Genomic DNA, 72,089 nt, shown 5'->3' with positions numbered 1-72,089 from the left:
GAATACCGCGGTTGAAAGACCGCCGCGTGGATTCATGGGTCATAATAGCATGGGCGTGTTTCTTTTGGCGTGGAGGTGGAGGATGTGTTTCCGCCAGTTTATCGCTGACCTTTGGTGTGGCGCTATTGTGAGGGTGTCTGAATTTCAGCGGATTCCGTGATATGTGTCATAATAGCTGTGGCGGTCTACCGCCGCCGCCGCGGTGTATTGGCGGTCTTCTGCACGGCGGTAAGCGCCTTATACCGCCAGGGTCGTAATGACCCCCTATATGTCCTACCTTAACCATACTCTGCACCCTGCCCTTGGGGATACCTAGGGCCTACCTTAGGGGTGCCTTGCATGTAAGAAAAGGGATGGTTTAGGCCTGGCAAGTGGGTACACTTGCCAAGTCGAATTTACAGTCAAAAACTGTACACACAGACACTGCAGTGGCAGGTCTGAGACATGATTACAGAGCTACTTATGTGGGTGGCACAACCAGTGCTGCAGGCCGACTAGCATTTGGTTTACAGGCCCTGGGCACCTCTAGTGCACTTTACTAGGGACTTACTAGTAAATCCAATATGCCAATCATGGTTAGGCCAATTACATACACATTTTGTAAAGGAGCCCTTGCACTTTAGCACTGGTTAGCAGTGGTAAAGTGCCCAGAGTAACAAAAACAGCAAAAACAGAGTCCAGCACACATCAACAACCTGGGAAACAGGCAAAAAGTTAAGGGAGACCATGCCAAGGATGAAAAATCTAACATTACTTAACAAGCCAGATGATAAGAGCATCGTAAGAGGAGCCAAACATCGACATGTGAACCGTGTACTAGCAGAAGTTTAGATTTAATGTTTTAGTTTTATTGGACAAAGTGCGAACATACAATCCCTTGACCAATAGGGACTTGGGAAGTAGTTTTGGGAAATCCAACTTAACGGGACTGCACTGAGAAGAAGCCTGCATTATGCCATTTGCGCATTTGCCATTCACTATTCATCCGCCATTACTTTCTAAGCATCTTGAGAAAAGACGTGTTTAACTTTACTGCTTAAAGACTTTACTTTTTCAAAACTTTGATGATGATTCCATGCTCACCAGACTGATGTCCTGAGGACGAAGACTGACATTGCTTGCTGGTCTAAACTGAGGATAGGTATTTTGAGCATAATGTTGTTTGCTGTGCCTATTTGCTTTTGTTTCTAGGTACCAACCGCGTTATTTTGACAGAGTCTTAGATGTTTTCCAAATTTGTGTGGACTAAAATCCTTTTGCATGAAGCCCAAATATGCTAATTCTAATCTGGTGTTAGTTAAGGTTCTCACTAATGAAGTTCAATATAGGGAATAACAACTGATGTCTTTATTTGCTGAATGTAAATGTATGTAATATTGTTTGCGCAATTATTCTTGTTATTAATTTGCACTGTAATTTTGGAATGTATAGTAGCTCAAGGCTTGATTAGATTGCATTTCTTTCACTGCTTTGGACAGCCAGTGTTATTTCTGTATGTTCTAACTAATTATTGTTACTTTTACATAAATGTATGATTATTCATGACTGAAAGGTCATGATCTGTCAATTACTGACTCTCCTATTGATTACTAATGTTATTGATTGTTGTTGCTAGTTGATGCAAAAAATTTATATTTGGTTATTGATCTGGATTAGTAAGGGGTCTTTATGGTGGGAACATCTCAAGCGTTGGTCAAAAAGTTAATCGACCTATTCGCGCTAACAGAGATGGTAGCAGATTGATGGTTCGTCCCCTTGGGAGCCCATCATAAAGGCCTGGTACAGGGTAGTGAGAAACAGTGGATGACCACAGAGACAGAGATAAGCAGACTGTTGGTTCATCCCCTTGGGAGCCCATCATAGAGATCCAATAACAGGTGTTAACAGAGATAGTAGTAGTTATCATCGAGATTTGGATTTATTTTTCAATGATACAAATTGGAGACAAAATGTGCCCTTAAATGCCTGAAAGGACTTTCCCAGAATCTTGGAACTTGCCAATGGTGGTTTGAGGATGTTCTCTGCATTCTAGTGATAGTGTGAATGAGGTAGGTTTTTGCGCTTGCACAGCTTATGCAAATAACAGGTGAATTGTGATGTTTATGAGAGTTTAGGGAGTTTGCGTACTGCAAATGAGGTTGTAGAAGGAGTGTGCATACTCTGCAGTGTGAGAGTAGGGAAGTCATCGAACTTCACATGTGTGTGGCGCTTTGTGCTCAAAAATTGTCTACGTGGTTGTTGATGTACGAACCCTGCGTGGTCTAGGACTCCGGAGTATATTGAAAAGTGTATGAGACACTTGGGTTTTGCTGTAGTGGTCGAAAAGTCAGAGTGTGAGGTTAAGTGAGTGAAATTGTTTTTCAACTGAGATCTGGTGAGTCCTATGTGCACTAGGACAGACCCACTGATCAGTTGAGAGTAAAATTTGCAGGTCAGATTTTGCTTGTGAATCAGGGAAGCTGAGAAAGATGGAGTAGCTGTTATAGTGAAACAGGGTCAGTGAAAAATCTGTACAGTTTCTGAAGCAATTGTGTTACCTTACCTGTAGTAAACCAGCAAATTTGGTTTTTGGTTTTGATTAGTGCGCACAATTATTTTGCATTAGTTTAGTGTAAATCTGAGTTTAGGAGGACAAGCCGCAAGACTTTGTCAGCCGTAGTTCGTGTGATGTAATTGGAGCCGCGCTGGGATAGGTTTGTTAGTGAGATAGGTAGCGCACGGATTGGCAGTCGTCCGTGGAGCGCAATTGGTTGAGAAGGTGGGTGGAGAGAATTCTGGGATTAAAAGTCACTTTCTGATTGATTTTGAATGAAATAAAGGTTGTGAAAATGACATTTTTCAAGGCTTTAAAGAGTGCTTTAAGGGGAGATACATACATTACTATGAGTATAGGGGAAATTTCACTGCCAGAAGGTACACCAGCTTACATTGTAATGGAAGAAAAGGGTGTTGCGCCATGTCTTTGGCTGAAGCAATGGTGCAAAGTGACAGAGGAGGGTTGGAGTTTAGCATTTCCGCTCCACAAAACATTTAATTTGAGGAATTTAGAGAATTTAAGGAGGATGCTACATGATTTGAAACCCCCTCAGAGACCAGCAGAATTCGAGGCATTAGCAATTTGGGAATTGGTAGCCCGACAGCAATAGACACATAAATTTGAGAGAAGAATGAGAAAGGCAGAGAAGACACTAGCTGAGGCGAGATGGGATCATGATTAGAAATTTTGGAGAACTGAAGCATTACAGGGGATTAAGCTATTTTCAGCAATTACTGAAGACAGCGAGAAGGAAGGAAGGAAAGCTACCCGAAAGACAAACAGAAGCCCTTCTGAGAGTAGAGAGACTAGAAAGTCTTCGACAGTGGAGGAAGAATTAGATGATGATGAATTTCTTACACAGTTATTGCGAAATTGACCACCACCATATGTAGCACCTGAGAATGGTCCATGTACCAGGTCTGATCGTACAGCTCTAACACAGGTTAATGCAACAATGAGTATGGGGCAGGTTAATCCTAGCCCGACACAGAGTCTGATGCAGAGTAGTGTTAACACAATTATTACTCCAGTAGTACAGAGTCAGGTGCCACAGCCAAATGTCCAGAGAATTTACCCTGGTGTGCCCATTGTGGAAACTGCCACTAATCTAGTGGTTCCAACGGGACAAGTTTCCCTGAGACCAATGTTGGTTCAGACACAGCCAACTCCACTTTTACTGCCTCAAGTGCAGCCTCAAGTGCAGCCACAGGTAAGGCCGAAATACACTCCAGTAACAGGAACACAGTCAGATATGTCTGTACTGATGAATTAGAATGCAGAAATTACACAACCATGGAGCTTGTGTGTCAGACCAAGCCCAGATGCTGTATCTGTACCTATTCTATAGGTCCGGCTCTGCCATTATATGCACAAGAGAAACCCAGTTCAGGGGGACAGGGAGTCCAGAGTCAGAATGTAATGAGGAGAGGACTTAATGAGAATATCCGAGAAGTCTCTACTGTGGGACAGACCTTTGACCGATCAAGATCGTTGTTAGACCGTTGTTCTTTCGGAGTTCCTCCGGGTACGGTGATAGGGTCAAACATTAGTCAAGGTCTGAACTTATTGACACCGCAAACTCCAAGTACAGTTGTCTAACAGGTACCATCTGTCCCGGCTAATGACATTTTGTTGCAAGGTTTAACAGCCCAGCAATTGACTGAATGGTTAGACAAGCTGAATACTCTGCAGAGTGCTCCTAAGGGAAGGGAGTACTTGAACTACACTAGATTGAGCATGGAAGCGAGTGAGCTCATTGAGGGAAATATGGGTGTGAAGAAGTAAGTGTCCTACCCAGAAGCAGAGTTGAGATATCTGTGCCTGAAGATTATGAGGGAAGTGAGCAATGTGCATCAAAAGCTAGCAGACCTGAAAGAGAAATACGGAATAGAAATAGAGAAAACAAAGCATTTGAAAAGAAGTTACAGGTTAGATTTTAAGGCTAAAGATTTGAACATGTGAGATCTGTTGGAATAAAAGCACACCTTAGGGAGTTGCTTTAAAGTGCCCAGCTTTGGGGAGCGTTAGATAAATAGGAAGGCAAATAGGTAAAGAAAGGGATAAGAGAAAAAGGGATTCTGTAGAATTGACTGCAAATGTGCAGCGGGACAAGGATCCGGTGAAAATGTTGCCAATGGCAGAGATTCCAGGAGGGAGTTTTGTTCATGTCCTTGGAGCAGAGGTGACATTCTGTTGTTTACAAACTATTATCCCAGATTGAGAGAGAAGCCAGTGGACCGATACCAGGAGACAGACAGATTCGTGAAACTTGCAAGGTGCCTTTAGGAGGACTTGAATCCTCTACTTGAGATAGTAGTTCCATCAGATTTGGGGATGGAGTGCAAGAGGAGTATAGATTGCCTGAAAAAAGAAAAAGAGAGAGATCATGTTACAGACTCACCGTCTCCTAAGGTAAGGAAATATTATTACAAGGTGATTGAATTCCTGAAGATGAGAATTTTGCCCCAAAACATTGACTGGCAGAAAATAGATAGGACAGCTCAGGAAACAAAGGAGTTGATACATGCGTATTATGGGAGATTGTTGCAGGTGTTCAAGCGTTACAGTGGTACAGAAATAATTGAGCCGAAAGATATGATTCATTTTGTGTTCAGATTTGTGAAGGGATTGAGACCTGAAATTAGCCAGATGATTAACAGTCATTTGATTTTCTGGCAAGCAAAGCCAATTGATGAGGTGTTGCAGTATGCAAAATACTGTAGTGATGAGATTGAATCGAAGCAGAGAAAGCTGAAAGAGAAAGTGATGGTGATGCAGATTAAAGCTGCACAAACACGGATTCAGGGAAATTTTCCACAACAGATACTACAGCAGCAACAGGGAAACATAGTATTTCAAAATCATATGAGAGGTGGAGGTCACGGAGGTAATGAAAACCGTGGTTCACATATGAATACTGTAGTGGTTCAGAATGATGTACAGGGAATGAAGAAATTGTTGCCTTGTCACGCTTGCTGAGCGGTCGGACATTGGAAGCGGGAGTGTGGGATGATGGTGCAAATGTGTTGTTCAGAAAAGTAATGACATCAACTCATTTCAAAACATGAGAGGATGGAGAGTGAGAGGTTATAACCCGAATTGCAGGAATAATGGGAATCAAATGCAAGGTTTTCAACCCATGCAGTAGGTGCAAATGCCATGTGCACACATGACACAGTTGCAGCTGATGCAACAGCAGGTTCCCATGGTACCTAGACAGCAAATCCAAATACCACAAGCCCCAATGGAACAGCAGCAAGTGATGCTTGCTCAACAGGTCACAGGTCAGAGGCTTAACCAAAGTAATAACACAGTACATCAATTACTGTTACAGAGTGAGACCGGATTAAACGATGAATGGGTGAGCGAGAGTTTGGATGAAGATGAATGTATGCTTGCAGCTTCCTTAGAAGTAGATCAGAAAGGTCCCTATCTGAAGGTAAATGTCATGGGTCACCGGGTTTCAGTTTTGGTTGACACAGGAGCTACATGCTCTACAGTGAGAAGTGCAGAAGTTCCAAACTTGCTCCTTTCAGGAAAAATAGTCCAGGTTGTAGGAGTAGCAAATCAGTATTTGCCCAACCCAATTACAGATCCAATTCAGGTTAAGATTGGCAGATTCAGGGAATGCACAAATTTGTGGGCTGTGATTCAAGTCCAATATCCCTACTGGGAAAAGACTACCTGTTCAAATGATCCAATCAAGATTCTTACCAACAGCGATGATGAAGATGACCTGGCACCAGAGACAGAGAGTGAGACCATAAATGGGGAAATACCCTTTGATTAATTGCTTTCCAATGTTCACAGTGAAGGAGCTTCATCCTGATTTACAGGGAACAGTTAAAGAGAAAGTGTAATCTCTGACTGGAAAGGAGATAGGTCTGATAAAGGGACTTGAGACAGTTAAAGTTTCTGTACAGACAAACAGACTTTTTCCTCAGATTCCCCAGTAGCATATGCCACATTTCGTTCTTATGAAGGTCGCCCAAGTAATTGCAGAATTCGTGAAGCAAGGGGTTTTGAAAGAAGTGTTGAGCAGCCCATGTGATTCACCAATAATGGGATTGAAAAAGCCCTGTGGGAAAGTTCAAATTGTCCAGGATTATAGAAAAATAAATGACATTGTGATCAAATGTTGCCCTGTGGTATCAAATCCAGCTGTGATAATGTTTCAGATTCCATGTGACACTGAATGGTTCACTGTCTTAGACTTGCCACAAGCTTTCTTTCCTGTGCCTCTTCATGACGACAGACAGTTTCTCTTTTGTTTAAAATTTTTAGACCGAGTTTACTGTTGGTGTCGAATTCCTCAATGGTTTTCAGAGCCAGCTTCCATATTCAATCAGATCCTGAAAAATAATTTGGAGTCATTGGAATTGCCTTTCAATCGGCCTTGGTACAGTACATTGATGACTTGCTGATTTCTTCCAGAACAAGGGACAAGTGCAAGTATGACTCAATTGCCTTGTTGAACCATTTGGGAAAGAATGGACATAAAGGGGGTCATTCTGACCCTGGCGGCCGGTGACCGCCAGTGTCACCGACCACGGGAGCACCGCCAACAGGCTGGCGGTGCTCCCTCGAGCATTCTGACCGCGGCGGTTCAGCCGCGGTCAGAAGCGGAAAGTCGGCGGTCTCCCGCCGACTTTCCGCTGCTCGGGGGAATCCTCCATGGCGGCGGAGTGCGCTCCGCCGCCATGGGGATTCTGACACCCCCTACCGCCATCCTGTTCCTGGCGGGTCTCCCGCCAGGAACAGGATGGCGGTAGGGGGTGCCGCGGGGCCCCTGGGGGCCCCTGCAGTGCCCATGCCAATGGCATGGGCACTGCAGGGGCCCCCTTAAGAGGGCCCCGCATAGTATTTCAGTGTCTGCAAAGCAGACACTGAAATACGCGACGGGTGCAGCTGCACCCGTCGCACCCCTGCAACTCCGCCGGCTCCATTCGGAGCCGGCATCCTCGTTGCAGGGGCATTTCCGCTGGGCCGGCGGGCGCTCTTTTGGAGAGCGCCCGCCGGCCCAGCGGAAATGTGAGAATGGCCGCCGCGGTCTTTTGACCGCGGTGCGGTCATTTGTCGGCGGGACTGTGGCGGGCGGCCTCCGCCGCCCGCCACAGTCAGAATCAGCCCCAAAGTGTCCCCACTCTAACTTCAGTACTGTCAGAAAGAGGTGAAATATTTGGGTCACCAGATTGAGAAAGGATCAAGGAAAATATCCAGAGAAAGGGTTACGACCATATTGAAGATGAATCCCCCGACCACACAGAGAGATGTCCGAATGTTCTTAGGGATGGTAGACTACTGTCGCCAGTGGATTCCCGATTTTTCAATCATTTTAGGCTATTACAGAAGCTGACCCACAAAGAGGTCACCAATCCCATAGTGTTAGACCAGTCTGATATAAAAGTGTTCTCTGAATTGAGAGAGTGTATGTGCAGAGCTCCAGCTTCGGGTATGCGTAATTACACAAAACCTTTCACATTGTTTTGTCATGAGCGTGATGCATGTTCTTTGTCTGTCTTGACACAGGTCCATGGAGGTGTAAACCGCCCAGCAGCATATTTTTCAGCTACTTTGGACCCAGTCACAGCAGCCCTACCAGGTTGTCTGCATGCAGTTGCAGCAGATGGACAGAGCCTCACACCGTGTGAAGGTATTGTGATGGGACATACTTTAACAGTTATGGTCCCACACTCAGTTGAAGTTCTCCTTACCCGCACCAAGACTCAATATTTAACCACTGCAAGGCTGATCAGATATGAGAGTAGTATTCTAGGGTCACCAAACGTGTCATTGAAAAGATGTACAGTGCTGGACCCGGCAACTCTACTTCATGGCCTCTTCTGGTTCACCAGTGAGAAACAGTGAGGCGAATAAAGAATTGTTGCATGCTATTCAAATGCCTGAAGAGATTGCCATGGTGAAATGCAATGCACATCTAAAGTCACAAGAATCTGTGTCCATGGGAAATGGATATGCCGATCAAGGTGCAAGGCTTTGCACATTGTACTGTATATCTTTCAAGGATAAGTGATGTTAGATCTGATAGCCTTAGGGTGGTCACCCCTAACTTTTTGCCTCCCTCCCTGCACTTTTTGGATACTGCTTTTGCTGGTTTTAGGACTCTCTGCACTTTACCACTGCTAACCAGTGCTAAAGTGCATATTCTCTCTCCCTTAAAACATGGTAACATCGGTTCATACCCAATTGACTTCTTTAATCTACTTGTAAGTCCCCAATAAAGTGCACTACATGTGCCCAGGGCCTGTAGAATAAATGCTACTAGTGGGCCTGCAGTAGCGATTGTGCCACCCACATAAGTAGCCTTAATCATGCCTTAGGCCTGCCATTGCAAGGCCTGTGTGTGAAGTTTCACTGCCACTTCGACTTGGCATTTAAAATACATGCCAAGCCTTAAACTCCCCTTTTTCTACATATAAGTCACCCCTAATGTATGCCCTAGGTAAACCCTAGGGCAGGGTGCTATGTAGATAAAAGGCAAGACATATACCTGTGCAATTTATATGTCCTGGTAGTGTAGAACTCTTAAATGTATTTTACACTGCTGTGAGGCCTGCTCCTTTGATAGGCTAACAGCAGGGCTACCCTCATATACTGTTTGAGTGGTAGATTCTGATCTGAAAGGAGTAACAAGGTCATATTTAGTATGGCCGGAATGGTAATACAAAATCCTGCGGACTGGTGAAGTTGGATTTCATATTATTATTTTAGAAATGCCACTTTTAGAAAGTGAGCATTTCTCTGCACTTAAATCCTTCTGTGCCTTGCAATCCACGTAAGGCTAGGTTACTTGACAGCTCCTTTGTGCATTTCACTCAGAGAACCCCAAACACAGGATGCTTAGTCACACCTGCACATATCTGCATATTGAAAGGGTCTTCCTGGGCTGGTAGGGTGGAGGGCCTGACACGTACATTTGAAAGGACAGTGGCCTGCATTCACACAATGAACTGCCAAACCCCCTACTGGGACCCTGGCATACAGGATGGAACTGAAAGGGGACATTGTGCACTTCTAAGCCACTCTTTGAAGTCTTCCCCACTTCAAAGGCAAATTTGGATATTTAAGCAGGAGCCCTGACCCTATCAACCTAGACACTTCTGGACAAGATACCACTGGTGAAGAAACTCTGAACCAGACCCTGCAACCTGCCAAGAGGAACTGCCTGGCTGCCCAAATGACTCACTTGACTGCTTTTCTGCAAAGGACTGCTGCCCTGCTGTTGCCCTGCTGCTTTGCTTCCCTCTGGCTCTGCTGAGAAGTGCTCATCAAGGGCTTGCATAGAGCTTGCCTCCTGTTCCTTGAAGTCTCAGGACCAAAAAGACTTCCTCCTGCAAAGAACACTCTGTGCGGCAACAATTTGACACACAGCCTGCCAGAAACGACACACAGCCTGCATCGTGGTGAGAAAACCACTGCACACCGAACCGGAACAATACAGCCCGGCTCCCCAAGAGGGGATCGACGCAGCACCAGCATTGCGATCGGAACTTCAACGCACGGCCTACTGGATCGAAGCATAGCCGAACAGGAATGACACAGCCCAACTTCCTGTGAGAAGAATCATCACAGCGCCTGCCGTGCGACAGAAATTTCCCTGCATCGCCCACCTGATCGACACAGCTCCTTTGACTGGACGCCCAGGACACCACGCAACCCGAAGAGTATCCAAGTCAGTGCATCGGAAATCGACGCAAAGCCTTCCCTGCAAGGAAAATTATCAAAGCATCATCTGTGTGTGCCCAGAGAAACCGAAAAACACCTCCCCGTTTTCCACGCATCTCCTCCTCTGCGGTCCCTTGCAGAGAATTTGAACGCAAACCAGGTACTTTGTGCTTGCAAGATACACTTGTTGCTTTTTAAAGACTAAAATACTCTTTCTATCATTCTCTAAAGTGATATTTCAATGTGTACTTATCAAATATTGATCCTTTTGACCTGCATTTAACCAGATAGATGTTATATATTTTTCTAAATACTGTGTGGTGTATTTGTGTGGTGTTGTACTGTGTTATTGCATGATTTATTGCACAAATACTTTACACATTGCCTTCTAAGTTAAGCCTGACTGTTCAGTGCCAAGCTACCAGAGGGTGGGCACAGGATAATTTGAATTGTGTGTGACTTACCCTGACTAGAGTGAGGGTCCTTGCTTGGACAGGGGGTAACCTGACTGCCAACCAAAGACCCCATTTCTAACAAGTGGGAATTGTTACCTGAAGAAGATGAAATATGTCCAAGTTATACATTGAAAGTAATTGATACGATGGAGGAATTGAAAATGTTACAGAATAATGTTGGTAGTGAGGAAAAACGTTCATGGACCAAAATGCAATGTGCTCAAAGACAAGATGAATTGTGGGTTTCAGAAGAGGGTAGCTTGGTTTTGCCAAATAGTCTGTTGTCTCAAATGTCTAGGTATTATCATGGTCAGGCACATGTTAGGAGGGATGCCATGATTTGTGTGTTCAAACATGATTGGTTCAACCCGAAGTAGTAGTAGTAGAGTACTTTATTTGGTTCAATTTAAAACCATAAAAGACATCAAATATATAAAAGCATACACATTTCTCAATCATATAATAAATAAAAGCATTAATAGGAGTTTTGTATATCAAAAGCAGCATATATATAAATTAACACAGCCTGTATTGTCTCTTCACCTCTCAAATTGTATGGATAAGAGAAATCAAGATAACTTGACCTAATACCCTTGGATAAAAAGATATGACATAAAATCTTCTTCTAGGTGCAGTATAGAGGGTACAAAAGAGTACAAATTGCAGAGTGCTTTGAGGTGTTTTACCTTCACAAATTTCTCAATCATATAATAAAAACAGCTTTAATAAGAGTTTCGGATACCAAAAGCAGCATATATATATTTTAACACAGCCTGTATTGTCTCTTCATCTCCCAGATTGTATAGATGAGAGAAAGCAAGATAACTAGACCTAATGCCCTTGGATAAAAAGATAGGACGTAAAAATCTTCTTCTAGGTGCAGTATAGAGGGTACAAAAGAGTACAAAGTGCAGAGTGCTTTGAGGTGTTTTACCATCACAGCAGCATGGCGGAAGTTTCTTAAACCAGGTGCCACGAGTAAGGAATGCTACTAAATAGTGTATTATATTCAAACGTAGCCTGGTAAGTAAAAGCCTATGCCGCTCAGAACTGATAGTGACCACGTCTAACATAGGGTGTAGTTACTGTAGCGGCATCCTTCCCTGACTGTGACCATATTTAGTTTTGGATCATGAATTAAATACCAGTGTGTCTCCTTAATCTTTTTGATATCTCATTTCACCAGAAGATTCAGGGTGAGGAAGAACTCTCCTATCCCAAAATGGAAAAAAGTAGAATGAACGTGTTTGAGCCAGGGTATGTCCATCAATCGTGATAATGAGAGACAATCCTGGATCACTGATCTACACAAGTGGGCTTCAGGATTTGACCAAAGTTTTAGGCATAACAATACGGGTTGAAGCTTTATATAATCAGATATACCCGTCAAGCCCACTTCTTCATGACAAAACATTGCTGGGGTTGATTGTGGAGCTGTTAGTAACCTCCTTAAAAACTTGTTTTCAACTACCTGGAGACTTGAGCAATCAGTGTGGCCCCAAACTCCTGCTCCAAATGTCTCAATAGAAAGGCATTTACTTTTAAAAACAGTCAACATTTCTCTAACAGGTTTGTGCCTCAGTTTTTTAGAAATCTAAAAAGAGCATCTATGGTTCTTTGAAATTGTGTTACACAAACATTTAATAAAAATGTCCAGTTAAAATCTACATCAATGGGAACCCCCAGAAAAGTAAAATTTTGAACCTTACGTATTTCTGTGCCTTCCAAAATAAATCTTTTACTTTTTGCTAATTTAGGGCCACTCTTCATCACAAATGACTTTGTTCTGTTGATTGTAAGACCAAGGTTTCCCATAAATGTATTAAAAGCATTTAAAAAAAATTTAAGGTCATTTGCTGTCCTTGAGATAAGAACAGCATCATCTGCGTAAAGGAGAACTGGAATTGGAGAGTTATTAATAATTGGCAGATCCTTCCCCATTGCACATAAAAACTTTTCCAGCCCATTTATATAGAGAAGGAAAAGAAAGGGGGCCAACACGAAACCCTGTCTAACCCCTCTTGGAGAAGCAAATGTATCCGTTAAATCACCCTCCTGGGAGAAACGGACTTGTGCCGAGGTGCAAGCATGGAGTCTACTGAGTAAAATGACTATATCTTTGTCCACCCCCATGTTTAGCATAACAGTCCACAATTTCACTCTGTTGACTGTGTCAAATGCACAGAATAGGTCCATGAATGCTAAATGTACATAACCCTTTTTTGCCTTCGTACATTTTTGGACTAACAAGGTCAAAATAAGAGTTTGCTGAACTGTACCCAGCCCTGACTGGAACCCATACTGTACCTTTGACAGACAGTTAGTCTCCATTGCCCAATTTTCCAGCTTATTTAGAATCACTTGCCCTAGTATCTTGACTGAACTATCTAGGAGGGAAATTGGCCGATAGCATTTTGGATCTGCCCTATACCCCTTCTTCAAAATAGGCACAATAATCACCTCTCTCCAGGTGTCTATTAAAAGGCCTATCAAATCATATCTCAGAATATTGGTAAGCAATGGACCCCAAAATTCTGGGATTGCTTTATATAGGTCAGCTGGAATTCTGTCCAGACCAGGAGCTTTGTCGGGTGGCAGTCTTGGATGGCCTATATTACATCAGCTATATCTATTTATTACAGAAAGCTGCACCTACCAAGGCATTTCTTTTTGCCATAAGACAGTTCATATCATCTTGGGAAGCATTATTCGCTATAGTAAAAAAATTTGAAAAATGGTCCACCCAGACATAAACTGGGATGACAGTGTCCATTGTAGTTTTGTCCTTGTCATTCAATGGAGGAGAGCTAACCACTTGCCAAAAAGCCTTTGTGTCTTTTATTTTACTTGCTTCAATTAGCTCTTCCCAAGTGATCTCCCTCAATTCAATCTTCCTAGCAGCGAGAGCATCCTTGTATGACCTTCTAGCAACTTTAATGGCATATCGATTTTGGGGAAAAAGGTTAATTGTTTTCTGTAAATTTTTGAGGGAGGAGGTACATGCATGACTGAACCAGTGATGTCCTCTTTCTTTGCTGGTGCTAGGGCGTTGCAGTTTATCAGCCATATACTTTGTCAGGGAGTAGAAGGCCTCAACAATTTTATGTGAAGGCATAACTTCCCCCTAAAGCGGTCATGACCTCTTCCTTTTTATTCAACATTAAGGGCCATATGTACGAACACATTGTCCCATAGACACAAAATGGGTAAAACCCTTTGCTACATCTGGCCCTAAATCTCTAAAAAAAAACTATGGCTATCAATTTTTCCCCAACTGATAGTCAGACCTTTCTGGCCAGAGAGCTTTATGACTGGCTGTCGTTCCCCTACCCTTAGCTCCCTATCCAGACCCAATCTTGTTTCTAGGATTAGGGGATTATGGTCACTGAAGCAAGTAAGCATCACGCTAAACTTCCCAACAAAAAGGGTAAGGTCTCTGGAGTAAACAATAAAATCAATTGTAGTATAGGCATCACCCCTTATAAACGTGGGAACCCCCTCTAACCCTGATGTTGGGAAGAGCAAAGAGTTAGCAGTCATCATACAAATGAGTGCATTTCCATAAGGGAAATATTTTTAATGCTGCATAGGGCAATCATATTCGTCAAGGAGCCCACAGCAGACTATGAACTATGGTTCACAGAGATGAGTATTAAAATCATCAACCTATATTATTCTAAAATCCATTTTGCTATGAATTAATTATCTTATGTACCATAGCCTCAAGATTATCAATCACACTAGTGTCTGACGAGTCAAAAACATTATTATAATAGTTGATCAACAACACACCATACAACTCATTTAGTTTCAGAGAGAGGGCCTAGTAGTGTGGGGTTGCGTCCATGATGCGCACAACCACTCCCTTTACCATTACCGACACAAAGGTGGCCAGGCCTCCCATAGCCCTGCCCACAGGAGACTTCATTGCAGGAACACTATAAGTGGTATATCCATTAATATATGGAGGCTCTGTGAGCCATGTCTCCTGACAGCAGATATAAGAGTTTTGGGTTACTATTTTTAGCAAATCTAGATTCTCCAATTTAGATTTAATCCCGCCACATTCCAAGAGATAATCTCTGGGGCTATCATATCAGATGTACTAGGCGCTCCACCAGACTGGAGACACAGAAGAACGACAGAGATTCTGTTTATCTGAGTCAATTAAACTGTGTGGCTGGGCCTGGGAGGAGGTACTGGTAAAATCTATTAAGCATTGTACTCTAATAGAACCTAGATCTTAAGTTGGGGTTAAAAAATAATGATACAGAGTATTGTCTAACCATGGGTTCCTGAAGTTTATGATTATACAATCCCCTTGTGAGGTCTTAACCGATGTACCAACCCAAGGAACCCTCCTTACAGTTAAGATTTCCCTAGAGAGATATGCCCTCCACCCTGAATGCTTTCCAACCCAGTATAAAACTTTTTTTAACAGTGAAGTATGGGACTCAGAGTGTGGCTTGCCTAATGTGGGGACATTCTCCAAAATTAGAATATATGGGGCACATGCCAACGGAATCCTCGGATGAGGTCTTTGAACTCTTGAAGACACAATAGGCGGAACCTGTGCCGAACCCTTACATTCTTAATGCCTGTCTGCTCCCCGCTGGTATGGCATATTTGCAGAATGTCCTATTGTTACAGGGCTCAGACTCTTTGAGGCAAAGTTCTGCAGATGATTTAGCCTTCCTCTTTGATCTAACGAGGTAGCTTAAGCTGGTGAGTATACGGGTCCAACAAAATTGGACTGAGGTTTGTCCCTCGGTAATGGCAAATTAGCGGACGTATTCCTTGCCACTAATCAGGTGTTAACTTTCTCCTCAAGGAACTCTACTTTATTCAAAACCAAGGCACATAACTGCCTTATATCATTGAAATAATTATCAAGCTGGTTAAAATAATCATTAGCGGAAGTAGGAAGTTTCTTGTTTCCAGTCCGCTCCCCAATAGTCTTTTTACAAGACTTTATTTGTGGCTTACCCTTCCCACTCTCTGTTCCTACTAGACCCTTCCCAGCTAGAGTGGATTTTACACAGGACAAGGCTGAGTCTGGGGTAGAATTTGTGACATAAGAAGGAGCCAAGTGTCTTCTTCTTTTTAGAGGGGGACTCTCTTAAGCTGTGTAGGAAATTGGCTCGATTCAGAGATCCTGGTCCAATATGACACATGCGTTCCTTAACTTGACCACTGGGGATTTTGCAGGGGGAGCCATTTCTTCCATCTCCTTTTTTCCCACTTTCTCTAAAGATGCTCCCAGACTAACTTCTACCCTTCCAATCTCTGATTCAATTGCACCCATCACAGAGGTGAGGTAGCTGGTTATCAGTTTGGGGCCGGAGTCCCCTTGGCATGGTCCCACCTTCCCATGAGCTCCTTTACCCTTCCCCATCAGGCCTACCAATTAAAAAAATAAAAACTAATATGATCTATGTGTAATAAAAATAATGACAGGACCTATCCTAACAGCTGGTCGAAACAGGGCGGTAAGAGATTGGGCCCAGCCTTATCCAGATGTGGACGGGAGCAGATGGGCCCGGTCTCTGCCCGGGCATGCCCGCGTGCATACCGCATGGTGGGCACCCAAGTCCGATCTTATGCACCTCTGGGCGCGATTAAAGCAGCGGCGGCGGCTTCCTGCCGCAAGGTTCCATGGGGCGGTGGTCCAATGCCCCTCTGGCCGTGTGAGAGCGTCTCATGTGGCGGGCGGCCAAGTCCGATCTTATGTGCCTTCAGTCGCGATTGAAGCAGCAGAGGTTTAGACAGGTTGCTGAAGCAGTTTGCCATCAATGCGTTATTTGTCAACAAATGAATGCGGGGAAAGGGACAGTGGTTAACTTGAGCCACATTGGAGGAGCAGGATGTCCATTTAGCAGAATGCAAATGGCTTTTATTGAGATGCTTGTGTGTAGATTTGAGATACATGTTGGTGATTGTTTGCCCCTTTAGTCACTGGATTGAAGCATGCTCTACACGAAGAAATTACAGCCTCACAGTAGCAAAACTACTGCTCAGGGAACTTATACCACGTTTTGGGTTTCCGATCTCTTTAGAATCAGATAGGGGAAGTCACTTCAACAATGAAGTAATTAAATAACTTTGTGTAGCATTGAACAGTGAGCTGACATTGCATTGTAGTTACCGCCCTGAAGCATCAGGTCTAGTGGAACAGATGAATGGTACCCTAAAGTCAAGAGTTGCAAAGATGTGTGCGTCCACAAATTCGAAATGGCCTGACACATTGCCATTAGTTTTGATGACCATGAGAAACACACCCAACAGGAAGACAGGATTGTCGCCATATGAGATCCTTTTGGGCCGAGCCATGAGGTTGCCAGCATGCCTGCAAATACACTTGTCAGCATTACAGGTGACATAGTGTTGGCCTACTGCAAAGGACTGGCTGATGTGGATCACTCTTTTTCTCAGCAGGTGGAAGACACTACACTGCCACCAATCCGTGACCCAGGGCACAACCTGAGAGCTGGGGACTGGGTTGTAGTCCAGAAACACGTGAGGAAAATGTGTTTGGAGCCTCGCTGGAAAGGTCTATTCCAGGTAGTTCCGACGACTACCACAGCTGTGAAGTGCGCTGGAGTTCCGTACTGGATCCATGCCAGCCACACAAAGAAAGTGGCATGTCCACTGGACCATGAAGAAGAGTTGTTGAGAGTACCAACAACGATAGGACTAGTCTCAAGGCTGGTGAAAGAAGAAAGTGGAACTGAGACCGAATCTGAACCCATTGAGGACGGTTCAGTCACTCCTGTGAGAGACGAAAGAGAAGACCTCCGGGAGGGTGACAGGGAGCCTATCTCAATTGAGGCAGCAGAAGAGCCTAGTCAGAGGAGAGCTTTCCCAGAAGCAGACGATTTTGAGAGGCAAATAGAGCAATTGTCAGACCCCGAAGGGGAAGGAGTTGAGGTGGATCAGAGCCAAGGTGATCTAACTCCTCCTGAACCAGTTACAGGTCCGTCAAAAGAAAACACCACAGAACAAGAAGAAGTCACACGTTCAACACTGAAAAAAACATTGATCAAGGGTCCACTGAAAGGAGATAAGTGGCCGAAGTCACAAGGAAAGAAAGGAAGTAGTTGTTGAAGCAACAATCGAGGAAGAAGTAGACACAACAAGGAGAGCAGATCTGAGTGAAGGAGAGTTGCAAGGAGATCGAAAGTTGAAAAGAAAGAGAGTAGCAGGCCAAAGGTATGCAGGTCCTAAATGGACGTATGAACTACAAGTGACTGCCAGAAATAATTTTTGTCTTTTTGTTTTGATCGAGACGTTCCAGGTCAATATTTTGGCACTTGAAGGAAGCTGATGAACTGAACTGTTGAAACAATCTGAGAAAATTGCAAAGAGAAAAGAGATTGTTGGAAGTTACCGAATGAGACTTTGGTAACCTGATTTGACTTTTGAAACCTGATTTTGACAAGCTGTTAAACTGATTTTTGACGAAAGGATCTTGGAAGAGAGACTGAGAGCTGTGAATAACTGTGAACATTTCTCTTCTGCTTTCTGATTCTTTACAGATCATGAGTAACATTAGCCAACAGGGTAGAAAGGATAAGCGCTATAGATACATGAGTATTGGTTTGACAATTATATGTGTGATATTGTTTGTGATATTAATTGTGGGTATGACTGTTCTTGACAAAAGGGAAGTCAACCATACTTCTGCTTTAGAGATGACCACTGCATCAACAACTATAGAGAGGTTTAAGTTAGATGAGAAGTATCGCATGAGGGTACTAATGCAAATGGGGAACTTTCTTCTAATGTGTTCTATCGCTTTTTTAGTGAGTATGTTGAAATAATGGATGCGAAGTATTGCTTTGTGTGCACGCAGATTCTCATCAGTCAAAGAAGGAGTTACTTATCATAGTTTGCCTCTTACTTTTGGGATAAGTTGCAGTCTGTTACCAACAAGATTCTATAACTATAATTAGCTTCAGATGCACAACACGTAGGGAAGCTTTGTAAATACGGTCCTAAATCTCGCACTGACACATTATTTGTGGGAACGAGTGAATGTAGACGTGTTTTTGTTTCAGAGTAAATGGACACTTATGTTGAATGGACAGGATCCAGTGATTCCTGGGATATGTCACATCTGTGGTCCTAATGCTTATTACCGTCTTCCAAGAGGATGGTACGGGACATGTTATTTGGGGATAGTTTTCCCAAAGATTTTTCAATTAGATGACTTAAAGAAACTTCTGAAGAGAGTCTCCTTCTGGTATACTGGGAGATATATTTGGAGCAATAATTCCTTCAGTAGGAGTTGTTCTGAATTCAATATAGATTCGAAAGATGTCTACTATTGTGGATAACATGCTGACAATTTTTTCAGGAGCCATACTCCTGAAAGATACTGAATTAGCTGCTGAAAGAGCTATGACTCTTCAAAATCATCTTGCATTAGACATTCTTTTAGCAAAGGATGGCGGAGTTTTCAAAATGCTTAGTTCTAGGCATTGCTGTTAATTTATTCCTGACAATAGTAAAGAAATTAGGTTCTTACTTACTAATCTGACTAATGAAAGTACTGATTTGAAAGATTTGAAAGAACCAGGGGTTTGGGAAAAAGGTTAGAAAAGGTTTGGCTTCAGTGGGAAATTGGCTCAACAACTTTTGGAATGGGATATTACTGAAAATAATACAAGGGATATTGATTGCTGTGGTTCGCTTGATTGGAATATGGGGAATATGTAAATTGTGTAAAAGGATTAAATTAAAGAAAACAAAGAATAATCAGAGGAGGAAAGAAAAGAAAAGGGAAAAATTGTTTAGGGAAAATTAAAAAAGGGAACAAACGTTTGAATGGATTGAAATGACAGAATTTTAGCTGATGCAAAAGTTTGTGAGGACAGGTTTAGTGTGATGACACATTTAGTCATCAGAGGAGGGCTTGCTGATGCAGAAGTTTTAACAGAATTATTAATGAATATTAATGTATCCTGAGTGTCGAATTTGCGTACAAAATGTAATAACGTACAAAAATAATGCATGCACTTGAAAGTTTGACCACATGAGTGGCCGCCAATGTTCATGAAGTGTACTTATTAATGGTGTATTTATATGAACTATTGAGCATTTGTTTGATTAATGTAGTAATACATCATATTAAGGGCTATGCATTATGTAATTGCTTTATTAATTGAAAGCCTTAACTTAGCGGAGGTCTTGGCCTTTAGAGAATTAAATTGTGATTTTCCACTGTGCTGACTTAATGTACTCGTAGCTAAACGTCTTTCTCATGAGAACTGCTTGCTAGAAGATGCTTTTACTGTAGAATGGAAATGTAATACTTGTAAGACTGACTTTCTCAGGAGGTAGACAATGGAGATACTGACTGGAGCATTAGCTGCAACAATATTGTTACCTGACGAGTTGGATGATGAGAACATCATAAGAAGAGCCAATCATCGACATGTAAACCGTGTACTAGCAGAAGTGTAGATTTTATGTTTTAGTTTTATTGGACAAAGTGCGAACATGCAATCCCTTCACCAATAGGGACTTGGGAAGTAGTTTTAGGAAATCTAACTTAACAGGACTGCACTGAAAAGAAGCCAGCATTCTGTCATTTGCGCATTTACCATTCACCATTCATCCGCCATTACTTTCTGAGCGCCTTGAGAAGCGACGTGCTTAATTTACTGCTTAAAGACTTTGCCTTTTCAAAACTTTTATGCTGATTCCATGCTGACCAGACTGATGCCCTGGGGACAAAGACTGACGCTGCTTGCTGATCCAAAGAGAGGAGAGTTATTTTGAATATAATGTTATTTGCTATGCTTATTTGTTTTTGTTTCTAGGTACCAAGGGCCAGATGTAGGTAGGTTTCCTTTTGCGAGTTGCAAATTGCGAGTCCCAGCGACTCGCAAATTGCAAATCGCAAAATGAAATGCAGAAAGGTGTCTCAGACACCTTCTGCGACTCGCTATGGGTTCGCAAAGACCCACCTCATAAATATTTATGAGGTGGGTCGCAGTTTGCGACCCCATAGCGAGTCTAGGCACTCACGGGGATGGTGGCCTTCTGGAGACAGCAGACCACCATGCCCGTGACTGCTTTTGAATAAAGCATTTTTTTTTTCTTTTTGCAGCCCGTTTTCCTTAAAGGAAAACGAGCTGCAAAAAGAAAAATTACCGAAACCATTTTTTTCCATAGGACCACTGCCTGCTCTGAAAAAAAAAAATGTTTGCATTCACAAACGGGAAGGGGTCCCATGGGGACCCCTTCCCGTTTGTGAATGAGTTACCATCCACTTCAAGTGGATGGTAACTGCGAGTTGATTTGCGACCGCTTTCGCTCTACATCGCGATGCGGTCGCAAATAGGAAGGGAACACCCCTTCCTATTTGCAAGTCGGAAACACATTTTGCGAGTCGGTACTGACTCGCAAAATGTGTTTCTGCATCGCGTGAGGCCTTTTGCGCCTCGCAAACGGCGTTTTTTTTCGCCGTTTGCGAGGCGCAAAAGGCTACCTACATCTGGCCCTAACTGCGTTATTTTGACAGAGCCATAGCTAGGTGTTTTCCAAATTTGTGTGGACTAAAAACATTTTGCATGAAGTCCAAACATACTAATTCTAATCTGGTGTTAGTTAAGGTTATCACTAATGAAGTTCAATATAGGGAATAACAACTGATGTCTTTTCTTTGCCGAATATAAATGTATGTAATATTGTTTGCGCAAATATTCTTGCTATTAATTTGCACTGTAATTTTGGAATGTGTAGTAGCTTAAGTCTTGATTAGATTGCGTTTCTTTCACCATTTTGGACAGCCAGTGTTGTTTCTGTATGTTTCTTATTTGATTTTGAGATTAACCTACGTGACATTAGCATTGTTAAATAGGGAAATACATCTTCGAACTTTGACCTAAAGGTGTGATTATTCATGACTGAAAGGTCATGGTCTGTCAATTACTGACTCCTATTGATTACTAATGTTATTGATTATTGTTGATGACTGATGTAAAAAAATGATATTTGGTTATTGATCGATATAAGTACTGGGTCTTTATGGTGGGAACATCTCAAGCGTTGGTCAAAACGTTCATCGACCTGTTCGCGTCCCCTTGTAAGTTTACTTATTAAGGCCTGACGTGCCAACAAATATAAAACTATTTGTTGGAGGAAACCTAAAAACTACTTTGTATCAAAACGATTGTGTGTTATAAACTAAGGATAGACTGTGAACCCATTTTTTTATTATATATTCTATTGTGTTCGTTTTTAAAGCACAGTATTATCATCCTGAGATTAAAAACAAGAATGCCTTTAAATTTATGTAACAGTGACATTTTTTATTTACAGTTATAGGAAACAGCAGAGATGCAGCATGAAGGGCCTTAGGATGGTCTTTCCCCCAACTTTCTGCCTTCCTCCTCCATATTTCTGACCTTGTTTTTGCTGATATTCGCAAGACTCTGCACACTTTCCCACTGCTAACCAGTGCTAAAGTGTTTATGCTCTCTCCTGTAAACATGTAATTTTGGCTCATCCCCAATTGGCATATATAATTTACTTATCTGTCCCTAAATATACCCAGGGCCTGTAAATAAAATGCTACTAGTGTTCCTGCAGCACTGATTGCGCCACCCACTTATGCAGCCCTTTCACCATGTCTCAGGCTGCCATTGCAGAGCCTGTGTGTGCAGTTTCGGACTGCCATTTGGACCTGGTAAAATAAACGCTTCATCAGGTTCAAACCTCTTTTTGCATAAATTTGTGACCTATAGGATAGGCCCTAGACAGTTCAGAGGGAAGGGTGCAATGTATTTAAAACATTGGACATGTACTTTCAAGTGCTACCTGTCCTTGTAGTGAAAAACTATTAAATTCATTTTCACTACTGCAAGTTCTAGCTTTCCCATACATACCATTGGAGGTGCCTTATTACATTTTTATAAGTGTAACTTCCAAATGGGAAGAGACAAACCTTTTGAGTTGGGTGTCTCTGGAATTGCGATTTAGAAACCTTACACATGGTGAATTTTGAAAATGCCACTTTTAGAAAGTTGGCATTTTCTTGCCTTAGCCATTTGGTGCCTGGAGCCTGCTTCTGGTCACATGACTGAGTGTAGTTGGCATTTGTGTATTGTGTATTTCTCCTAGAGAGCCACACACAACAGGAGCTCAAGTGTGACTTGATGGGCCATCCCAGGCAGGATGGGAGCGAGGAGCTGGACACATTCTCACTTACACCTGAATAGGCTGCCTCCTATGCACACACAAAGGGACTAACAACCCTGTATTATCACTCCAGCCAGCATGGAGCCAGGTCAGGGGAGCCAGGGAATTCCCTACACTTCAAGGCCACTGTCTAGAAGATCCCCCATCTTCCAGAACCATGGCACTAAGGTATAAATGCCTAACCTCAGACACCACCACTTCAGTACACTTTGGAAACTGTGAATACTCTGCCCGGAAGAAGGACTGCTGTGCTAATAAAGGACTGCCACTCTGCTGGACTCCTGCTTTGCTGTGCTAACCGACTGCCTGCTGCCCTCTTGCCTGGGTGAGAAGAACTGGACCTGCATCTCTCTTGAACCCACAACACAGAGTGACTTTAAAGGCTAGTGGGCTGGTCTCCTGATCTTAAGTATTAGGGCAATAGACTTCCAACTATCTTGCTTTTGCACCTCAACTCTTCCATCTGTGAGTCTATCCTGCCCAGTGGTGCCACCACAGTCCTGGACCCTTGGAAGTGGGCCTAAGGTGCTTGCCAGTGGAAACAACACATCCTTTCTACTGAGTGATACATCCCTGAACAGAACCAACATATCTCCTTGGCTGAGCGACACATCTCCGAGCAAAACTGGCGCATCACCGCTGCTGCATGTATTGGACCTGTTGCAAAAGGCTTGCATCTCCGCCGCATTCCACATCTTGGGTTTCACACATCACCTTCGGAACTGCTGCTGCGCAAAGCTTCCCAAAGCAGATCCTTACATCTCTTTTTCACAGCAGCCTTGACAATGATGCCGAACTGCTGCATCGCTGCTTCAACACACTAAGGTATTGTTGCATTGCCTCAACTGCCCAATGCATTCCAGACACTGGCCTTTGCATTGCAAGCCCCATCGATGCTACAGGACCTCGCATTGCAGCCTTGCCACATCTCACAACCAGCGCATTGCTTCAGGTGCAACACATCTCCAACATGGATTCACAAAACATTCAATAACCAGGTTTTAAGGTAATTTGTTCAGCAGGACTAACTGTGTCCTTTTAGCCAGACCACATTCCATTGCGGTAGGCCTGAACTTGTAGCTTGGGGGCCGATTTATACTGCTTCACGCAAAACTGCATTAGTGCAGTTTTGCATGAAAAAGTATAGCATCGGCTTGCGCCATTCCAAGATGCAGGGTGGGTGCCATATTTATGGAATGACGCTGTCCGGCGATAACGCCCTGTTAGTGTCCTTGGAAAGGACGCTAACTAGGTTGGGAAGGCATAGGGGGAACCCGGGACTTGTGTGCCGAATTATGGCGCTATACTGTTTAGAGACAAAAGAATTGCCTCTAAGCAGTGTAGCACCATTTTCTGGCGCACAACCCCCATGGACATGGCTCCTGTCTTAGTGAAAACAGGAGCCATGCCCAACACCCCAATGGCCATGCCCAGGGGAAGAATGTCCCCTGGGCAAGGCCATTGGGGCCAGCGCCATGCAGGGGGCCCCAAGTCAGTGCCCCAAGGTGTGTTGGGGGAAAAAAGAATACCTACCCGGACTAACCTGGGATGGGTCCCCTATCCTTAGGTGTCCTCCTGGTGTGGGTGGGGTTGTCCCTGGGGCCAGGGAACGGCTCCTGTGGGCGATTTCCAAGTTCTCCAACCATAAAAATATGCCTACAGTTCCACTTACCCCTGCCCATACCCAGGCTTTAAATAATGGCGCTAAGCAAGCTTAGCGCCATTATTTAAGGCCCCCATCCCCCCCATGCTGGATTTTACCATGGGGGGATAAATATGGCACAAAGGCCATATTGGCCTTTTCTGGAGGGGAACGCCTACCTTGCATCTCATTGACGCAAGGTAGGTTTTCCCGTCCAGAAAACTACGTTAACTCTAGCGCCAAAGTATAAATACGGAGTTAGGTTTGCACTGAATTAGTGTAAAACAAATTATGCTAATTCAGCGCAAACCAAGTATAAATATGGGCCTTGGTCTCAGTCCAGCGCAACCAGGTGCCCCCAATAGTCCTTCTTGGTTCTTGGCTCTATTTTCACCTAAAATTGTAACATTCAGGGCCTTATTTATACTTTTTGGTGCAAAACTGCACTAAGGCAGTTTTGCCCCAAAAAGTTTTGCACCGGCTTGCACCATTTTTTAGCACCAGCTGGGCACCATATTTATGGAATGGTGCAAGTCGGTGCAAAGGGTAGGCTAGCTTAAAAAAAAATTACGCTAGGCAGTTTTGAGTCAAAATAAATGATTCTGACCAGATTAGCATCATTTTTTGACGCTAAGGGGCATATTTATACTCTGTTTGCACTGAATTAGCGTCATTTTAAAAAAACTCTAATTCAGTGCAAAACTAACTCCATATTTATACTTTGGTGCTAGACCCGTCTAGCACCAAATTTATGGAGTTAAAGTCATTTTTTGGAAGTGGAAACCTACCTTGCCTTAATGAGATGCAAGGTAGGCGTTCCTGTGCAAAAAAATGACTCTATGGCCTTAACACCATATTTATACTCCCATGTAAAAATGGTGCAAGGGAGGGAGGAGGGGTCAAAAAATGGGGCAAAGCTTGCTTTGCCCCATTTTTTAAGACGTGGGTCAGGGCAGGTGTTAGGGGACCTGTGGCCCTATTTCCATGGTAGAACACCATGGAATAAGCCCAAACGTGCCCTCCCTAGGCCCTAGGGGCACCCCCACCCACACTAGAGGGACTGCGAGGATGGCGGACCCCATCCCAGGTAAGTACAGGTAAGTGCATTTTATTTTTGAAAGTGCCATAGGGGGCCCTGAAATGGGCCCCCATACATGGCACAGGGTGCAATGGCCATGCCCAGGGGACCCCTGTCCTCTGTGCTGGCCACTGGGGTGGTGGGCATGACTCCTGCCTTTTCTAAGGCAGGAGTCATGTGGCATGGTAGGTTTAGCACCATAAAATAACGCTAATCTGGTTAGAGTCATTTTTTTTTACTCTAACCTGCCTAAAGCCATTTTTTGGTGCTAAACCCTCTTCTTCTATACTGCCAGTCCCACCCGACTAAAGTAAAAAAATTTAACTCTAGCCTACCCTTTGCACCGGCTTGCACCATTCCATAAATATGGTGCCCGGCTGGTGCACAGAAATGGTGCAAGCCGGTGCTAAACTTTTTGGTGCAAAACTGAGTTAGTGCAGTTTTGCAGCAAAAAGTATAAATAAGGGCCGATATTTTGTAAGTTTGCGCCACTTTTGTGTCATAAAATGATGTTAATGTGGTGCAAAAAAAGTTTAAATCAGGGCCTGGGTGCTAGATGGGTCTAGCACCAAAGTATAAATATGGAGTGAGTTTTGCACCGAATTAGAGTAAAAAAAAATGACACTAATTCGGTGCAAACAGAGTATAAATATGCCGCAGAGTATAAATATGCCCCTAAATATGGCGTTAAGGCCATAGAGTCATTTTTTGCACTGGAACGCCTACCTTGCATCTCATTAAGGCAAAGTAGGTCTCCACTTTCAAAAAATGACTTTAACTCCATAAATTTGGTGCTAGAGGGGTCTAGCACCAAAGTATAAATATGGAGTTAGTTTTGCACCGAATTAGAGTTAAAAAAAATGACACTAATTTGGTGCAAACAGAGTATAAATATGCCCCTCAGTATCTTTAGTTCTACTAATTGTATATTTGTTATTTTGGTCTTGATTTATTTATTAAAATCTACTCTATTTTTCTAATTTTGTTGTAGCATCCTTTTGTGGTGTGTTTTCACGTGTTACTGCTTGAAGTATTGCACAAATACTTTACACATTGCCTTTAAGTTAAGCCTGACTGCTCTGTGCAACGCTATCAGTGGGTGAGCACAGGTTAATTTGAGGTTTGCGTCTGTCTTATCCTGACAACAATTGTGGTTGCTGATTGACCAGACCTCACACCCCAGTCAACCAACAACCCTATTTCTTACAAAGGGCAATATAATAATCAATTTATCTTCAGTAGACTCCACCGCAGGGTGTAGCACAGACCCCTGTAGGTCATGAGATATGTGGGGCACCTCTGGGGCTTCACAATCCTTCAAGGGGCCCCATTCGGGCCAATGAAAGTTCGGGTGAGACCACGCTCATTGAAAAACATCAGGACATGCTTTAGTGTGAGAAAGGCCACTTTACTTGAGCCAGGTGCAACAAATTACTTATACCAAACCTGGCCGTTTGCCAGAAAAACTACACAAAACCTAGCCTCACTAAAAAAATTTTCCTGAATCTTTTTCTTATTTTAAAAAATATAATGACAGTTTAGTGCAATATTAGCATTGACACAGTAGATTAATACAGCTGTTATACATGTCACAGTCCTGTAGGCCTCTTCAACAAGGGTTAGTGGGCATAAATCAATCACATAAAGAATAATGTAGTAGTTACCTGGACTTGTGCATCATACGTTACAATAGGTGAAGATTTATCCAAGCTCGAGTGTTAGTAATTTTTGTGTTGGTTAGATGGTCTTCTGAGCTTAGACACAGGTTATCAATCATCTTGTCATTCTATTTTGTCTCTATTCGACTGTGAACACATTTGTACATTGCATATAAATGCTGATCCTTGAATATTAATGAATGAAGCAGTTACATTTTATAACAATGGAGTACTTTAGCTTTAAACCATTGATAACAATATCACAATGCCTTCAGGTGTGTGGAGTTCCCTTAATGGTATGTAGATGCGTCTGCGCAGTTAAACCGCACCATGAATCCAAATGCCCAGTGTCCTCGTTGTCCTAATTTACGGGCATGGAATTAAAACATAATAAATGCTAAGCGTATCAGAGACCCTTCAGGATGTCCCCAGCGTCCAATGATCCCTGGGCTGCCTCAAACACTAGGCTGTCTCCGCTGAGTCAGAATCAGGCTCTGGGCCCCGCAAGGATGACAACATTGTTTTCCAGCTATATGAGAGGGGGTATTTGCGCAACCCAAGTGCATCCTCCCGCCGCAGCGCCACTTCCTCGGCTTCTGCCCAGATCAAGAAGGACCATGTCCAGTCCAACAAAGTTGGTGGCTCAGTAGCCTTCCATCTATGAGATATCAGCCTTTTGGCTGTTATAAATCCCAGGTCTAAAAATCTTGTGGTAGCCCTGTAGCACGGGCCTCTAGAAAATAAACCCAATACACCGATCTCCCATGTGGGTAGCAATGTGCGTGATGTGCATGTCGATAAACAAGAGACTACAGCTTCCCAATAACTATGTAATGAGGGGCAAGACCATAACATGTGCAAGAGATCTGCAGCAAGATGTTTGCAATGGGGGCAGGCCGCATCACAGCGAAGGAAATATCCATTAATGCGAGCTGGTGTAAGGTATGCTCTGTGAATAATGTAGAATTGTATGATTCGAAATCTGGAATTGCAAGGAATGGTGGTGTGGCTGGACAGGACAGATTTCCATTGTGGGTCCGCGAGGGGGGCGCCCGAGTCTCTCTCCCAGGCTGCACGCAGCGCACCGTGTTCATGCAACAGTTGGGTTCGCAGTGCTTCCTTAAACCACTTGATCAGATTTTTGCCATGTCCCATGACTTATAGATATTGTATTAGCAGATGGGTTTGAGGATCAGTCGTTAGGTCCCCCCACCTGCTCAATAATAATCTTAATAGTGAGTTATACAGCAGGAACTGTCCTACTGGGAGGCCCATATCAGCAGCTAGGGGGGAAAATGGAATCAGCGTGCCACCACTGTACAGGTCGTCCAGTGTGTGCAAATCTGCAGCATGCCATGCCCGGAGCTCGACTCCAGATGTGGCCCCAGAACCACGAGCTTTGCCCAGTAGTCCCAAGGCTGGGGTGAATGGGATAGTTCCCTTTGTGAGCTGCAGGGATCTGCGGTAACAGAGGTACGCCATGTTAAGGAGAAGCTCCTCCGGTGACGCTGAGTGCGTGAGTGGGTGGAACAGATGCGTCAATCGCATAAGGGACCGGGACTCTGTGGTAGTTGGCGTGTCAGAGAGGTGAAGTCCCGCCAACCATCTGGACACCCATTGGAGCTGAGAAGCCAAGTAATAATGCTCTAGGTTGGGGGCTGAAAGGCCGCCCGTTCCAACGACAGGTAGAGTTTCTTAAGCGCAACCCTACAGCTCCCTTTATTCCAAATGAACTCGCACAGCTTGGGTTCCAGTTCCCTAAAGAAACTAGCCGGTATGTAGTATGGGAGGTTGGAGAAATGATATAATAGTCGCGGTAACACGATCATTTTCAAGAGTGCAACTCTACCAGCCACAGAGAGTGGCAGTGTTTGCCAAAAGGTCATCTGGGATCTGATGGATGTCACTGCCTTTCCAAGATTTCCATCGACCAAATCTTCCTTTTGGTGATAGATGTGGATGCCTAAGTATCTAAACGTGTGTGGCTGCTAGGGAACATCAACGTCAGAAAGGCGCAACCCCGGGTTTGGGAGATCGGGGTCAAAGGGAAAAAGGCATCATTTTGCCCAGTTTACTAGTAATCCGGAAAGGATGGCAAACTGTTGCAGTATATTCCCGACTGCTGAGGGGATCTGGGTAATGTCCCTAAAATACAATAGGAGGTCGTCTGCGTATAATGAAATGGTGTGCATGCCGTCCCCCAAAGCAACACTCCAATCGGGGCCTCGGCCACGTAGTACCGCAGCCAATGGCTCAATGGCAAGGGAAAACAGCAGCGGAGAAAGGGAGCAGCCCTGTCTTGTACCTCTGCGGATCTCAACTGGTTCTGAAATACTCCTACCCGTCCTGACCCGGACCCTAGGACTAGTGTATAATAGCTTAACCATATGAAGGAAACAAGGTCCAAGGCCAAACCGCCGTAAGATTTCAGAAAGATACGCCCATTCCAGTGAATCGAAAGCCTTTTCCAGGTCAAGGACCAAGCATCCTGCAAGCGGCCAGTTCCGCTTAGAGTAGTACATGACATGGAATAGTCACCTAATATTATAGGAGGTGTCACGTGCAGGTACGAACCCATTTTGGTCAGTATGAACGAGTTCCGGCACCATAGGTGCCAAACGCGTCACTAGTGTCTTGGCCAGTATTTTATAATCTGTGTTGAGCATTGACAACGGTCGGTAGGAGCCAAGCTCCAGTGGGTCCTTGCCTGCTTTGGGAAGTGACACCAGCAGCGCCTAGTTCTGCGATGGCGTCAGAAATCCTCTCTGCACTAATTCATCATACAGGCGGAGGAGAAGGGGCGCAAGAATAGAGGAGAACGCTTTATAAAAGTCGTCTGAAAGACCACCTGGGCCAGGGGTTCTGCCTGCAGATAGTTCATGTATACTGTTCTGGATTTCGGAGAGCTCTAATGGTTCCTCCAGTGCGTCATGCTGGCCCCTGTCAGGCGGGGCAATGTAATTGATGAGAGGAATTCTGTACAGGTCTGCCGGGTCGGCGGCGAAGCCGATCCATAGAAAGCCCTATTATACTGTGTAAACTCAGAGTGTATATCCAAGGGTGTATAGAGCACGTTCTCGGACAACGATCGAATCTCCACAACCGGGCAATGATCCTGCTCGTATCTAGTCAGCCAAGCTAGAAGTTTACCCGATTTATCCGCAGAGGCATGAGTACTCGCCGAGTGTGCCGCATAGTTTAAGCAGCGGAGCCGCTCTAAAAGAGATAGGTGCTCAGCCCGAGCCGATGACAATTGTGCCATCCCCATTGGGCTTTGGGCAATCTCCCTTTCAGGTCGCAGTAAGGTCCGTTCCACTCGGGTGAGCTCGCCCTCCACAGAACGCCGCAGATTGCACTGCGTTCCCATGCAGTGGCCGCTGATAAATACTTTGTATGCGCCCCACTCCACCAGACCGGAGGATGCCGTACCCTTGTTAAGTGCGAATTATTTGGGAATTGCCCCAGCTAATGAAGCTTTAAAGGCTGTGTCTTTTAGTAATTCAGGCCTGAGCCTCCAGGTAGTGACAATTGGGGGAGAGGTATCCCAGCCTAGGTGTACCGGTTGAGGATTGTGGTCTGAGTGAGTGTGCCCCAAGTAGTCGGTGTCTAATACTGCAGAGTATAAATTATGTGTGCATAATATTATGTCAAGCCGCACATGTAGGCGATGAGGGGCCGAATAGTGTGAGTAGATTCTGTCAGTGGCATTACGGTGGCACCATATATCTAATAGGTGCCAGTTCTCAGTCCAGGTATTTAACGCGTGTGCAGCAAGCATAGTGGGCGCCGCGGGCAGCGGATGGAAGGATCGATCCAAGTCGGGGTCCATTACACTACTAAAGTCTCCCCATAGCAGCCAGCGGTAGTCATTCCATCCTGACAGCTGACTGGATAGGGATCAGAGGAGGGAGGCCTGGTCTAGATTCGGTGCATATATGGAGCCCAATACCAAGGCTCTGCCCGCAAGGCACCCCCGCACTAGTGCATAGCGCCCCTGTTCATCGATTTTTTGATCTTCTGCCACAAAGGGCGTGCCCGGTCTGATCCAAACTAAAGTGCTCCTAGCGTAACTAGAGTGACCTGTCGCATATAGCTGTCCTCTCCATCATCGCTGCAAACGGGGTATCTCCAGGCATGCCAAGTGGGTTTCTTGTAAAAAGGCTATATGTATTGAGTGTCTTTTAAGATAGGAGTATATGGAGTATCGTCGCTTAGGTGTTTGTATGCCTCGCACATTCCATGTAAGAGCAGTAAAGGCATTCATGGTGGGTTTTGGCAGTGATAGCAACTGCCTAACTGTGCGACCCACATATGGGAGGCCATGTACAAAGTAGTGGGGTTCCAACACTCCATCAGGCTAATAAGGTGCAGTCTCCATTTCAACACTAACAAACAAAATACCATCAGAGCAGAGGGACAACTGGTGTTTTCCCAAACCAAATAACCCACAAGGCCAACAAAACAGCTGTGAATAGTAAACTCTACTAGTAGGAGAGCGGGGTAGGCTAAGGAATTTGAAGGCGGGTGTGAGGTGCAGTGCATTCCCCAGAAGCTATGGGTGAGTGTGGGGCCAATGGAAATTGGTGCCTGGGGGCTGTAAGACTGTGAGGGTGTATTATACACTCCGTTGGGAGAGTCCCCTGCAGCACCCGAGTATATCTCCAGATCATCACCATGTAACATACAGTATAACGTACCTGCAAATGTGGTGAACATTGCCAACTAAAGAAATATAAGGCTGTGAAATATCCACTTAGAGTACCTTTAAAGTGTCGAGGCTAATGCAGGATGGTGTTAGAAACGTTCGTCTGCTGTACGAGAGGTTACCTCCAAGGCGCGCAGGTGACCCCAACTCGGAGGAATGATCCGGTGTAGCAAGTTCTTCACTGTTGGACTTTGAAATTTCAGTTTCTGCTTTTGAAACTGCTGGGAGAGTTTTAATGGCCGCCGCCGACTGCAGCGCGTCACAGTGTTCCCGGATGATTTGATCCAGATCAGGAATATGTTTTTCCCCCTCTGGGGCTGCACCTCGGGCTCTGCGACCTCGTCTCGTGTGGGTGTGGCGGCTCCGTAACACCAGTAGGCTCTCCTCCGGATCTCGCCCACTAATGCGCCTGGTGGACTTCAACCATTCCCACACGAATCTGGTGTAGTGAAGAAATTGGATTTGTTGTCAGCTAAGATGCAGAGCTTGGCTGGGAATAAAAGTGTCAAGAGCCCAGAGCTTACCCTTTAGAGGCAGATAGGAGGTGCGCTCTCTCTGCACAGCCAGTGTGTAGTGAGGGAACAGCATCACCTGGGCGTTGTCCACTCGGGAAGGGGGAGACAATCTGACCACCCGGAGGATAATATCCCTATCTGCATAATGAAGCAGGTGGAGTATGAAGGGACGAGGTCCGCTTCCTGGTGGCCGTGGACGAACAGGGGTCCTATGCGCACGGAAAAGAAAGGCGTCAGGGAGCCCTCCTGTTCCAGCCCCCGGAGCCATGTCTCAGAGTAATTGACCGCGTCACGGCCTTCCACGCCCTCCGGAAGTCCAATGACCGTATGTTATTTCTTCGGGTGCGACCTTCAGCGTCTTCAGCACGGTGCTCAAGTTCGCCTATGCGAGTCAGTGCGTCCCCCAACGAAGTCTCTAGCCGGGATGTCGTGGGCGCCAGTTCATTGATGCGTGCCTCAAGCATACCTGTCTTGTCCGCTAACTTGCGGTGAGCTGTCTTGAGTTGTGGCCTCTTGCGTGTTTTTAGCACCAGTACCAGAGCAAAGGCGGCCAGTGCCCGCCATGTCTGCAACCTGTAGGAGTATTGGTGACACTGTAGGCTGCTTCCCTGCCCGCACGTCAGACCCCAGCAGATTCGGTCCAGAGGGACACACCAGCACACGCCGCCCGACCAGTGGATGCAGCAGTGCCGGCAGCTCTGGTTTATCCCACACCCGCATAGCAGGGCAAGTCTGTTTAGGGGTATACCAGTGTCACTCAGATATATTGGCCAGCATATCAGACCGGTTCCTCATGCTTCTGAATTGGAGCGTGTTACCTGCTCCCTGGTCCATTAAGCTATGGCAGGCGGCCTGAAGGCCAGTAACATGTCGCCCCAAAGGCGCCTCCACCAGCAGGGCTCAACGTCATTCCAGGCATGAAGACTCGGTCGGGCCTGCTTGCATACACGTCCAGCACACTATCGCGCAGCAGCATGAGCAGCCCGACGGTTCAGTGCCGCCTCCTCGGGTACACAGGCTCTAGGGCTGTCACAAGCACTGGCGGCCGTGTGCACCGACAGCTGCAGGATGCACGGAGGTGCAGGAGCAGGGCCGCTCCACCTCTAAGGCACCCGCATCAACATCCTCTCCAACCGCCGGCCACCCAGGGACAGCAACAGGCAGTTAAACTCACTTATTGCGGGGCTCCGAGCCGGGGTCCACGCCCCACAAGCTCAGCCGCCGTCACAGGTCGTGGTCAACAGCAGCGCATTCACCCGATATGGCCCGCTCTCCACATTCCCCTTGAGTAGGCCGTTGTCTGCAGTGGCGTTTGTTCCACTGCAATGTTCGCCTCGGCCGCAGCGCTGCTCACAGCCGCAGCCGAGGCTATCAGTGGCATGGGGCTCAGAGCAGTAGAGCACCCACTGTGCATTGGTCACTGGCCCCACATAGCCTTTGCGGTGCCGGATAAACTGGGGTGGGGACGCGGAGCTCTATCGACTCGCGTCCGCCATCTTGGCCAGCTAGCCATGCCCCCCCAAACCTAGCCTCACTAATACAATGTAATAGCTATCTATCCACCTCCCTCCCCCTAAAAAATCCCCTAAATTTCTCCTACCACTCATACTTCCCCAGTCTCTGTTTGTGCCAAAACTTCACCCATCAAACAGTTCAATGTCAATCAACTCTTGACTTCCTGTAACTTTTCCAACTTGTCCCACTCTCCCTCCATTGCATCTCTGAACTGTGTTACCTGTCCAACTTCGGTGAAATAACTTCCAAACTGTTTAAACTACCGCTCAGTTTTCTGCACCTGCTCAATAGCAACAATCTTAACCTCACTCATATAACATTACATAATAACAACACATTCCATAAAACCTACCTCATCAAACACGGCCAGCAAATCATGCCAATTGGAAATCTCCTATCTTCTCCATTGATCACCAAACCAACCCAGCTTGCCCAGGGTGGGAGAATGGGGGAAAAACCACTTCCTCCTCCTGCCGATGAGCAGAACTAACTGCCTTCCCAATATCTCAATTCAACCCACTCTATCCTGCTAAACCCGGGGTGATCCTGCCAATCCTTTCTCACCTCCCTCAGGTTTGCACCGCTCACCCCAAAACCCCAGGGGTGCAGGCTTATGCCTACCGCCGGAACCCCCATCGGGCGAGACGGCATTCATTCAAGCACATGAGACATGCTTTAGTGTGGGAAAGGCTGCTTTATTTGAGGAAGGTGCAAGAAATTACTTTTACCAAACCTGCATTTTTACCATACAAACTACACAAAACCCAGCCTCACTACTGCAATGCATGACCTATCTGTCCCTCTCCCCTAAAAACACCCTCAAATTTCCCCCTGCCACTCATACGTTTCCAGTTTCTGTTTGCGCTTAAACTTCACCCATCAAACTGTTCAATGTCAATCAACTCTTGACTTCCTGTAACTTTCCAACTTGTCCCTCCTCCCCATCCCCTCTATTGCACCTCTGAACTATGTCACCCGTCCAGCGTCAGTGAAATAACTTCCAAACGGTTTAATATACCACCACCAGAAAAACCTCTTGAGAGTTTTTCTGTTCGCCCCATCTATGCTGGATCCCTCAACAAATGGAACAAGAATGACCTGAAACTGTAACAAATATAGATCCTAACTTATAACTGACAAATGCACCCCATCATCTCTAAAAAACTGATTTTCCTCAAACCTAATGCTACTGTGTTCTATGACAATCAAACCATGTTTCCTGCAAAACCTCCTTAAATCTATTTTTCTGGGTGCTGTCAGCCGAACCAGGCATCCTGGCACCTCTCCACAGCCCCCTAGGTAAAAACGCCATCCACACGACTGTTGTGCCTGACCACATTCTCTTAATTTCACGTAGGTCTTCATTAATGCACTGTGTCAGTGGCAGGCCCTTTATTTGCACCAAATAATTTTCTCCTAAATGCAAGACCAATGCATCCAGGCAATGAAAGTTCTTCCTCCAACTTGGGAAGCAATTTTTTCCATCAAAGCCCTCCTTTCCCATACCATTTTAACTGTACCCTCAAATCAATGAAACCCAGTTGTCTGGCAAATTCCCCAGCATCAGTCTGAATGCCTGCAAACCCAGACCTCGAAAAATGCAATGCAGCACCATCCATTCTTCCATTGGTCAGGCCACTCTTCTGCGCACCAATGTCCTTCCCAAAAGATTCCAAAACCTGACCATCCAGCCACATCAGAAAATAACTCTAAAGACCATTCAACTTTCACACTCATTCTTTCCATCGAAATTCTAATAATGTCCTGCAAAAAGGTCTGCCATACACTCAAATCCTCTTTCACTCCTGCTTTTAACCAGATTTTGTGGTTAGGAAGTAAAGCCCCAGGCAATGCCAGGCCCAGTCTGCAACAAAATGTTTGCCTCGCTTTGACTGCTCCACAAGCAAAATTGAGATGTCCCAGCAGCACTTGAGTGTCCTTCAATTTTGCTCTATATCTCTTGCAACATTGTACTAAAAGCCTCAAACAATGAACAAGAAAAAGGACAACCCATGGGTATTGCTTTGTCCACAAATATATATCCTGCAAACTGAATCCCTAAGAGCTCAAAATCCTCTGAAGACTGGCAACAACTGAAGAGCTGACTAGATGTCACATTTTACCATGAGCGTGCCTCTACCTTCTTTCCTCACTAAGGCTATTGCTGAATCCACCGGTGCCTAATGCACCCTGCTTCTTTCTTCAGGGGTGAAATCCTTTACAGAAAACCCTACAAGCCAGGAGACATGATGAATCATCCTGAACTCACCCGGTTCTATCTTAGGGACCACACCTATAGGTGAAACAATCAAATTTGGCAATAGCCAGTCAGAAAAAGGGCCGGCCATTCTTCCTTAATCCACTTCTTTCATCAGCTTTTTTTTTCTGAACGCAACAAAAATTCTCAGCCCAGCTACTTACTCGAGGACCTTCACAACCCAACTTAATACCAAATACAAAACCTTGTAACAAATGGTCACCTTCATCCAGCAGTGCACAGTACTGCATCCAGTATTGCAAGCACTCAGTCTTAGCTGGTGTACGAGCCCGTTCCCATATTGTGCTGTCCAACTCTCCCTCTACCCCTGTCACCCTCACTTCTGCCAATTACCCACACTGTTTTGCCACTGCTTCCCAGAAAGGCCCCTTGGTTGCTCCCTTTATGAGGGCCACATTGCAGAATGGAATGTCTCGCCAGCATTGAAAGCATTGATTCCAGAAACAGCAGTACTCTTCGTTGCATATTCCATTGTTGAATGCCCAATACGTACCTGTTGTATTCGCCTGTCCTCTCCCCACTGACCACCTCCCCCCTGGAAATGAAGGGACCTTAAAAGAGCTTATAAATCACAGGCCACCCTCTAGCTGTGTAAATTGTAGGTCCAGGCCTTGATGTCGTCATCGTTCGTAGAAAGAGTTCATTATCAAGCTATCACCATTTGCACTGTTGATACTCTAGCTGGAAACTCCTCCTCATACCTGACCCATGCCCAGTCACCAAATGTAACCTGTGCCTTGTGCACTTCATCAAAGTATTCGATCATGGCCACGCACCTCTGAGGAAATGTTTTGCAATACACGCTTTCATGTATCAAATATGCAGCTGTTTAATTCTCAATATTAACCAGCACTTTAGGACACCCCTACAATGAGTATTCCTCCTCCTTAGACTTTTCTTTCACCCTTGCTTCCCTATGCAGCAGTTTAAACATTTCTTTGTACTCACCTTTCCAAATGCTCTCCTTCATTGGCATAGTAAGATGGGCCCCTAGCGGTTTAGTGTTGCCCATGTAGGGACGTTTCTTCTGTCTAACCTCTATACTTTTTTTCTTTTCCCCTTCTTTGCCCATGTCTACTGTCTTTTAAAGTAGCCCTTTCCTCCTTCCTTCTGCGATATTCCTTACCTCCATCTCCCATTCCTTGATCTTAGATGCACTTCCCCATTGCCAACCAGATCCAAGCCTCCCCCCGCTCTCCCTTGTTTCCACACCCACTAACTGGTATTCCTCCGTTGAACTCAACTTGTCTTCCTTACCTGATTTCAAAGTCATGGCCCAGCCTGCGGTACTCTGCCAGGCTGATGTGTACCCCAGAATCTTTAGTCTTGGCAGACTTTTTCTTAACCTGCAAAACACTGGCAGGTACATCATCAACAGCACCTTGGCGCCCATGACATGAACATTGGGCATTACCCACCATGCTGCTCTAACTCCTTGTTTTCATAGTCCAACAAGTCATGCCCTCCACCATCCTATCTCCATACTAACCCTGCATTTGTGTAAGGCAATTCCCCATCCTCAACACAATCACCACCACTGTGGCTGCAGAGGTTCCACTGCGTTGCTCCAAAGTATGCAGGGAGGCCATGTTATGGAACCTCGCTTTCACAGACCCGACTGCATAGGCACACAGTCTGGCTTTGGTGCTGGGAGTCTGAGATGTACCTAGCTCTACCAGCCATTCGTGGACCCATAGCCATCAAGTTTTCAAAGTCCCCTACATGGACCCCCTGGTCACAAGCCACTAAAACTGTCCCTACCCTGACATTCACACTGGGGATCTCATTAGAGATTCACTGCCACCTACCTCCTGTTGACATGCCAATACTGGTCGATCTCACAGGATGAGGTGGTGCCTGAGCATCCACCCTAGAGACCATCGACCCTGCACTTGTGCCCCATTGGTGCCCTTCATTCATTCCTAAGCGCAGACCTAGTACCACTGGAACTCTGGCTGCTCCTAGCTTTGCCTGCCTGTCCCATCCATCACTAAAACTAACCTTGTTGCATGCCAAACTGGTGCCCCACGGGTCAGCCACTCTACCACTTGAAAATCACTTAGGGAATTCACTACCTCAGGGTTAGAAATGGAGTTTCTGGTTGGCCACAGTATGTACCCGAGCCAGGCAGAACCCATTATTCTAGTCCATCTGGGCAAGTCAGATACACACCAAAATTAACCTGTGCTCACCCACTGGTACCATGGCGCACAGTAGTCAGGCCTAACTTAATAGGCAATGTGTAACGTATTTGTGTGACACTGAAGTTGCAGTAACTCAATGAAGACACTACAAAAAGACTCCACACAGGTTTAGAAACGTAGGTGATATTTATCTGTATTAAAAACATTGAAAATTTTAATTAATAGACCTAGAGCTATATAGCTTAAAATGATTAACTGTAAGAGCAGTGTGTGGCATTCTGTATGTAGAACCTCCATGTAGAATGTATTTCACGGTAGGATTCTGGTGACAGTAAGTAAGGGGATTCTGTATGTAGAACCTCCATGTAGAATGTATTTCACGGTAGGATTCTGGTGACAGTAAGTAAGGGGATTTGGCAGTTGGAAGTGGGAGAGAGAAGACGTCTGTTGCCTGGGGTGTTTCATGATGTTATATCCTGAATAAACTAATGTGGATTTGAACATAAAGGAGACGTACTCACCTTCATTTCATTGGTGACGAGGTAGAAGAACCCATCGAGATTTCATGAACACCCCAACACTACTTTTGGATTTGTTCCTCTTTAAGCTGCTGAGGAGAACGAGGTCATCTCTTCCTTAAGACATTCCTTCTATTGTCTGGTAAAACCTCTCCAGTCGGGACGCTGCGGGTTGTGAGATTCCAGAGGATCGGATTGGTGAAGGTACCGTTTGCCCTTTGCCCAGTACCACAGTCCGTGGCGGAGACTCGGTTCGTTGACCGTTCCAGATCGTATTGTGTGCGGAGCCGCAGTCATTGTACGGCGTGGACCGCAGTCATTGTGCGGTGCAGACCAGCGGAGGTGAAAGCGCCGTTTACCCAGTGCCACAGTGCGTGGCGGAGATTCGGCTCTTTGGCTGTTGTGGCTCTGTGCGGTACAACGAAACCGCAGAGCCGCTGCAGCGTGTGGCAGTGGTTTGGTCTGCCGGTCGTTCTGACAGACAGAGCGGTAGTGCTGCAGGGCAGCAGACCTGCCGAGGTGTGTGGCGGTGATTAGCAGTTTCTGCCGCACTGCGTGACAGCGTGTTGAGAAGTTGTTCCGGGTGGCGCTGAGGTGCACAGGAAGCTCCGAAGCTCTGGCGTCATAAAAAAATGATTCCTGGAGCTGGAGCCATACTTTTTGACTTTTGTGAATCTGTCTAAAACAAGGAAGGCTTTTGAACGGGAGTCATAAAAAAATACTTCCTGGAGCTGGAGCCATACTTTTTGACTTTTGTGAATCTGTCTAAAACAAGGAAGGCTTTTGAACTTTATAACTTTGAATTCTCCAGTCATATATTATCTTATAGTATATATATATGGAAACCTGTTGTGATAATTTTTAGCTTATAATATTGTATTCTTTTGAATAGATTTATGCCTCACAAAGAGTCTACAGATTCAATAATTTAGAGTATTCTGTATAATATTTAGGAAAGTTTTTAGAGTTTTACAAGTGTTAATAATTTAAAAGGAAATATTCATATTTTATTTACCACTACTACTACTACTTAGTATGCAGAACGTAACATGTTCTCCATTTTTCTTACCTTCCCCTGGTGAACCACAAATTCCCTGGAAAAAATGGAAATGTGTATTTATACATTATGCAAGGGTTTGTGGCACTTCGTTGAGTGCCGAGCGCAAGATGTCTCTTTTGTTACACTGCCTAGGGGCTGAAGGTCAGGAGGTTTTTGAGAATCTTCCTGAACTTTCTGTTGAAGATTTAGGTGAGCTAAATGATTTTGAGGTTTGTATTAAGAAACTTGATTTGCATTACTTACCTAAAGTGTCATAGTGTTAGAGAGATATCACTTTGGAAAAACGGTTCAACACCCAGGTGAATCTGTAGAGGAGTACATGACACGTGTTCTAAGGAAATTAGCCTCATCTTGTGGTTTTGGGAGCAATAAAGAAGAGAGGTTAAGAGACCAGTTTATGTTGGGCTGTAGCATTGAGAAAGCAAGAGAATCATTTGGAATAAAGATAACCCTTCTCTTAGTGAAGTAATTGTCATTGCTAAAATGCATGAACATAGTTCAGCCTGTGTTGAAGAAATTAAGAGGACAAATCTTGCTGAAAGAGAATGTGACGTACACTTTGTTAGTCAAAGGAAGAACCCACAAGAGAGGGTGAAACCTCAGAAAATGGTGAAGGAGAATTTGAAAGCCAATAGGGAGAAGGAAAATTTCCAAGGAAAGTGTTATAGGTGTGGAGAGTTTGGTCATTATGCTAACTTCAAAGGCTGTGTTGGATGGAAAACGACTTGTAAGAAGTGTAGTAAGAAAGGGCATGTTACTTCCTGCTGCAGGAGTACAGACTTTTAAAAAAAAGGGGTTCAAGAAATAACTTTAGAGGATGAGGATTTCCCAGAGGAATTTGTCTTACAGGTCACAGATGGTATCAGTGGCCCAATAGAAACTGTACAAGTTGAGGGAGTACATATTCCCATGATGTTTGATTCTGGAGCGATGATTACCCTTATTCCTAGGGTTCTTTTTGAGAAACACCTCAGAACTTCTGTAAAACTTTTCAAACCAGACATTTCACCCAAAGGGTATCGTGGAAAACCAATTTAGCTGGTTCCACCTGTGAGATTTAAGAGTGTATCTTGACCCTAATGAGTGTCCATCTGTAAGATTGAAAAATGATGCATGTATTGGTACTGTGAAAGAGGGTGAGTTTGGTGACATCAATGCTAACGATCTGAGACCATCATATGAGCAAGAATTTCCAGATCTTTTTCAAAACAAACTTGGATGTTTGAAAGGTTATGTACATAAAATTAAGATGAAGGAAGATGTCACACCTGTGGTCAGTAAAGTAAGAGGTGTACCTTTAATGGTCAAGGATAAAATGAGAGCAGAATTAGATAAACTGAAACAAAATGGCATTTTTGAAGAAGTGGAAGCCACTGAATGGTGGGCCCCGGTAGTTATGGCTGTGAAGGCCAATGGTGATCCTAGGCTTTGCACTGACTTGAGAGAACTAAATAAATGTATAGTAGTGGATCATTACCCTTTGCCTAACATTAATGAAATTCTATCTTTATTAGGAAATGCGAATTGTTACTCATCCATAGACTTAACGTCTGCCTACCACCAGATTACTTTACATAAAGACTCTCAAAATTTAACAGCATTTATCACTCCTTTTGGTACCTACAAGTTTATCCGTATGCCCTTTCGTCTGGCTTAGGCTGCAGCTGTATTTCAACGTACCATGGAAAGACTGCTAGAAGGACTGCAAGGAACCAAGATATACCAAGATGATATTCTTGTATATGGTAACGATGGAAAAGAACATAATGAAAGAGTACGCCGTGTCCTTCAGAAACTGGAAGAGAGTGGTTTGACCTTAAAAGCAGAAAAATGCAAATGTAATCTTCATGAAATTGAATATCTTGGTCACAAAATCTCTTCCAAGGGTATTGAACCCAAGAAAGAGTTGATAGATACCATTGTTAATTTCTCTAGTCCTTCCTCAAAAGACTAGGTGGTAAAATTTCTTGGTATGGCAGAGTTTTACAGTAAATTAGTGGATCATTTTGCTGACAAAACTGTATGTATGAGGGAATTAGTGAGGAAAGGTGTCACCTTTAACTGGAGCAATGAGTGTGAAAAGGAGTTTATTTCAACGAAACAAAGTTTGAAAGTTGCTTCTAGTTTAAGTCGCTTTGAACCGGGACATGAAACAGTAATAATGTCTCATGCTGGTGCCAAAGGTATTGGGGCTGTCTTAATACAAACACATAATGGAGTTGAAAGAACTATACTCTTTGTATCGAGGTCCTTGAAGGGGGCAGAATTAAATTATTCTGTTATCGAAAAGGAAGCGTTAGCTGTGTTCTGGGAGGTGAATAAACTAAGGAAGTTTGTATGGGGTAGCAAATTTCTGGTACCAACAGACCATAAACCGTTAAAAGAGAATTTTGAAAGAAAGGGTTTGGATGCTGTATCTGGTAGAATCAGAAAGTGGGTAGTAGCTTTGCAGGAATTCACTTTTGGTGTTCAGTACATACCTGGTGTTGAAAACAACCTTGCAGATTGTTGTTCAAGATTAGTAAGTGACATTTTGGAGACTGATGATGTTTCCATGTATGGTAGAGATGATGTTGATGTTTGTGTGATCAGGGATGGTATAATTAAGGAGAGTGAACGGATGTTGGAGTTATTCAATGATGAAGTTTTACAGAAAGTTCTTTAAAAAATCAGAGGTGGATGGGATGGTACTGAAAAGAATGATCAACAATTATGTGGATTCTGGAGAGTCAGAGATGAATTGTCAACTCATGTTGATTTCATATTGAGAGGAACTAGGCGTGTTCCTCCAGAGAAGTTGAGAGAGGAGATAATCTCCATAGCCCATGAGAGCCATCCCGGCATTTCCAAAACAAAAGAAAGGTTGAGACTCATGTATTGGTGGCCCGGTATGGATGTGTTAATCGAAAAATGTGTTAGGGAGTGTGCGGAGTGTTCCAAAGCTGATAAGACTTTAACTTGTAGAGTCCAACCCATGAAAGTGAGGGAGCTACCAAAAGAACCTTGGCAAGAAATGTCATTAGATATTTTAGGTCTGATTAGATATTCTGGCTCTGATAAATATCTAATTGTGTTAATGGATATGTATTCAAGGTAGCCTGAATTCAAAATCCGTACCTCAGTGGAAACACGTGATGTGATAGGCTTTCTCAATGATATTTTTGACAGAGAAGGGTTTCCATCCTCTATACTCACAGATAATGGTGTACAATTAGTCTCACAGGACATGGAACGCTTCTTGAGTGAGAGAGGCATTAAACATAAGAAGACTGTTCTTTACCATCCTGAGACCAATGGTATGGTGGAGAGACTAAATAGAGTAATAAAGGAAACTATTCAAATGGCTTTGGCAAATAATAAATGCTGGAAGGAGGAAGTGTCATATAAGATCAAGATCTATCGGTTGACCCCTCATTCTGTTATGGGTTTTTCACCTTTTGAGTTATTCAGAAGGAGAAAACCTAGCACGTTGGTCTGTCCTTCATGGGTAAATGACAAGGTTGGTTCAAAATGTGAAACTTCATGTAATGACAAGTGGAAATGTGTGAAAGAAGTTAAGAAAGTTTTGGAAAGGAAGATCAGATTTGATAAGCGGAAAGCGCTGAAGAAAGTAGTGATTCGAGTAGGTGATTTGGTCAGGGTAAAAAGTCCTCGCTTTGGTCTTTCTAAAGAACATTCAAAATTTTCTATTCCTCTCAAGGTTAAGAAAGTTCTGGGAAATGCTGTAAGAACTGAAGATCACAAAGTGTGGAATATTGGAAGAGTGGTCAAAGTGGAAAGTGGTTGTGGAGAAAAGCAATCTGAAGATGTTAACAATCATTTTCCACTAAGAAGATCTTCAAGAATTATCAAACGCCCCAACATTTTAGATGACTTTGTTTAATATTTATGTCTCTTTATTTTATTTGTTCTCATGTTTTGTGGTCATTTTACTTAAATTCTTTTCTTCTTTTGTTAATGAAGGGAGGGAGATGTGTGGCATTCTGTATGTAGAACCTCCATGTGGAATGTATTTCCCAGTAGGATTCTGGTGACAGTAACTAAGGGGATTTGGCAGTTGGAAGTGGGAGAGAGAAGACGTCTGTTGGCTGGGGTGTTTCATGATGTTATATCCTGAATAAACTAATGTGGATTTGAACATAAAGAAGACGTACTCACCTTCATTTCACAGTGCTTAAATCATTTACGCTCCTTTAAGAGCCTTTATGGTAATTCTGCTCTGCATTAATGGCACAATAACAGAAGCTGAATCGGGACTTGGAAAGTCCTCTAGTGACATAAATGGTGTCAGTTAATCTGCCATCCTTCTACAATGTCTCATGGGTCAGCTGTCGGGATCACACAATCACAGTACCTTTATGGGCAGAGTGCAGCTGCTGTCTAGCGAGGTGCACTGCCTCATGGTTTTGTGAATGAAGGCGGGGCTAGGGGACAAGCTGCAAGTAGTGCAGGTGGACCATGGAAATGGGGCCTGCACTGTAGGGCGGTGTTCCTCATCCTCCTGGGTGAGTGGGGTGGTCCAATCAGGGAGTGCAGATTCCTCCGGCCATGAGTCTCTTGCTCGGGCGATTGCAGGTTTATGGAGCGGGCTGAGGTGGGAACTGAAGTGCTGCTCTCCCTCCTCTCTTGTACCCACCGGTTCTCAAACACGCTCCCATGGCATGGAGTGCTTGTCAGGAAGAGCAGCATGTGTGCTGGGGTCTTCAGTCAAAAAGTAATCAAGGATGAGGTGGGGGTCATCCGCAGGACCTCAGGGTGAACAGAGTGGCAAGCTGGCAAAGCAGCTTTGCAAGGTTTTTGTAGTCCCGAACAGATGATGAGTATGAGCAAGTGCACCAGTAATTGGAGTCACGCTGGTAGGGAACCTCCATTCCTGGTTGCAGGGCAGATGTCAGTAGGAAACAGGGCAGCACAGCAGGGCAACAGTTCCTGGGTACAGTCACTAACAGCAGAGGTCCAAGCCTTCTGGCACAGCAGCCTTCATTGCAGTGGAATTTCTTCTTAGTCCAGCAGTATACGTCTGAGTGGTTCCAGAGACCCAATACTGATACAAGAAATTGACTTAGATGTGGGTGATGACCACAAAATAGTCCTTGTAAGTGCACAGTTCCCCCTTTCAGGTCAGTCTCGGCTCAAGACAGCCAGTGGGAGGTAATCAGCCCCTTTGTGTGAACTCTAGTACTTACTCTTTGAGGTGTAAGTATGAACCCTCCCCAGGAAGACCCATCAGTATGCAGATGAAAGCAGATGTGGCTGCAGCACTCCTCTCAGATCAGGAGCTAAAGCTTAAAGGTTTTATAAGAAATTCCCAATGCTGGCCTATGAGAGGGGCAGGCCTCACAGTAATGAAATATGACTTTAGGAGTTTTTCATTACTAGGACATAAAAGACTTAAAGGTACACATTCTACCTTTTGCTTATATGGCACCCTGCCCTATGGGTTACCTAGGGCCTGGCTTAGGGATGACTTATATGTAAGAAAAAAGGTTCTTCTGGGCTTGGCAAGAGGTTTTAGATGCCAAATCAGGGTGGCAGTGAGAATGTCCATGCAGGCTCCACAGTGGCAGGCCAGAGACATATTTGCAGGGCTATTGAAGTGAGTAGCACAATCAGTGCTGCAGGCCCACTAGTAGTATTTAATTTACAGGCCTAGGGTATGTAGTATATCACTCTAAAAGGGACATACATACCAATTGGGTATACACCAATGTTACCATGTTTTAGGGGAGATGCACATGAACTTTAGCACTGATTACCAGTGGTAAAGTGTTCAGAGTCCGAAGGAAAACAAAAAAGATACAGCACCAAAACAGGAGGTAAAGGCAAAATGTCTGGGGTAAGATCACCGTAAGTATGTCAGGCTTAACAGGGTGCCACCCGTCATGTCATCTCTGAAAGCAAAGGCTGTCCGCCTGGGCCACTCGCCCAACACAGGTCGCTTTTCTTCACCTTCCCTTGGGAAGCGAACAGGTCATAATGGCCGCCGCTACACTACTGGCAGCCCTATGTTACAGCCTTGACTGTCAGGGCACCCAGGCCTGGTCAAGGACACCAGGCTGCAGCAAGTGAGCCCAGCCCTCCGCCTCCAGTGTGAGCAGGGCCTCAATCACCTTCTTGCTCTGCTCACTCCTGTTGGGGTCTACCTATCAACTTTCATTCCCTACGGAAAAAAACTTCTCCCTATAGATGCACAGAACTAACTGGCTTCCCAATATTTCAATTAATTCCACTCTATCTTCCTAACCCCGCCCCCTAGCCAATCCTTTCTTACTTCCCTCAGGTTGCACCAGGGGTGCAGGCTTCTGCCTACCACCCCATACCCCCACTGTGATTCATGGGAGGCTCAGAGGTCCCGCTTCACAATCTGCAGGGAGGCCCCATCACTTTGCATTTCACCTCTGCTCCACGTCTGCACCGCATAGAATACCTTTCATGTCCACAATACTGCTGATACAATACGATTGTTTCTTATAAAGCCCTCTGGTGCTCCTTCTAGCTAGAGCAGCACTATATCAAAAACCTAAAAGCAAGCCCTAACATTGCCATATATAATTTTTGGCCCAAAACGTCATCTTGCCCAAAATCTTATATGGTTGCTTTTGATTTCTTTTGTACTTAGCTAGCTCTGAAAATATCGGGGGCTCTTCAGATGCATGTGAACAAGTGCCATAACGTAAGCTCGTTTGAGGCCTAAGGCATATCTTATTAGGTTCTACAGCACAGACCATTTATTGGCACTTTTATTTCTTGTGGCTCAAAGTTGAAACGCCGAACAAAAACGTTTTGTTTTGCTGGTGTCACATATCTGGCAACATCCTGGGCATGGGGTGCCAGTTGGACGGCAAAGTTTGTTATTACGTGCACCGCTTGGCCTGCTACTCAAGTTTGTGTTCCTCCTTTTGTTCGACAATGTGTTATGCTTTGTGTAAAAAAGATTTCCTCTCACGAATAAAGATGAAACTTGTATACTGTGTAAAGACATTTACTTTAACGTCACGGGGCTAGTCTCAAGGCTAAACCACGGATCTTGTTGTTTTTGTCTTTTAAGTGAGTGGTTGTGGTCTAGGGTCTCTGTTGCTCACGCTGGAGGCTGTAAATTGCATTTTGAATATCGCCTTTGATACCTGAATAAAGTTGTGTGATTCTCCACAAATCCATTCTGCTCACTATGATACGACTGTAAAACGTGAGCAGGGCAAATCTATAAAAATGTCTGCCCTTGCTTAATGTCATGTAAAATACACGGGTATATTGTATTGATCAATTATATACTCACGCTCACCTTATCGCCTTCTTTCATAACATATCCTGATGTGTGTAATAGGGCATGAATAGTACCCTACCGCACACGAACATAGTGTTAATGTGCAATACATACTAGATGTGCTAATTTAGCTGTTAAGAGTACGCTCTGTAAAGTGCAGCAGCACTACATAGGTTAATATTCATTGCGTAAAAGGCGTGGAATGAGGAAATGAGACAACAGAACTTGGCCTACTACCACCAACAGGTTGGATTACATGACTTACACCAGTGCATTATAATTTTGCACTACTCATACACTGTTTTGAATTTATTGGGAGTTACGTTACACCAGCCGTGGACCAATATTTGAACACACTGGAAAAGAATGTGTTTCTTCAGTGGCCAGTGGAAATGTTTTGCACTGATGTCAAGACAAATATCAAATCAAGATGGCCCAGCACCATTGCACATTTGTACAGAACAGATAGCACATTGCCAAATACTCATGCAATTTATGTGACCTTACACTTGGAGTAAACAGGCGTGGCATCTGGCTCTGGACTCCACACTCAAGTCCTCCAGGAAACAAATGAAAAGTAATTTTTCAATTTAATCTCCTGAAGCCATCTCTGCCCTACTCACCTACTGTCAATATCTTACCTTCAACCCCCCTTTCTTATGTGCAGATTTCTGTGGATTTCCTTCCTCCAGCTATTTGTAAATGCCTGTCCATGCTTCTGCAACCCGCATTCACCGGCACGTAACCCTTATAGTATGTAAAGTGCTGTCCCGCCCCTCAGGCCCCGGAGGAGCAAAAACAAAGGAAAATATTCAGCAATGAGTTTAGCAAGTAAGTCAATGTTAAGTCGAGAAGGGCATGTTCCAGAATGAGATAAAGGCGGGAGTGTCACAAGCTGGCTTTGAAAACCTGGTTCACACAAGCCCAGGGCCTACATGTACTGGTCATGTCGCTGCAAGTTTTAAAAAAACACTATCAAAGCAAGTCTTCAAAATGACATAGCTGTCCAGGAAGTGCCCTCCTCTGAGGTCGCAAAGAATGCGGTCTCCCTATAAAGGCACTTTGGAGTATGTGAAATAGGAGTTATGTTGTACTTTTTTATGTACCCTTGCAAGTCTTTGTGAACAAACCCCAAACCTAAAATGGGACTATTCACACAGAATTAATACACATACAAAGGACTGTGCCCTCTTTGCACTTTTACTAATAGGTAATGGCGCCTGACTCACAAAGGCACTTACAAGTATGTTAAAGAATACTCCTGGGGAACTACTTCCGTAATCTTAAATGCTTTTTTGAATCTGCTCCTTCCTGAGTGGAAAAACTCATAGTATTATGTTTAAGATTAGGCCTAAGATTATATGGAATTTTCAATGTTTTAGACAATCACAAAAAACACCACGATTGACCCCAGAACTTTGTCTCACTCGCAGATTTATGGTATTATTCAATGGTGTACACATTTCCAAACACGAAACTGTGAACTAGTTTTCAATTAGGCATAACCAAAAGCAACTAAAATATGATCCTACCTATTTTTCTATCTCGTCATGGGGAAAAAATATATTTCCCATGAAAAAACCTCCCCCTCTAGCCTAATTTTTCCGTGATGTGGCTTGCCTTGTCTCACCCTTGAAACACATTACTACTGTCGCTGACAGAAATATATCAGTACCCTTTTCAAGGGAGAGAAATTAAACACAAATCATAGGGTAGTATCAACAAATGTGTAAGAGTATACCCAGCCCAAAATTCCCACAATACCCGACCCTAGATTTGTTAACATGGTAATGCCAACCTAGTAGGGGCAGTGCCATATTGGCAATTCAGTTTTGCATGTTTAAAAGCCTATTTAGTTATAAAGGGATATGAGTTTACTCTTTAATTTTTTAATGCAAGCAATTTGTACTTTAGTATGCAAAACCTGTAAAAAAAAAGAGCTTCTGCACACTCAAAATGTATAACTATCAAGGGGCAAAAAATCTATATGGTCCCTGCTAAGGCCGAGATTTAAGAGGGCCTAGCGCCTCCTTGCGCCACATTAGCGTCATTTCTTCATACGCTAATGTGGCCCGACAAGGCCAAAATCACTGCACCATTTTTACAAAGTGGTGCAATGCATGCATTCCGCCACTTTGTAAACCCTTGTGCCACATTATGCGTGCAGGCATAATGTATATATGCAAAGGGGTGTTGCCCCATTAGCGGGGCCGAAAAAATGTTGCAAACAAATTTTAAAGATTTCTTTGCTTCATTTTTAAAGGCATTTTTAATGCCTACACAGAGTAGGCATTAAAAGGAGGCACACCATTGTTTTCAATGGGCCTCAATATGATTTGCAGGATTACTGATAACATTTTTGATGCTAATCCTACAAAACGCCAAACTAGCTTCAAATATTTTGATGCTAGTTCCCTAACTACCACCATAGTGTGCTGTATGGTAAATAATCTGCACACATGGTGGCGTTAGCGGGGCATTAAGGGGCCCAAGAAAGGTGGAGCTTAATTGGATGCAGCACCACTTTTCTTAAATCAGGCCCTAAATGTTTCACTGCGATAATAGAATTCATTTTTTCTACTACTTTGCAAAGTTCCTTTCACCACATAACGTATGCATTTTTCCAAAAGGTTTAAAAAATGAGTGGTAAGAAAATATGTAGACACAGATATTTTTATAGATGCAGGGAGTTACAGTGCTCGATTGACAAAACAGCTTTGTAGTGGCAAATTACTACTACACAACGTTTGATTACGGTCTTAATGTCCAAGTTCTTATTCACAGATTCTGGACCTGGTGAATTTTCTGAGTGAAATCCCCCCTGCTATAGTAGAACGTCATTCATTTTTCAAAAATGCCCAGTTTTGTCATTATGGTAAATAGAGGGAAAAAACTTCTCTGGAAAGGAACATAATTATTTTGAGTGTTGGATTGCAATGGTGGGAAAATTTAGTAGGATGTGACTTTGTGGGTATTTTCAGACCTTTCTGATGACCTTTCCCACCTGACTTGCACTCAGTTTTCACCTTCAAAAGTTTGGGCTAAATATGCAATTAATGTGAGGACGTGGTCTAAATATACTCGCCATTTCAGAGTTGTAGAAGTCTTTCCCCCACCTTCAAACATGTTTTCATATGACAAATGAAAACGGGACATACGTTAAAATACGGGAAAAAGCACATTTCCACCATAATGACACTTGTGGCTTGCATATTAATTACTGGAGTATGGGCAAGATGTAGGAAGGTAAAATTTTGCAAGTCGGAAATTGTGAGTCATTGCGACTCACAATTTCCGACTCGCAAAATGGAATCCAACAAAAAAAAGCGACATCAATTTGCGACTCGCAGATGATGTCGCACCGCAGATTGCAAGTCCACTGTTAGCGAGGTTGCTTTTTGCGACCTCGCTAAAAGCGAACTCTGTGTCGCAAATTGCGACTGGGCTGAAAATTGCATGCAGGTGCAGCAAAACAGTTGGAAAAACACTTCCTGGCTCTTGCTGATGACATCAGAGCCAGGAAGACATCAAATACCCCTGGGAGGAGGGGGGGCCACATCCTTTTCAAACTGCTGAGCAACTACTTGGAGGAATAGCTGCTACCATGGAAGACACAGGCAGTACAGGAAGGAAGAGGAAATTAAAATTCTCAGAGAAAGAATTTGCGGTGCTGACAGAAGAATGCTGCCAGCACCATGACCAGCTTTTTGGAAAGGCAGCCCTGAGTGTCCCAGACACTGAGAAGAGGAGGATCTGGCAGGGAATCCAGGAAAGGATTAATGCCATTGGGGTGAGCCACAGAAGCATTGAAGAAATAAAAAAATGGTGGTACGACCTGCGCTCCAGGACAAAGGAGAGGGTGGCAGAACACCTCAGGGAGATAAGGGGCACAGGAGGAGGCCCATCCACCATCCCACCACCCACAGCCATGGAGGAATTGGTGGAGCAGACACTGGAGCCTGAGGCTGTGTCAGGAATGGGAGCATTGGACATGTCAGCGCAAGGGACATCCAAAAGTGAGTACCATGAAACATGCATGTACACCTATAAATTCTATACCCACACTCACCCAGTACACAGCAGCATGCACAACCAGACTCGCTCCATTCCAGACTAGCAACCACCAGAATGGTGCATTATGGGCAATGCAGTACAGTAGGCAGCTTTAAGGCAAATGTTTATTATGAGGCATACAACATATGTTATAGACTGACAGTGTGTTCCCCATGTCCCACAGTTCTTCCACAAGACACCCCCACCAACCACACCATCCAGGGTGAAGACAGCAGGCCACAGGCAGGGCAGGAGGCTGCAGCAGCCAATACAGGGCCCAGCACTACACCACTACAGTCCCCTCCAGATGAAGTTCTGGACATGGAGGAAAGAGACACGACACCTGGTACCAGCCACACTTAGAGACAGCAAGAGCCAGAAGTGCCAATGCGTCACAGACGCAGAGTCCATGTCCAGGCGATGGCCCAGGAGGATATAGGGGAGGCATCAAATGTCTGCAGTTGAGGCATCCCTCCTTTCTTGTCAGCACCTGAAAACGAGGCAATTGAGGATTATCTCAGGTGCAATGCAGAGAATGGAACACAATTTCACACATGGCCTGGCTGAAGTGAACACAAAGTTCACAAGACTGAATGACAATGTCATTGACCTCACACAATCAATCCGCCAACTGGTGATGGAACTGGTGGCTGAGAGGCAAAGCGCAAGGCGCCGTGAGCGCCAACTAGTTCAGAGATTTGACCGCATGGCAGCGTCCAATGTCTGTCTTGCCATGAACACCACAGGGCTGTCACGACAGACTGTGAGTCTGCAGGTGGAACTGGGCCACTTTGCAGGGGATGTGGCGTGGGGACTGGGCCGCATTAGCCACACTTTGGACATGTTGGAGGCCAGGCAGGTGGCAAGGGGCACGGGTGAGACCCCTCAGGACAGTGAGGAGGGGTCCACTATTAGCAGTGTATCTGCCACAGACACACGTGTACTGCGGACTGGCAGTGCACGTCAGGGGTCTGCTGACCCACCAGGCACGAGCCATGCTGGCCGAACCAGGAGGAGGAGTTAGGCACAAACACTGCAGTACTCATGAGGCACATGCAGTTAAAGTGTCCTCATTAAGGGTGGACATGTGCAGCCCCTTACGGACAGTTATGTTCTTTAGTTATTAGGTTCACTAATTAAAATGTTTTGTTAGATCCACTACACAACTGGGCTCTCTGTGTGTGACATTGGTGAGTGTGGTGTCTGTTGCCACGTACCTTCCAAAGAACTGGTTTGCAATGTGGTCCCGTCTCTGTCTGCCTTGATTTACAATGCTTCTATCTCCAGGCTGCCTATGTGGTATCTCTTGCTCGTCATCCTCTGAATCTGGGTCTGCAAGGGGGAGATGTAGCCCATGTCTGGTGGCAATGTTGTGCAGTATTGCGCGTGGGCCAACTATCTTGAATGCTGTTATTGGGGCAAACTGGAGCGCACCTCCACTTCTGTGGAGTCATCGGAATCTTGCCTTTAACAGTCCAAGGGTCCTCTCTATGACATTTCTGGTCCGCCTATGTGCACTGTTATATCGCCTCTCATTCTCATTGCTGGGTGTTAGGTGCGGGGTTAGTATCCATGGTCGTAGCGCATATGCACTGTCACCTGTTTGGCAAAAATTAACAATGTTAGCAGGGCATGGATGGTTTCTACAGTGACCTGTGTGTATGGCTTCAGGGTGTCTTCAGCAATACCTAATAGGTATCGTCTTCAAACTCCCCAAGTTCTATGCGTTGGTGTATCCCACTTTGCCTGAAAATGTAAGAGTCATGTGTACTCCCTGGAAATTTGGCTACCATGTCAGTGATGACATAATAGGAGCCACATACCACCTGGATGTTCAGTGAGTGGGTACACTTCCGATTGCGGAACAGATATTCCAGATTTACAGGAGGGCAAATTTGTATATGTTTCCCATCCACACACCCTATTACATGGGGGAAGTTGGCAATTCTGTAGAATTCCAACTTGGTGCTGTTAATGTATCTGGACATGTGTGTGAGTATGGCATCTAGGAATGATCTGAAGAATCGTGAAAGTGCACTTTCGGATACCCCACCTGCCACAGCAATCACCCCCTGATAGCTACCCGAGGCCAAGAGGTGCAGTGAGCATAGCACTTGCACATGTAGATCAATTAATTCTAATATTGCTGCCCTGCTGAGTCTGTATTTGTCATAAATCTCCTCCTTAGTTTGTTGGAAAAGTGTCTGCCTGGTTCTGTATATCCTATCCTGTCTCTGGCTCCTCCTCCTCCTCTGCTGTGCGGCGCAGACTCTCCTCCTCCTTGCTATCATATATATTTCAGCCATTTTGAGTAACCCAGATGCCTTTTGGGTCTCCTTTTATACTTTGGTTCTGGTTACCACCTGCTCTGACTTAGTGGTAATTTGGGTGTGCAAAATGGGCTTTTTGCGACTAGTCGCAATTTGCGAGTGGCTTTTGCATATGGTTAGCGACTCGCAAATTGCGACTTCCTATTTGCGGGTCGCAAAATCAGGTAGTTATTTTTGCGAGTTGGTAATGGCTCGCATCGCAATTCGCACTATGGAAATGGGATTTTTGCATCCCATTTCCGATTTTGCGGGGTCGCAAATTGCGATCTGGGACATTTGCGACTCGCAAATTTTTGCTACATCTGGCCCTATGTTTTGATGAGATAAAGTATATCTGAAAATACAGGTTATTCTCAGATTTCTGGTGCATTCTTAAGACTTTTTTAATCTTGAAAAGCAGTAGGTTCATGCACGAATCGGAGTTGGACATCTACAAGAAGACGATTTCTTGATATGTTTGAATCAGGCCCATATTCATGAAAATCATTATTTGAAGTCGCATTAGTATTTCGCCCTATGTCACTAGTCATAAAATGACACTGCTAACGAGTTGTGCAACCACAGTTCCTACAGTACTGATGATATTACACTTAGCATCACTTAACAAATTACATCAAAACGAACCAACACTCCAAGGAGGCGTAAACTATCCTGACCATGGGATACTTCCTGGCCTATTTCCAAATAGGAAATGTTATATTAAACAAACACCTGCCTTTTAATGGTCAACAACTACTTAAAAAAAAGTAATTTCCATTTGGCAAAGCAAATGCCAGGATGGTGTTTAGGGGCTCCATTCAGGTAAACACTCTTGAATTTGCATACATTTGCAGTGGGACAAAGACATTGCGACCTGCCTAAATAACATTTATTAGGCAGGTAATTTTGAGACACCCTGCAAATGTGTAATCTGTAATACATTCTATAGTTACATAGGCTGCATCGAAAGTTGCCTAGCCATTAGCTGATAACTAGTTTGTATGCAAATTACATATCCTGGTTTGAGACTGGACCTTAGAACATTTGGCCCTTCAAGTTTAAACCTTCTTTCTTCCCTCCATGTTAGAGGCTATCATCTCCAAGATATGCAAGAAGATCATTGCCCCGTCTATGGCTGGGTGAGAGGGGTGAAGTGAGGCTTTCAGTGCGCCTCCTGCTCTCCCCTGGGATAGAGAAAATGAGTTCTTTTTTCTAACAGGAAGAGAGCACTAGAGGTGAAGCCTGCACCAAGTCCCCAGCCGCATAGCTTGCAAACGTTGTCAGAGGCTAATAACAACAACTTGAGCTTGCCATCTCCTCGGGCAAGTATAGCAGGAAGATGAGTTTCTGTGGTTAATTAGGCTTGGAAGTTGCCGTAGCAAAAGAGAAAATGAAATGTGGTAATGGGAAATGCAGTTACATAATGCCAGTTTTACCATGCTCCAGGCAACAGAAAAACCTTCTAAGCACATGGGCCTGGACAGGAAATCATCCAACACAGGAAAAGGAATAGACAGCTATTATCAATTTAATTCTATTGATTTGTTGCCCAGATAACTGTTTCTTTGGTTTCTGTTGAAAGCTACAAAACCAGAGTTAACTAGATTCTCACATAAGACTACCAAAAAGCTCAATCTCATCTAAGTACTATGCAGGACTGGTACATGATTCCATATAACAGTGGGGTGGTTTATCATGCAATAAGTACAACAACCAACAGAAGAAAACAACATGCTACACTGCAGTGTGAATTACTGGTATTCATTCACTTACAAATTGGAGGCAGGCTGAAAAATAATTTAAATGTAAACCAGTTATACTGAAAGGACCATGGGGCTCCAGCAGATACAGACGCATATCAGACTTGTTGTGATATCACACATTGCACCCCAGTCCTAGTTGTTCTTTTCAGGAGCTAGCCACTAACGCCTTCATTATAAGTTGGTTGGAGTAGGCGGGGTATTTACCACATGTGCTAATACTATAACTCCAAGGTAAGGTGTTTAACATCTGTGGTAAATCCATTCTATGCTACGTTTTCTACAAGAAAATGAGGCATAGCATGCAGAATCGTTTTTTGCCATACCAAATTCTGCATATTGTGCCTTCTTTCCAGACCTTTTCCTCCAATACGTTTCATCAGGTTTGACCTGCAGTAGTTCATCAGGGGAAAACTGTGATGGTGTGATAATTACAACACAATTCGTAATGCGGAACTCTGTTGAAAATTGTATCTGCACAGGAATAGAAATGTAGCTTGTAAGTTGTAATGATGGCCTGCCTGGGGCCAGTTGGTCACTATACTTCGATTTCTCCCACAGGCCACTCAGCTGTTTCTGTAGAAAATATTGTGATGATGATCACTTAAAAATGTAAATATTATGAAGTTGCAGTGCATCTTGTGCCTTGGCTCTCTAGTATAGTTAATTGACAACAGTCATAATGTGTTGCAAAGGTGCTTCTAAACATTGCTGTCTTCTTTTCTATGTCCACACTCAATTCCCATTCAACCGATCTCATGACATTGACTGGCCACATGGACATTCCCTTCCACACCCCCATCCCAGACCTGCATATTAAAGCCAGAAAGTACAGCCTTCTATATTGCAGTTTTGTTCTTTCAGAGGCTTTCTTATAGTACTCTACAGCAAGACCTGGCAAGAATAGTTACCTTATTAGCAGGGCTGGCTCCTCCACTATGGCGGGGGAGCGTCGCCCCCCGCCCCTCCCCCGGCACCTGCAAAACCTTTACAAGAAAATGATAATAAATCATGTTTATTATCATTTTCTTGTAAAAGGGGCAGGGACATAGGCGATGACAGGGACGGAGGGGGAGTGCACAGCACTTCCCCTCAGTGCTCATGTATGTTTGGCCAGCCATCTCAGGCCAGCCAAATACACATGCACACTAGACTCTCTCCAACCCAGCACTGCATTGCCAGGTTGAAGACATCAGGCAGAGACTCTCACTCTGCCTCGGAGTGCCCTGCCTGGGCGCCCCGTCCAATCCTAACACTGCTTGCATACTGCCAGCAATATGAAAGATGCATTAGGTTTGGACGCAGGGCAGGCTGGGAGCCTGTGCTTGCAGTGGAGGACAGAGAAGCGGATCAGAGGGGCGCAGGAGAAAGGTAAGGTTTTTTAAAATTAATATATCATTTTTTGTTGTCGCCTCCCCACCACGAGCCGCACCGTCCCACTCCTTTTCCTTCCGCAAGCCACCACTGCTTATTAGACCACTCCACAAATGTCAGCTGCTAACTCAATGCCCTGAACCACCTGTTCTTCACCAACATAGATATCCACCCTTCCACTATGATCGACTCTACGAAAATCAAGCTCCCACACTGTGGTACACCTAGTGGATCTAAGAGAGTAAACATATCATCAACAGTCAAAACAATATTCGGGGGGGCAGAGCATGACTCAAACAGGGTGAGACGCATCTCAATTGCACTGTGCTATAGTCTGAGTGACTGAGATGGGTAATGTTTGTCATGAATGAAGGGTACCTACTCAGTGAACGTGTCCTGTTCCCAGGAGGTCCATAAAAAGGAGCAGTTAGTCTATGACTGGTGAGAAACGTATTGCTCAAGTAGGAGGCCCCACATTGGTCTATAAAGTTTCAAGATAGGACATTGGGATCCAGGCTTAATACAGAACAACTCAGGACTGCTTAGATGGTTGCTCCAGCTGTGACATTCATAGCATATGCTCCAGGTCTTGTTGGGGGCATTTGAGTTCCTCCTGGAAGGCCGAGAGGGAAGCACTTCTCATACAAGAGTGCTTAAAGCATTCCTGTGTATCTGCAACTTGCCATTTACAGTCAATATGCTGATTAGTACAGTGGTCATTGCTGAGGTGTGTTGTGCCTGACACCCCAACTTTGAGAATCCCCAGGAAAATCCAGAGCCCCAACACAGGATGTGGAGCCAGAGAGTAGGGCACCATGGTCAATCAACAAAGCACATTTTAAGGCAATAGGCAGAGAGACAATCGTTGGGCCCCAATGTCAGAACCTGTGTTCTCATGGTGGGAGCAGGGCTTAGTCTGGGTTCTAATGACATGAAGAAGAAGACGCTCATCTCTTTCAGTTGCTGCTCTTTCAGTACTGAGGAGGGGAGTCTGCCTCTGTGTTACTGACTTGCTGATAGGATCAGTCCATGTTGTGTTGAGTATCTCTCTTCTCCCTCTTTGACATGTTTTATACGATCAGTGAATGCATTGCATGACGTCCACAATGGAGATTTTTTATAAGCAATCTTATATATAGTGTATTTCCTAGGAGCACTTGCTGGGATTCTGGCACAAAATGAACGATGAGGAAGAGCCTCACCTAGAGAGATGTTTTGCCCTCTTTTTCATTGACATCTCATTCTGAGGTACAAGAAATTCCCCTGAAGACCACAATTCAAAAGAATACACTGAAGGCAGCCATGACACTTATGAAAGCTGAATTGAAGGAGACAGAGGCCTACTTAAGGGAGAACTCAGAAAATAATTGAATGACAATCCTAAAGACCTCTGGGAACATCAAGCTCTACTGGCTCTCAAGATGGAGAGCCTGAGAAGGGATGCAGACTCCTTAGGCAAAATAACCATTGTTTACCATTTTATTCACTCTGAGCATTGAAACATTTGTATATTAGGTAAGCTAAACCCAGGACGTTTCAGGCACAAACTATCTCTCTTTGCTGACGATATACTCTTGAAATTAAGAGATCTGGCTAGATTGCTCAAACATAGAATCTTAGAGTATCTGAGAAATAGGGCAGAAGGAACAGTTCCAGTTACAATTGTCCACTGACCACCTTTACTGCATGGGAGTCAAGATTACCCTCTCAATAGAAGAGCTATACCTAACTAACTTACCATTATTGCTAGTGAAAATACTTTGACACTTAAAAAGGAGGCTCTCCTCTCCATCTTCTGGATGGGCAGAATTGATGCAGTAAAAATAGTAATTAAAATGTTATCAATAGTACTGTACCTTTTCCAAGCTCGACCAGTGTAGTTGGAGTTGTCTTGCTTTCAGTTCCTTTGACCAGGCTGTGTTCAGCTTCATATCGTAGACTCACAACCTAGCATACCTCTAAAATTCCCTGATACATTTAGGGGAGAGTTGGCCTGTGCCAGACATTCAGCCTTACTATCAGGTGGTATAACTAAAGATATTAATTGAATGATCTAAATGTGAAACTGATAAAATGTGTCCGCAAGTGGATAAGGCCCTGGTAGCGGGAACATTTTAGAATGTGGTCTCATTGCAAAAAGCATGAAGTAATGCACTACACGTTCCACTCTCCTGTTACTGTACACCCTGATTCATTTTAACCTGGGCTTTTTCCCTGCTCTAAGCCCCTTTAACAGTTTGAGGGTGGAGCCTGTAGATTCATCCTGAAAATGTTCTGTAATAGTAAGATGCAATGTAAGGAAAATTTCAAAATCCATGAATCATAATACCATCAATTTGCTTAAAACAGCAATTGGGTGATGCAACTGTCCGTATGTGAGGAAGTAATCACCTGAAACACGTTTCTGTGCACTCACATTAACTAAGTGGAGACTATTTCCTAATTATATAGGATTCTTCACTCAAAATTCACATGGGAAAATGTCTGAATCCAGGGTTTACTAAAGAAGAATGGGGAACGTTATGGAAGGACATCCATAAAAATAGTTATGTGTGTTAGAAAGAGAAAGGCACATTAGAATATAATATACAATAAGTATTACGTGCCGGATAGGCTCCATCGGACATTTCCTAGGGTTCGACCTAACTGTTGAACATGGTGTTGTCAAAAAAGTGTACAATTACACATGGTAGTCATATCCACTGATTGTGTCCCTCTGTAAAGAGGTATTGGAAACATTTAGAAATGTTTTGGACTATCTTGTACTAGATGACCCAAGGGTGATTTTGTTGGGCTTGAGAGACTCTAGAATTACTTTGGCAGACCACACCCTTATCTGCCAATGTATCAGAGTGGTGAAACAGTCCATTGCATTATCATGAAAAAGAGAGAAGCACCACCTCTATCAGAATGGGAAGCAAGGTTCCAGAATAAGTTTGCTGTAGAAACTCTCAATGACTGTGAGGAGAATACACTTGAAATGTAATGACATTTTCAATTTTGGAGTTTATGCAAAAGAAATATCAAGCCCTAGGTTTGACCAATCATTTATCAACCCTTCTTCAGCAAGATAATCAACAAGGTAGTTGCAAATCAGCACATGAGCAACTCAAGACCAAAGATCTACTTCAAGAGTACAAGTAAGATTCAGACCACACTGCACCACAGAGATATAGACACATCCATGTCCCTCCATCACACATTGGGGCATATCTCCTTTTCCTCCTCCTTCTGGACGTTTCAGCAGCGTTTAATACAGTTCACCACTTACCCCGCCACGAACTGCAATGTCCCATATCGACTTCAAGGACACCATCCTTCAGTTGTTCTTCTCCTAAATAGCCAGCAGATACCAATGCACACAAATGAGATCCTCGACATCAAATCACATCCCAATGGTCTGTAGGGCATGTTGAGGTTCCATTGCAGCACCTGTCACCTTCACTTTCTGCTAGAAACCTCATGGCATAAGGATGGGTGTCAAAAGCATCAATTTTCACCATCATGAGGATAGCACACAACTCTATTTAATGATTTTATCTAGCATTAATATCTAATAACCTGCCTCTCCGCGATCAAAGCCAGTATGTCAAAAACCTTCTTGAAGATGGATCCCCTAAAAACGGAGCATGACAATCACCGACAACAAACAAGTTAAAATACAAAATCGTTAAGTGCAATAAATAAATAAGAACGGAGCCACGTTTTGCAGAGGTAACATAGTCAACAGCCTAAGTCTCAAGTGCCACATTCTTACAAAAATGTGACTGCTCCCACTGGCACCGTGCACCAGAACTCACTTCTCTGCGTGTTCAATACATACCTGTAAGAGCACAGTTCCAAAACTCACTTCCAAGCTCTGTTTTCATCCATTCCATGCCACAGCATCCTTGGTGCAGCAGAAGCAGAAGTATTTACTGGAACGTACGGCTGGCTCACAACACCCCAGGCACTATATGGCTCCCCTTGCAAGCTCTACTCAATCCTGCAATAGTCAAGCGTTACTCCAAAATACTACTAAAAAACAAACATCGCCCTTGGGAAAATAACACATGAAGCCAGAACATCACTGGGTTTGCCGCAAAGAAATGCAAGAAAGAAAAAACCAAAAAACTCTGCCCCTTCTGCTTTAAACCAAGCCAATAGTTCTTAATGTCAAAGTGATACTTGAATCACCTTGACTCGATGATGGTAGGATGAAGTTAAACCCTCCTCCACAAGGAACACCCAATCTAAAATACGTCATATCGATTCAATCGTTTAGGCCAAAAACAGTTCAAGCAAGAAGAAAGCTCAAGCTTGTAGACATGTTTTATTTATGCTCCCTGTGTATCACAGTCATTGTGTTGCAGCGCATTCTGCTGCTCTGAGGCTAGGGCATGGCTGCTTTACGAAGGGAATTCTGCTTGGGAGAAGGATGGGGATTTTCATTTCCGTAAGAAATGAAAAACAAATCAATTTGATATTGTTCTTTTGGAGCATACAGGCCTATCTTTGACTGGGTAAATGAGAAATGATGGAGTTATGAGTAACAAACATATTTTAACAGCACTAAAAGTGGTCTTTTTTCATCATAGCAAGGGTTCACTAGATGACCCGATTCCTCTCTTTTTAGGGAATTTCCCAAACTGAAGAAAGAGCCAGAATGGTCTGGTGATTCTTAGGGACTTTGTGATCAACAGTGGTTCTCGTGAGCTTATGTGGAATTGCTTTTCAAATCTAGCAAAAGCTGTACAGGAACTGGCGAAGTGCATGCGAGAAGTGACAAAAGCTATATAATAAAGTCCCTACTTAGATTAAGAAAACAGTGGCTATATCGTGTCTTGCAAAAAAGACAAATTTATTAAGACACATTTACCTGTAGTTCACAAGTCATGTTCATACAGTCCAAATAGTTACATCATTGACCTTTCAACCCAAAGAATAAAGGAAGTGGGATGGCTTGATGGTTGTGTATTCATCAGCTCTCGAGACAGAGGATGCACCTTATGATATGAGGAATTCACTGCCACTGAATCGGAAAAAAGGAGATAATGGAGTTTTGACTGTAAGACTGATGCCAGGAGTTGAGAAAAAATACTGAGCAATTGGCCACTTACAGGCAGATGAGGTGATGAAGTAATTCAACTCAAATTGATTAAATCATAAAAAGAGTCTTGACATCTCCCAAATATCTATAATAGGAGGAAAAAATGTGAGTGCACAATTTGAAATGGCATGTCTAGTGCAGTAATAGACAAGACAGCCATAGTAATTTGTGTGTGAGTGCGGTAATGTGCCGGCAACTGCAATTCCAACATTTCTAATGGACACAAATATAGGAAGACCTAGGGAGAAATCCTATTAGTGACCATGAAATAATCACCGCAGTAATTGACATTATAACAAATAAAAAAACATTGTTTAAAAATCAGACATAGAAGAAATTGTATGCATAGAAAACATGGGATGCTGAAGATTGGTGCGTCAAAAGACTCAGCATTCGCCCCAATTTGCAGAGGCTGAGCAGACAGAAACAATCACGTACTGGTTCGCTCATTGGTATAATAGTGGTAGCTAATTGGACTAGTTGCAACTCATTGGCTTATTAGTCTGTGTCTTAGCCAAATTACTCAGCAAAGCCCCTTGTGCCCTCCCACTGGTCGACCTGGGAAGATTGTAGAACAATGCCGTTGTTAGCGCACCTGGTCCTTCATAAGTCAACTTACAAGGGAACTTGCATAGGTCGATGAACCTTTTGATTCGCATGGAGTGTCCTAGCTAGGGTACGGTTGGTACTCTAAATGATCAATAGACAAACTTAATAAGCATTAGTCATCATCAGTGATGAAGCAAAGAACACAACACACCATGATCTTTCAGTCATGAATAATCACAACTCGTTATACGTTTTAGTGGTTTTATTTCCCTATTAGTTACAATACTAAGCCATGAGGTTAATTCAACACAACTCAATTGAATCAGAATCCATATTAATTAATTAGAAGGTGCCAATAAAATAATCTGATCAAAACCTGCATCGAAGCATATTCTAATGCATTAGCAAAATCAACAGGAAGAACAAAGGTAATAAATCTTCTCTATTCATAGAGTTCAGCAAAATAGTCCATCAACCATTTGTCTCTAAATCTGTCAGTCATTATATAAGAAAAAACTCATCTAATCCAGATTAGCATCAGCATGTGGGACTTCATGAAAAAACAAATTTAGAACAATATTTTTGGGAAAATAATCTAGCTAAGAAGACTATTTAGACAGCGCAGTTGGTACCAAGAAAGAAAAGGCACAAGGTTATAGTTCAGTCATATTGTCACATCTACCTATCCCCGATATCGATCAGCAACGGAGTCAGTCTTTGTCTTCAGGTCATCAGTAGATCAGCATTACATCAGGCTCTCAAGAGTATGAGCCCAATGACGGAATCTCGAAATGCCTCAGTAATCTTGCAGTCTCGCCCCTCAACATCTAGCATCTGCATCTCACATCTCTCCCTCTGTCACGTTGTTATATGGAAGTTGTCCAGACTATCCCCCAAATTTCAATTGGTCAATTAATCACAAGTTATGACTCTACCCAATAGTTGTATTATTCTAAATCTATGTATTCTAATATTTCACAGTTCTCATGTCGTTGATTGGTCCGCTGTACGATGTCCTCATCATCCGGCTCGTCAGGTATCGAAAATGTTGCATCTTCTTCTCCAGTCAGTGCCTTCATTGTTTGAGTCCTGGGAAAGTACATCTGATGCACGTTATAAATTTTTTGTTACAATTACTAGAACATCACCTCCTGTCCGTCGGTTCCCACAAAAAGGTCTGGTTTGCATTTTATAAAACAATGAGCAGTTCACGGTCAGTTTAATTCGTAAGCACATTTCTATTAGATGCTAAGAAATTCAGCATTCTGCATGAGGCCTGGCAAGAATAGGCCAAGATTCTTGCTAAGTTAAGGCCTACAGTTATTGCAAGGCATAGGTTATAACTCTTGATATGACATATTACTAAATCATTTTAATACGTTTCCTATATTTCATGTATGCAAGTCACTTATTAGTACATTTCTTGAATTTGGTGGCCATTCTCCGAGGTCACAATTTCAAACGTGCACATTAATTTTTCTACGTTAACCATTTTCTAACGAATTCAATATTATAACACATAAACACTCATTCATAATTTTTAATTAAGTAATTTTGCGTTAACAATCCCTCCTTTTATGACAAAATATGTCACCATACTACTTTTTCCTTTTACCATTCACAATTCTATCTCTTCAGCATTTTGTCTTCTCCTCAAATCTTCCCTATAACTTCTTTCCCTGCTTCGGTCTTCCCTCCTCTGATTATTTTTAGACCTTTTCAATTTAATCCTTTGACACAATTTGCATGATCCCCATATTCCTAATATGCTAGCAATTACAATCAATATTCGCTGTATGATTTTTAGTAGTACCCTGTTCCAAATGTTACTAAGCCAAGTTCCCACTGAAGCAAATCCTTTTCCTAACTTTTCCCACACACCTGGTTCTTTCAATTCCTTCAAGTCACTACTTGAGTTAGTCAGGTTAGTAAGGAAGTCTCTTATCTCCTTACTATTGTTAGGAATGTATGAGCAGCAATGCCTAGAGTTCATCATTTTACAGACTCTGCCATCCTTCAATTGAAAGATGTCTAAAGCTAGAAGTTTTTGAACTGTCAAAGCTCTATCCACAGTCAATTCAGTATCTATCAGGAGTATTGCCCCTGTAAAATTTGTCAGCATGTTATCCACAATAGTAGACAACTTTCAAATCTTGATCGAATTCAGGATGACTCCCAGTGAAGGAATCACCGCACCAAATATATCTCCCACTATCGCAGAAGAGGATTCCCTCCTCTGTCTCTTATGATGTAATTCAGTCAATTTCAGAAACATTTTCAAGTCCTCTATCTGGCAAATCTTTGTGAAAATTATTCCCAAATAACATGTCCCATACCATCCTCTTGGAAGACAGTAATAAGTACTAAGCCCACAATTATAGTAGATACCTGGAAGTGCAGGGTCCTGACCATTCAGCATAAAAGTCTATTTCCTCTGGAACAAAAACACATGCCTACATTCACTCGTACCCACAAATAAAGTGTCAGTGTGTGATTTTGGCCCATATATATACAAAGCTTCCCTACATGTAATGCATCTAAAGCTAGTTTCCCTTATGTCTTAGTTGCAGTATAAGCACAATCATTCTTGTAAGTCCTTTTCTCTAAGCCTTTTTCTAATTTCTCTTTTAATGCTTTTCTCCTTTCGTCAGTATGCCATAAGACGCTCTTCTCTAAAGGTGTAAGCAAGCATGTTAGGTTATTTTTGTGCGCATAAGCCGTCCCAAACGTCAGTTTAGGTTCAAAGAATCCTCTAACCAATATTATGTCGTGGTCCTTAGCTACTCTACTCAGATACCTAATGATAGGGACAAACGAGAACACTACATCATAATTGGAATACAAATACGGAATATACTCCTGGTCATAGAACCTTCTTAATAGCAGACTACAGCGTATCCCGTAGGTTAATGGAAGACTATGGGACGTAACTCCTTCCTCAACTGATGAAGGAATTTGCGTACACACAAGGCAATCCCTTGCATCCATCGGCTCAACATACTCACTCAACAAACAATAGAAGACGTTAGAAGAAAGTTCTCCTTGAGCATTACTATAATCATGAAAATATTTCTCATCTGACTTAACCTTCTCCAAAGCTGTTAGTGTAGTAGTCCCAGAAGAAGTGATATGGATGGCTCCTTTCACATCAAGAACAGATATACCACAATCACTACTATAAACAAAATCCCACACATAATTGCCAATCCAATGCTCATATATTTACAGCGCTTAGCATTCCTAACCTGATTATCAAACTCAGCTATGATCTGTAAAGAATCAGAAAGCAGAAGTAACTTAAGAAAGTGCAGCAAAAATAAAAAATAAACAATTCTTCTTTCAGCAGCTCAGTTACACATCCAGGAACCCTCATCCTTGTCAATATCGATTAGCAGCTTGTCACATCCAGTTTTCAAATGTCAAATCAGGTTATCAATGTCTTTTTCAGTTGGCTTTCAACAGTCTCTTTTCTCAAAATAATTCTAAGATAATTTTCAACAGTTCATTTCCTTGCTCCTCTTCTGGTTACTTCAAAATATTGACTTGGAACTTTCCTATCAAAACAAAAAGACATAAACTCATGCTGCTATTCGTTTGTAGCTGCATATGCCCATTCAGGACCTGCATACCTTTGACTTGCTATTCTCTTTCTTTTCAACTTTCGATCACCACTCAACTCTTTCACTTAATTCTTCCTTTCTCGTAGTATCTACTTCTTCCTCTATTGTTTGATCAATGACCACTTCCTTTCTTTTCTCTACTTGTGACTCAGGCCAATTATCTCCTTTTCTTGTACCTTCTGTTAATATTTTTCCCAGGATTGGATTCTTCTCCTTCTCTTTTTCTATGGTGTTTTCTCTTGATGGACATGCAACCAGCTCAGGAGGAGTCAGATCACCTTGGCTTTGATCCAACTCTACTCCCTCCCCTCCTTGGTCTGGCACTTGCTCTGTTTGTTTCTTTGAACCGTCTACTTCTGGGAGAACCCCCGCTGTGCTAGGCTCCCCTGCTGCATCTGTCGAGATTGATTCTCCAGCACCCTCCTGCTATTCTTCACTTTCGTCTCTTACGGGAGCAATAGAACCATCTTCCACAAGTTCTCGTTTGATTTCAGGCTCCCCTTGCTCCTTTTCTGGTTCAGGTGCTGCAACCTGTTTCACGATTGTTGGTGCTCTCAACAACGCTTCTTCATGATCCAGTGGGCATGCTACTTTCATCGTGTGACTCACATGAATCCAGTTTGGAATTCCTGCACAATTTGCAGTTGTTGTAGTCGTCAAGATCACCTGGTAAGGTCCACGCCAACAAGGCATCAAACACTTTTTGCGCACGTGCTTGCGGACAACAACCCAATTGTTGAGACGGGCCACTCACCAGAAAAGCAGATGTCTGCAGGGGCGATGGTATGCCCCTGACCTCCTGGAACACCTCTCGGCACTTCCTGGTGGACACAGAAACCCCGGCAGGTGTCCCAAAAGGAAAGGGGGAGTGGAAGAGAAAGAGACAAAACAGTGCCATTTCTTGCCGGTCCAGCCAGGCACCCTGTATCTTCAGCGGGCAGGTTGTTGTTGACAGAGTGAAAGTAGAGTTAGTGCACTCAACTTCCTTGTAACGGAATCTCTCTTTCTGATATAGGCACGATAGCGGTAGAAGAACACCGAGATGCTCCAGCACTTTTCTTGGATATTAATAACTGTTGCCACAATTACTAACACTGCATTACCAAAAACCCAAACTGAGTACCATAACAATAAGTATTGCGACACTAGAGCTGGCTTCACAGAGATTCACTGTTGCACACTACAATTAGAACTGTGGTTGCCCTTATCATGCACATGCAAGACAAAAAAGGACATTAATTATAACACTTATAGCTTTCCTGCATGAATAGGGTTAAACTAAAAGGAACAAAAACAATCCAAGAAATACAAATGTCCACTCTGGGTTTAAACAGTTAGGGTGGCACAGTTTGGTTTGGTTTCACTGTGTGTGTGAAAAACCTTCAAAAGCAAATTCCTCAAACCTGAAACACAGGCATGAATGACACAATTTAAATCCAAGAGTTATGCTATTAGAGAAAGAAACGTCACTTAAATGCTCTTTTAAAATTGCACTGTCACTTTTTGTAGTAAATGAGCTCAAGCAGATTTCCTGAAGCACATTTAGGCAAGTAACTACAATAATAATGTACAATGTTCAGAAATTCATTTTTCTATTCAAGATAAGCACTCTGACAAAATACAAGGTCTGAAATACACCAGCTGTTCTAGGAAAGTGCAGCGCTCAAAGAACAAACTCCCTGGAGAATACTAGTCACTTAGCTTCAGTCTTTTCCGGAGTGCTGGAGGAGGTGTCAGCTGGTATAGGAACGAAGAAAAGAATTGCATCAAACGTCCTGAATACGAGGATGACAGCAGGGGCTGGACTGACAAATCAGATGCTGAGATCAGGAAGCAAAACAAAGCCAAGCAGAGAGGCATGCTTCACTTTGCTATTTAAAGCCAATCAGGAAAGCAGTTGAGTTTCCACATGAGGATGAGCCACCACACCCAATTAGAAGCACATGTCTACATCACACCCAATTAGAAGCACATGTCTACACCTGCTCACATTAGCAAACAAGTATTGGCAAAACAAGCATTGATAAAACCAATTGTGTAACACAGCACATTATGTTTACTTAGAAACATGAAGGTTTAACCAAGAACAGAGATGTGATTTAACCCTAATCCCTGGGGATGCTGACAGATAACACAGGAGGCACCTTGGGGATTCCTGACACCAATCTCCAGCTCTCAGGTTGTGCCTAGGATCGTGAATTGGTGGCAGTGTGGCGGCCTCCCCCTGCTGAGAGAAAGAGCGAACCACATCAGCCAGACCCTTGCAGAAGTCCAACACCATGTCATCTGTAATATTGACAAGTGCATTAGCTGGAACTGCTGTCAACCTCATTGCCCTGCCCATAAGAATCTCGTGGGGCAACAGTCCTATTTTCCTGTCAGGCGTGTTTCTCATTGACATCAACACCAAAGGCAATGCATCTGGCCATCGTGTTCAGACTGTCTAACCACTCATTTAGCTGCTGTGCGGTCAATCCCTGTAACATAGGTGGTCACTACAACCCTGGCAGACAATGTTAAAGCTGCGGTAATACCACAAACAGGCCGGCGGACAAAAAAAGGGAATTATGACCGTGGCGAAAACTGCCAACATAGACAGCCACTTTAACATTCCGACCGCCACGGGGGTACAGACAAGCAGTGCGACATTCACCGCCAACAGACAGGCGGAAGACAAAGTACCGCCCACAGTATCACAACCCGCCAATCCACCACCTTTTCCTTGGGCGGATTCACCGTGGATAAAAACACGTCGGAAACAGCTTTTGCAATGGGAAAGCGCTCACCTGAACACACTCCACGAGGAAGGAGGCTACCATGGAGCCCAAACTACAAATACTCCCTGCGCTTGTCTTCCTGCTCATCTACGATCACCAGCAACGTAGGCACCGAAGACAACGGTGAGTACTGCACATACGACATAGGGGAGGGGGGAGGCAAAAATCAGGGACACACACACGCAACACCCCCACCCCCAACCCGACCCTCGCATACTACAACACACACACCAATGCATTTCCAAACAGCACAGTAACAACCCACAACCCCCCCGGAAGAATGCAAAGACAAAACGAAATCAGTTCAAACATTGTAATGTATCAAAATACAGTAACCTATTATATACAGATAGATATACACTTTGCAAATATATACATCACGATTAGTAGTGCAGGTATGCACATTTCAATGTCCGTGGACCACTGGGCCCAAAATGCATGGGCGAGGCCCACACTAGATACCTGTCCACAAACGGAGAGAACACTGCAATTGGCATCAGATAGAAATACATCAGGTACCTCAGGGGGAAGGGAAGGGGGGGCACATCAGCCGGATTACAGCAGCACGCCAGATCCACGATGGGGCTCCATGCCCATTGATGTATCCTGGGGAGTGCAAAGCCACAGTCTCTCAAGTCTCTACAGTGGGTGGGTTGCCCACTGTACCATCCTGGGGAGTGCAAAGCCACAGTCTCTCAACTCACTACAGTGGGTGGGTTGCCCACTGTACCATCCTGTGGAGTGCAAAGCCACAGTCTCTCAAGTCTCTACAGAGGGTGGGTTGCCCACTGTACCATCCTGGGGAGTGCAAAGCCACAGTCTCTCAAGTGGATAACAGTCTGCACTGGTTCTGGAGGGGGACTGGTGCCCGGAGTGCATCACGCTCCCCGTGACGGTCCCTGTTCCGTCACTGTCCCAGCTGCACATGGGCTAACGATGCTTGATTTGGCGGTGCTTTGCCCTGTTCAGCGGTCTTCACCTTGGCGGTCTTTGCCCTGTTCAGCGGTCTTCACCATGTCGGTCTTTGGCCTGTTCAGCGGTGCTTTGCCATGGCGGTTCTTTGCCCTGTTCAGCGTTCTTCACCATGTCGGTCTTTGGCCTGTTCAGCGGTGCTTTGCCATAGCGGTGCTTTGCCCTGTTCAGCGGTCTTCACCATGGCGGTCTTTGCCCTGTTCAGCGGTGCTTTGCCATGGTGGTGCTTTGCCCTGTTCAGCGGTCTTCACCATGGCGGTCTTTGCCCTGTTCAGCGGTCTTCACCATGTCGGTCTTTGGCCTGTTCATCGGTGCTTTGCCATGGCGGTGCTTTGCCCTGTTCAGCGGTCTTCACCATGGTGGTCTTTGCCCTGTTCAGCTGTCTTCACCATGTCGGTCTTTGACCTGTTCAGCGGTGCTTTGCCATGGCGGTGCTTTGCCCTGTTCAGCAGTCTTAAACATGGCGGTCTTTGCCCTGTTCAGCGGTGCTTGCCTTTGCTGTCTCTGACCTGTCCAGTGGTGTTTGGCATTACGGTCCCTCAGTGCCCAGCGGGGCTGTGGCTGCCGGGGCCCTCCAGGTCACTGACGCTGGCAGTGGTCTCCTCACCTGTGACGATACTGGTGCCCTCCAGGGCACTGACTCCGGCGGTGGTCTCCTGACCTGTGACGATACTGGTGCCCTCCTGGGCACTGACTCTGGTGGTGGTCTCCGGACCTGTGACGATACTGCTGGCGGTGGCGTCCCGGCCGGCAGGGAGGATGGCGGCCTTCTCCGCTATGCTGCTCTTCCCAGACTTTGGAGACTTCTTCTGCCCCTTCAACACCTTGGGAGGAGTCACAGCAGACTCAGCACTCCCCCCGGGACCCTTGTGAGCTGTTTTTCCGCCAGGAGTCTTCACCCTCTCCCGTCTGCCCCTTTCCAACTTAAGGTGCTTTACAGGGGGTGGACTGGCAGTGCTTTGGCTCCGTGTCACACTGGCTGCCCTGGTGGCCGGTGCACTCCACACACCTTTAGCACGCAACACTGGTACTGGACTTTTTTTGGCTGAGGTGCTACTACGGGACCTATGAATTGGAGGGGTGGGGGTGGTGGGAAAGAGGTCAACGACGCTGAGGAAGAGTTTCTGACGAACACTGGGATGGGTAGCTGGAGGGGGTCTGGGAGTGGAGGAAGAGGAGGTGGTTGTAGGAGGTGATTTGGTTGCAGGTGCAGGTACTGGAGGCTGTCGTGAGGTGGATGGATGTTGGGTGTGTAGGTGCTCGCGTTTGTGTACTTTGGGAGGGTGTGTCACAGACACACTGGGAGTGGACACAGGGGACGTGTAAATGGTAGTGGGGGTGGTGAGTGCAGGTGAGCGGGGTGTGGTGCTGGGTGTTCTGGTGCAAGTCCTAGTGCCTGTAGATGTAGTGCATGCAGGTGAGAGTGTAGACGACATTGGGAGGGAGGAGGGAGACGATGAGGAGGGGGGCACAGTGGAGGCAGTGGATGTTGCTGTGTCTGTATGTGGGTGATACTTGCGTGAGTGCCTGTGGGATGTGTGGTGCTTATGTTTGCCTGAGCTACTTTTGTGTGTTGGGGTGTGTGCATGCTTATCTGATGGTGTGCTTGGGATAGGCTGGGGTACAGGGGATTGGGTCTGGGTGGAGGAAGTTGGAGGGGGGAGGCTAGACTCAGGGACAATGGCTGCATCATTGCTGAGGCCAGAGATTTCAGGGTTCAATGAAAGGCAGCCTGACCTGAATGAATGCCCTCCAGGAATGCATTACCGTGTTGCAACTCCCTTTCTACACCCTGGATGACATTCACAATGGTAGACTGCCCAACAGTGAGTGACCTGAAGAGATCAAAGGCCTCCTCACTGAGGGCAGCAGGGGTGACAGGGGCAGGGCCTGAGGAGCCTGGGGTGAAGGTGATGCCCACCCTCCTGGGTGAGCGGGCACGGAGCGAAGGCTGAGAGGCTGCTGGGAGGGCGGTGCTGGTAGTGTGGGTGGCGGCTGTACCTGTAGAAGTGGGGGGCACAGATGGTGCCGCCACCACAAGGGAGCTCCCATCGGCGGACGAGTCCATGTCGCTGTTTGGTGATCCGGTGACCGACGTGAAGCTCCCCTCGCCCTCCGTCCCACTGGTGTATTCAGAGTCTGTGGTGTGGCCCTCCATGGCCAGGTGGGATGCAGCTCCCTCATGCTCCGGTGCCAATGTACCTCCGCCTGATAATATGATGCTGATGCACAAAAGAACAGGGAGAGCACCAAAAGGGGTGGACGACAGAAGAAAGACAGGTTGAGTGCATGGCTTGCCGCTACCGTTGGCGGACAATACAGACA

Source organism: Pleurodeles waltl, chromosome 3_1 (assembly GCF_031143425.1).
Source record: "Pleurodeles waltl isolate 20211129_DDA chromosome 3_1, aPleWal1.hap1.20221129, whole genome shotgun sequence".
Lineage (NCBI taxonomy): Eukaryota > Metazoa > Chordata > Amphibia > Caudata > Salamandridae > Pleurodeles > Pleurodeles waltl.
This window is presented reverse-complemented; position numbering follows the sequence as displayed.